At 36.7% G+C, this 72089-nt stretch overlaps 2 protein-coding genes across 4 annotated transcripts; both read left to right on the forward strand.

Annotated features, from left to right (window-relative positions):
• Positions 1–10485: 10485 nt before the first annotated feature.
• Positions 10486–12625, forward strand: LOC132047393 (uncharacterized). Its single transcript, XM_059438444.1, has 2 exons — positions 10486–10766; positions 12076–12625. The coding sequence occupies exons 1-2, from the start codon at positions 10486–10488 to the stop codon at positions 12623–12625; spliced, it is 831 nt and encodes a 276-aa protein (XP_059294427.1).
• Positions 12626–31458: 18833 nt separating this feature from the next.
• On the forward strand, positions 31459–58937 carry LOC132033304 (uncharacterized). Of its 3 annotated transcripts, none has more exons than XM_059423250.1 (25): positions 31459–31621; positions 32316–32890; positions 32971–33095; positions 33195–33289; positions 33394–33618; positions 34100–34187; positions 40660–40711; positions 43327–43392; positions 43969–44123; positions 44516–44586; positions 44698–44892; positions 44976–45014; positions 45445–45552; positions 48597–48686; positions 48863–48938; positions 49909–50005; positions 50092–50161; positions 50733–50909; positions 50997–51119; positions 52894–52977; positions 55665–55849; positions 56047–56185; positions 56279–56338; positions 58155–58241; positions 58477–58937. In XM_059423250.1, the coding sequence occupies exons 2-25, from the start codon at positions 32343–32345 to the stop codon at positions 58582–58584; spliced, it is 3063 nt and encodes a 1020-aa protein (XP_059279233.1). In that variant the 5' UTR covers positions 31459–31621; positions 32316–32342; the 3' UTR covers positions 58585–58937. The 3 variants fall into 3 exon arrangements, with proteins under 3 accessions (XP_059279233.1, XP_059279244.1, XP_059279239.1); XM_059423256.1 differs by lacking the exon at positions 31459–31621 and adding an exon at positions 31634–31796; XM_059423261.1 differs by lacking the exon at positions 43327–43392.
• The last annotated feature ends 13152 nt before the right edge of the window (positions 58938–72089 follow it).

Consider the following 72089-nt stretch of genomic DNA (forward strand, 5'->3'; position numbering starts at 1 on the left):
ACTCTCCATTATTCCCCGAATTTGACCCAGATTCCTGACGTTGGGCCTAAGCTACTACCAGTTGTGTGAGCATGTTGATAGCACTCCTAACATCCCTATCCGAATCACTAGGAGGTGTAACTGTAGGAGCAGTTGAGGCTGATGTCTGATTTGGAACGGTCTCTTCGCGAGTTGCCTCTACAGTAGCCCCCTGGCTGGTGGCTATGGCCTTTCTGGTGTATTTCCTTTTTGCAGGCATTTTCTGAAAATACGTACACGCACGAATTAGAAAGGCATCCTAAAAGTACTGCTCTAACTACACGATCTAGAATATGAAGGAAGTGGGACAATCCTAAATGTCTTGGTGGACAACTGTCTATATGTATGGGGCCCTCGCATATATAAAAGTGACCCCACTGGACACGGTTTCATAGACTTCCTAAAGACACTTGAACCTAGGCTCTGATACCAAGTTTTGTCACGCCCCGAACCATGGCACAGGCGTAACACGGCACTCGGTGCCGACCGTACGTGACCGAGCGAACCACGAATGGCTTGCCGAATCATCATGAGGTATACATGAGCGGAATTATAAAGTGAAGTGCATGATGAGCTTTTGTAAAACATAGTAAGTCATAATATTAAACACAAGTACTCGGTTAAGTCGTGAATGCGGACAATATCATAAATGAGCCAAACCGGCTAACCAACTCTGGAAGTCTAGCATGACACTTGTCTTGTCTATGAAACCTCTAACATAAGTCTGAAACACGTAACATACTTGCTGGGACAAGGCCCCCAATATACCTTTAAATGCAAAACTAAATAAAGAAAGACAATGTCTAAACCTTGAATGAGATGGGGCTCACCAATAAGCTGGTACGTGCAGATCCTAATGAGCAGAGGCATGGTCCTGTAAATCCGTACCTGCATCGTGCAATGCCAGCCCCCGGGCAATAAAAGGGGACGTCAGCATATTGAATGTACTGGTATGTAAAACAATTGAAAGAAATAACATGGGACATGGAATAACATGATAAGAACTGAAACTGAAAACCTGGACATGAACATGATCATGAGCATGGGTACGTATATATATAACATAAATAAAACATGATAAGTAGTGAGAGCATTTCATAAACCGACAACATGATATCACCACGTGGATACGTGGAGTCTGGTACCTCGTAGGACCAGCAGAGCCCCCATACCTTGCCAGGGTATAAGGTGGTAACCTGCCTGATGGATCCATTCAGTGTAAAATTAAGGAATCGTCCTAACTGGGCGGAGCGATCCTTGTCTTACGGTGGCTACGTAGTTTCAGGCTATCTGAGCCTTCTCGGTAATTCGTGCAACTCCCAAACACATGAACATAATATATTTGGCTAAGAAGCCCATGATTTTCGTGAATTAACTTGTAAATGACTTGTAATCATGATTTCACGAAATAACTTGTAAACATGGTTTCATGAAATAACTTGTATTTAGCATGTATGTATCTTGAATCATGGCATGAACATAATTATATAATACAATTGCACTAAAACTTGTAGACATATAGGATATTTATGAAATAAACATTTTTATTTAAAAACATGCATGCAAGAACCCATGGAATACGAGATATGGGCGTTCATGGACTACGGACGAATTCTCAATAATCATAAAGAAATATTAAGAACTCAATGATAGAATTATAATAATTCATACATAATATAATCATGGACATAGACCTAGGGTTATAATGAGCATGGTATAGAAACCCTAGTTTTCGTAAAGAATCATAATCTATGGATTATGAGGCGTGGGGAAGAACAATAATGTTCCCACATATAGATAGTAACTTTACATACCTGGTAATACTCCAAACATGAATTAAAGACTTTAACTTTGAAGAAGATTTCCAAAATCATGAATCTTGAACCTTGAGATTGGTTTTCTTGAAAACCCTAGGTTAGGAATGATGATTTCTTGCTTAGATTACAAGGATATATATTAGACTTGACTTGAAATGATTAGAATAGGCTTACCTTGGTGTTCTTGATGATGGGAGAGAATAGAAGGTCGTTCTAGGGCTTGGGGGTGTGACGAATGAAGTGAAAAAGCCTTAAAACGAAGTTTTAAAATTGCTGTAGGACCTGTTTTACGCCTTATTTTACGGCCTGTAAAAGTTTTACGGACCTTAGATCCCACCGTAAATCAATTACAGTGATTTGGGCTTTCTGGACCAGTTTTACGGCCCAAATCTACGGCCCGTATAATTTTTACGGCCCGTAGATTCCACCGTAAATAGGCAGAACACTGTTTTAGTAAAACGGGCATAACTTTTTGTACAGATGTCTGTTTGACCTTTATAATATACCGTTGAAAAGGTATTTCAAAGATATACAACTTTCAAGAAGGAAAGTTTCCCAAATTCCTCAAATATATTTCCATATACTCATTTCAATTGAGACATAGTCCAAACTCACTTGAAATCACGCTCCGTAGGGTAGCTTCCGACTTTCCTTTGCTCAAGGACTCTTCTCATTATTGATTGGGGTTCAAACACCATTTATACACTACTCAAATTGGGTTCATTATTCTTATGAGTCAAATCTTAGCCCGAATGCATGAGGTGTAACACAGAACCCATCCGGGACTCATTAAAGTCGCATTTTTCCGTATTTTTATTCTATTTTTCAGTTCTTGGAACCCTAGCACGACATTTCTCCCCTCTCCTCATCCTCCCACATCAAGGTAAGTCTGTTCCATGTATTCCTAAGTAATTCTAACACTTATACATGGATTCTTAACAAGATTCTACGCTAAAATGTTAGGATTTTTAAGAAAACTCTTCTCAAGGTTTCAAGTTCAGATTTTTTGATTTGTTCTTCAAAGTTCAGAGCTTTGCTCCGAGTTTTGGAGCGATTAAGGTATGTAAGGCTAACTCTCTACGTGTGAGAATGTTATTGATCTGTCCACACCTCGTTCTTTATGGTTACTACGAATTACATCAGAAATAGAAATTATGCCTTTGTTCATGAAAAGTTCAGAACTTCCATCTTTTGTAGTTGTTCATGATTATTATTCTGAATATTGTGAACCCAGTCCGTAATCAGTATAAGCTCATGTTTGACATCCCATGAGTCTCAGTCCTGAGACCACAAATTTCTATGTAAAAGTAATACTTTGAATCCCATGAATAGTTACTGAATTCATGTCTCAATTTAGTATAGAAGTAGTCAATATTCTATATCAGAACCTCAGTATGAATTCATGTTCAGAATCTCATATCAGTATTTCAATATGATTCTCAAATCCATGTTAGAACTGTAGTATGATTCTATGTCTCAGGATAGTAATGCTCAGTGTCCATGTTAAAACTATAGTATTATTCCATGTCCAAGGATAGTAAAGAAATGCTCAGTATCCATGTTAGAACTACAATATGATTCCCAAGTTCATGTCAAGAATTACAGAGTGATGATCACATGTGTTTGGGCCCGAGGCTACAATTTATGTTTACGTATACTTAGGCCCGAGGCCATAGAATTGTGCACTTATGTATGGGCCTGAGGCCACATATATATATATATATATATATATATATATGGGCCTGAGACCACAGTTACATACAATTATATGGTCCCAAAGCCACAATTATGAACTCTTAGAAACAGATCATTTTCCATGTTCAGGAAGGGGTACTTATGATTATGATTCGAATGTTCAGTTCAGTCATCCTTATGTTTTAGCTTACAGTTACAGTTTCAGTTTCGTATTGCTTCATGTATCCATGTTATTGATTTGGTTTGCCCATTCCCCGAGCACCCCACAACTATTGATTCTTTCAAATGGTTTTACATACAACTACAATCATGTGTACTTAGGTTCCTTTTGCCCGAGCAAGATGAAAAATCTGCTCATTAGGACATTATTGTCACACCCCGACAAGGGGTATGACGGGCTCCGACCCGTAGGCCGGAAATCACTTGACTTAACAGTTACTTTGAACATCATATACCGTACCTCGAGAACACCTGCACGCAGAAAAGGCCCAACATAGAAATATCCGATAATCCTACACATATGTACATATGTGGACCGATAAGGTCGCCACAACATAACGTGTATCATAAAGCCGGCAAGGCTTACAGGAAGGTATCCTGAGACCAAAACAAGGCCAACAAGACTATACATAATATTTACATACCCCACTATGTCTATGAGCCTCTAAGAGTGTACATATGAACATATATTACCCTAGTAGAAAAGTACCAAAGATAGCAAGTCCGGAGTAGTGGCACTTGCTGACACCGCTGAAGTTGAAAGTCCTACTGCGGATGCTCTCCAATAACTCTGTCAGAGCCTGTAGCATGAAATACAGCGTCCCGTGCAATGGGACGTTAGTACAGATAAAGTACTGAGTATGTAAGGCTAGAAGCCATAACATAAGTTGGACAGAAATATAAAGAGAGTATAGGTAACCTGTCATCTGAGAACTTACAATATATAATGCATGAATCTTAAAAATCATATGTAATTAACTCACACACAGAGATTATATATATATATATATATATATATATATATATATATAAGTGTTAGTGTTGCGGAACGTGCAACCCAATCCATAAATGTTAGTGCCGAGGACGTACGGCCCGATCCATATATATCACATGTTAGTGCCGAAGAACGTACGGCCCGATCCATAAATATAATATGTTAGTGCCGAGGAACGTACAGCCCGATCCATAAATATATTATATGTTTATGTTGAGGAACGTACGGCCCGATCCATATATATCACATGTTAGTTCCGAGGAACGTACGGCCCGAACAATAAATAGCACATGCTACATATACATAATGTAAATAGTATGCATGAAAGCTACAACTTTGTCTGAGCGACGTAAGGCCCGTAACCTCCGATTTATGTTATGGAATTCGTGTCGAATCCAAAGAAATAACTTAACGATGATAAACATGATAATATACCAAAAATCAATCAAATAACTAAGACATTAAGATTTGAGCTACATGACATAGGAATGGAGTGATTTTATTATGGAACATTCATACTCATGCTCTAGTTGGATTCGTGCCAAGGAAAGAGAGAGAATTGAACACCTTACATACCTTATTTGTCAAGCTACCTCTTAAGGGATCATTTACTTCGGTGCCTGCCCTTCACCCGAACCTATATATAACGAGAAATACATCTTTAATCATACTTTCCCATCAACTTATTCGTACTTGTTATCGAAGACTAATTTGGGTTACGAAAATTTGGGCAGCATTTCCCCTATATTATCTACTTCCTCCAAATACCAAAACAACTCCCAAACAATACCAACAACATCAACAACAATATCATCAAGATTCTACAAGATAAATATGTATAATTTCATCCAAAACTTTTTCAACTTTAATCTACAAGCCAACAATACCAACACCATAATCTATTTCTCTTATTCTCGTAAATATTCCTAAATCAATATTAATAAAGAGAGATTCACACCTTACCTTTACTAGAATAGTAAGATCTTCCATATTCACTTTGAAACCAAGCCAACTCCAACGCAAGACGAAACTATAATCACGGCTATACGTTATCAGGACCTCGATTAATATTCTGTCACTCAAAATTATTCAAAATCCTCATTTTTATGTTATATATATGCTCTCATATGTTGCTGAACTTTCCAGAATATTTTAGGAAATTATTATGCAGAAAAATGGGATTTTTAACCCTTTTATTGTCATGACCCAACCCGCCATGACTGGCACCCATCTAAATCCTAGTGGGCGCACTAATATACAGACACCTATCTATTTAGTCCGATTTTATATTAACCAAGCTAAACAGTATTACTCATGCAAACATCAAAGAACAAAATAAATCATGCCATAAATGCTTAAATAAGCGCGGAAGTTCTAACTATTACAATCTCCAAAACCCGAAAGTCATCGTACAGAACTCTAAGCTAAAAACATGTCTAAGAATCTGAAGTCTAATAATTTAGTAATCCATAATGTCCAGAGTACGAAAAGACATTATAGCAAGAAGATCTTCGGGTGGCCTGGCATAGGAAGAAGCTCACCCTAAAATCTATCAACGATTATCCTCCATGCTAAATGTGAGGACGAGCAACGGTCTCTGTATCAAAATCTGCACTCAAAGAATGCAGCAAGGTAGTATCAGTACAAACACTATGTACCGGTAGATATCATAGGCCGACTAAGATTAGTATCATGCATATTTCGTAAAATCGATAGAATAAAACAAGCCAGTCAACAGTCATGAATATCAATAAATCACAGCAAGTCAGCCAAAAACAACCACAATCAAATCCCCAAGATGTCAAGCATCACAATCACGTAAGTCATAACAAAAATAAATTTACCACAGTAACCTCACTCACTGTACATATATGCTAGCTGATATCTTAGTTCAATAGCCATGACCTGCAGGGGACCCTTCGGGGGTGTGACAAATTGGTATCAGAGCAGTTCGTCCTAGGGTTGGTCTACGAGCCGTGTCCAGTAGAGTCTTGTTTATGGGTGTGAAGCGCGCCACACTTATAAACAGGAGGCTGCAGGGCATTCAGGATGGTTACCCTTCTTTGTATCTTAAATCGTGCTATAGAGCTGAGTCATAGGGTGTAAATCCTCAATCCCAACTTCTGTTGTTTTATAGGTTGACGATGACTCCTTCAGAAGGGATATAATTGGTTAGAAAAGGTAAAAGAGCAATGCACATCACACAATGAACTAGATATTGACGAGGGCTTCCTTATTGTATAGAGTATATTGGCAAGGATAGTATACAGAGATATGAGGTTCATATAGCCACATTTGTTTCCATTACCAAATGAGGTTCAGATAGAGATGCCATGGCCTTCAGGTATGCATATATTGCTAGTTACTATTATTAGGGCCGTTGTTATTACTGATTATTATAGCCCTGTGTGGCATTGTGCTACTGGTTTATCGCAAGACAGGTTGGTAGTATTGCAGTTACAGAGAAAGCTCTGCCGAAATTTTCATAAGATCCCTGAGAGTTTAACATTTGAGGACGAATGTTTTTAAAGGGGGGAAAATGTCACACCCCGTACTTTCAGAGAAGCACTTAGTAAATTTGAACGTAAGTATGTCGAGCTATGGCTAAGTAAAACAACTTTGGAATATAAAGAGCAAGCATTATTAAGTATTTTAATGAGTGAAGGATGTATATAAGGTATACCGGAAAGTTTTATAAGGAAATGACTGGAAGAAACGGAGTAGTATGACTTTGGAGAAAGGATGGGTAAAGTTTCGTGTGGAGATATTGGTCCAACTTGAGGGAAGAATATCTCTTAGCATATGAAGTGTTTTAAGGTGTTTCAAAAGCCTAAAATGAAATTCGTCGAGTCTAGTTTCCAACATAATAAACCGCTCGTCGATAGGACATTGGAGTAGAGAATTATGGACGTTACAAGTTCGGCTGACAAAGCAGAAATGCTGCTACGATAACCGAGTGCTACGGCATGTGGCCGGGCTACAAGTCTTGCTACACTAAGCGATACGAGTAACCGACTTGCTACTTCTGATGCGCTACAGTGACCCGACCCGAATTTGACCCACTATTTAAGGACCAAATATGATCCTAAACCTCATTTTTCAACCAAGAATTCTCCAAATATTTCCCAAATCTTCTAGAAAATTCTCCCAACTTCTATCCACTAGATTTTAACGCGAATTAAGTATAATCTCCGGATTTAAGTTTGGACAATGCGTAGTTACGATTATACTATCGTATTGCGGTGAATCTTGGTTGGAATTCAAGGCAAAAATTGGAGATATCGCGGTACTAGCGAAAATAAGGTATGAATCTCTCCCTATTGATATGAATATAAGTTTATTTATGGAAGTAGAGTTGTAGAATAATCGTATAGTGGATTTGTTGGTGGAAAAATTGGAAAAATTTCGTGTGGGATATTTTATGGAATATGTTGGTATTGATAATATTGTGGTTGATGTTGGTATTGTTGTTGGTTCTTTGGATTATGGTTTCGGGTTAGGCATATAAACAGGGGAGATCTTTGCCGAATTTCGGTTGGTCTCAAGGGATTTTAATTAAAGGCTTAAGACAAGTATATGATGATGAGCCTAATAATAGTATGAACGATTTTATATGTAGATTACAAGTCAGGAGATAAGTGGGAAGGTCAAGGAGCAAGATTCCAGGTATGTTAAGGCTAAACCTTTCTTTCTTAAGGCATGATTCCTTTGTTGTGAACCTATATATGACATCTTCAATAAACTCATTTCTAAAAGTATCAAAGTTTAGAGTTCCCGTTGTTTTTGTGATATCCTTGAGCTTGTTTCATAGTTATTGATGTTGATCTCATCTTATGACTTTGTTCCTTCAAGGTGAGACGTGTTCATGATGACGGTTCCATAATAATAATCCAATGAGTTTAGGAATAGGTTCTTAAGGGATGTTTTATAGGACATGAATAGAGTGCTAGTAGAGGATCCCTAAGGAGGTATTTAATGTTCGAAGAGAGGTTCATGTTGTATCTTAGGAATTGGTTATAGTCCAGTCAGGTGGGAATAAGTACTAATAGCCTGAGTTGTGCTTATAAGTCTTATGTGATTATGTAGACCCTACGAGTTAAGTGATGACCACGGGAAGTGCATAGAGATTACTGGTAGAAGTTTAATTATGATGTTGATTATAATTACCACGGTCTACGACCGATTGGGATGCATGTATATATTTACCAACGGGATCGGGCAGCCGGCGGGCGATTACCGTGCTTACGGCCGGTCGAGCGATTACAGTGATCGGTCGGGGGCGGTTGCGCTCTACCGTCGGGCGATAATCGGACGGGCGATGTTACCACCGGGTGCAATGGTCGGGCGATTACCAACGATCGGTTGGGCGATTAGTATAGGATGATTAGTAAGATAAAGGTACGACTCTACATAGATATGGCTAAGCATGCGAGAGTATAGAGAGATATGTATATATATATATATATATATATATATATATATATATATATATATATATATATATATATATATATATATATATATATATATATTGCACGCACGCAACATATGTTCGGATAATGTTTGATAATAAGTTAACCAGGGCCATGGTAGGCTATACAGACCTAGTAAAGATTACAAGAAGATGAAGAGGTATGTATACATGTGCTAGATTTCCATCGGTAGTTCAGAAATGTCAGGTTGATTCTTATTCTTCTCATCTTTACTATATGGCTATTTTGTTGCACTTTCCGCCTTGCATACTCAGTACATTGCTCGTACTAACGTCCCTTTGCTGGGGTCGCTGCGTTTCATGCCCGTTGTGTCTTGAGATACGGACTTGACGGATCTTTCGGTAAGGATACCGGCTCGTCAGCGAGTCGTGGCACTCCACTTGCTTCGGAGTTACCCTGTGAGTCAGCATGGCTGTATATACAATTGCATGGGTAAGGCGAGGCCCTGTTCCGTCCACTTTATGTCATGTACTCTTATAGAGGCTCGTAGACAGATATGCACAGTTAGATATCTTATAATTATCTTGACTTATACTATGTTGTATCATTATTAAGGATAGCCTTACCGGCACATGCACTTAGTTTGAAGACGTAAGTATGTTATCTTTGGGCTTGTGCCCCTATGTCTTATAGTACCTTGGTCTTATGTTGCCTTTCGAGATACAGAAAACATGAGTTACAGTTTGGTTCACTCGGTTCTCGTAGGGTGCCGAGTGCCAGTCACGCCTTACCAAGGTCGGGGGTGTGACAGTTTGCCCTCCAATCCTTCCGCAGCTTATTATATGAACTTAAACCCTCATAAACATAAGATAAGCACATGTAATCTCATGTATCCGTGGAAGAAACTCTAATGTCTATACTTAAAACAGCCAACACCTATGAATTTGAAAATACAAAACTACGGGGTGTAACAATTATGGTATCAGCTAGTTGGTGAGCCCCACTTACTTCAGGGTGTTGTCTTTATTTTTCAGTAGTCATGTCATGTTAGGTAGGCAGGTATCTTTGGGGGCCTTGTTCCAGTAACAATTCAGTATTTCAGATTCATTTCAGAAGTTTCATAGACTAGTCAGTAAGTCATGTTGGGTATTCAGTTATGTCAACCTTGTGGGCTACACTATCATATTTTCATAATATTTCCGCACTAATGTTTAAACAGTATTTTCAGTATTATTAAGATGTCACATGTTTTTTTCATCCAATTCAAGTTTTAACTTATATTTCGTATCAGTACAGGTCACATATTGATTCAGCAAGTCATGTGGTTCACTCAGTCACATGCAGTCAGGCACCGAGTGTCATGTTACCAGGATCTCGTTCGGGGCGTGACTGAGGATAGGTCAGGTAAGATGCCCTACAACTTTGGCAGTTATGGAGGTACCTCATCTGGAGGTAGGGGTCATCATGGTAGAGGATATTGCCCTCAGTTTAGGTGATTTTTCGGGTCGTGGGGCTCATGGTTCGGGGCATGGTTCTCAGGGTTCTTATTCCTGACCTGGAGGTCGAGGTGGCCATTCTGGCTAGGTTGGAGTGGAAGGGTGTCAGTAGTCATACGCCAAAGAAAGTGATATCATTTCTTAAGGCTCGTCGAATGGTTGAGAAAAGGTGTTTAGCTTATTTGGCCTATGTTAGGCATAACAGTGCCAATATTCCTCCACCTGAGTCGGTGCCATTAGTGAGGGAGTTTCTTGAGGTGTTTTTGATAGATTTACCAGATGTTCACCAGATCGCGACATTTATTGGAGCATGGTACCAAGCCCATTTCTATTCTGCCAAATCGGATGGCACCAACAAAGTTAAAAGAATTGAAAAAAAAATTGCAGTACATGTTGAGTAAGGGGTTTATTAGACCTAGTGTTTCCTCTTGGGGTGCTCCGATGTAGTTTGTGAAGAAGAAAAATGGCCCTATGCGTATGTTTATCGACTATCGGCAGTTGAACAAGATTACCATCAAGAATAAGTATATCATACTTTTATTAACGATTTGCTTGATAAACTTAAGGGTGTGTCGGTCTTCTCCAAGATTAATTTGAGCTCCGGTTATTACCAGTTGAAGATTACAGTAGAGGATATCCCTAAGACAACTTTCAGGACCCGTTATGGTCATTATGAGATTCTAGTTATGTCTTTTGGGCTGACTAGCAACCTTAATGGATTTGATGAACGATGTTTTTAGGCCGTAATTGGACTCCTTCGTGATCATTTTCATGGATGACATTCTGATTTACTCTCGTAGTAGTGGGGAGCACTAACGTCATTTGAGGATCGTGCTTGAGATTCTGAAGAAGAAGCAATTACATGCTAAGTTCTCAAAGTGTGAGTTTTGGATCGATTATGTGGCATTTTTGGGTTATTTAGTGACTAAGGGTGGTATTATGGTGGATCCTAAGAAGATTGAGGCGGTTGGTGACTGGGTCAGGCCTACTTCAATTACCGAGATTCAAAGTTTCATTGGCCCCGGTTACTATCGGCATTTTGTAGAAGGTTTCTCTTCTATTGCATCTCCTTTGACTAGATTGACTCAATAGAATGTACCCTTTCAGTAGTCGGATGAATGCGAGGCTAGCTTTCACAACCTAAAGACTTTATTGACTACAACTCCGATCTTGACTCTTCCCGTAAAGAGAGAGGGATAACCGTGTATTATGTTGCTTCACGGATTGGCCTTGGTTGTGTTTTGATGAAGAAAGGGAAGGTGATAGCCTATGCTTCGAGATAGTTGAAGATGCATGAGAACAACTATCCCACTCATGACTTGGAGTTGGAACGGTATGTTAGCATTGAAGATTTAGAGGCACTACTTATATGATGTGCATTGTGAGGTATTCACAGATCATCGGAGTCTTCAACACATTTTCAATTAGAAGGATTTCAATTTGAGGCAACGGAGATGGTTGGAGTTGCACAAGGATTATGACATATCAATTATTTATCATCCGAGCAAGGCCAATGTAATGGTAGATACCTTGAGTCGCAAGGCGGTGAGTATGGGTAGCAGAGCATCGTTAAAAGTTAGGGAGTAACCTTTATCTGTGGATGTTCAGTCTTTGGCTAATAGCATGGTTAGACTTGATATTTCGAAACCTGACAAGGTTCTAGCTTATATGGAGGCACGATCTTCTTTATTGGAGCATATTAGGGCTCGACAGTTTGATCATGCAAAGTTGTGTAAGATTCGAGACAAGGTGTTGAAAGAAAAAGAAAGGAGGCAACTCTTGACAGTGAGGGTTTTGAGGATGAAGGGTGGCATATATTTTCCCAAGGTGGGTGATTTTACTAGTTTGATCATGGAAGATACCCATAGTTCGAGGTATTCTATTCATTCGGGAGCTACAAAGATGTATCGAGATTTGAAACAACATTATTGGTGGTGCAGTATGAAGACGGATATTGCGGGATTCATGTCTCGGTGTTTGAATTGTCAACAAGTGAAGTATGAGCACCAAAAGCTAGGTGGAATTACTCAGAGGATGCTATACCTGAGTGGAAATAGGAAGCAGATCGCTATGGATGTTGTGGTAGGATTGCCATGGACTTTGGGGAAGTTTGATGCCATTTGGGTCATTGTGGACCGTTTGACTAAGTTAGCTCATTTTGTACCAGTTTAGACTGCTTACAATTCAAAAAAGTTGGCCAGAATCTATATCCATAGAGATTGTTCGTTTGCATGGGGTACTGATACGCTCAAATTACACCTTTTATTAGCATAAAGCGGACGTTGTCAAATATACTAACCCAACAAGGTTGGGGTCGAATCCCACAGGGAATATGGTGTGACAAGGTTACTAAAATCGTAGAATACTTTATTTAGTTCTAATGTCTTATTACGATGAATTTGTAGTAAGTTGGTTATTTATGACTAATTGCTGACTGACATCTTTGGATTGTAATATATGGTAAAAGAAACCAAGGTTGTATCCCGGTCAGATGAATGCAATGCTTAGGATTCTAATATGATATACTTCTAATGGCTCGATGTATGAGTGCACTTAATCTCTAACGGAGTTCCTAATATTTCCCAATAATTAAGAACAATATCTCTTTGTGATATTCCCAAATACATAGGAGTTTATATGAAGAACGATTAATTATCCCAAGTAAATTCCTCTTATTCCTAAGTGAATTTATTAAACAAGGTTTAAAACCTTGAGTTCTTGTTATTAGTTCTTACCAAACCGTAATTATTTTCCCAAATAAATCAAGGTTTATGGCAAAAGCTAATGTTTGCAACCATCAACTAATAATGAATAATGAAGAACTAACAAACACTAATAACCCATTATGCATAGATCACAACTAGAAACCCATTCGCATGACGCCCATCCTTGGGTTCACAACCTTAGTAGGGAATTTAGCTACTCATAGAGAAAGAAGAACGATAATTGAAATCATAATGCTTACGAATGATTGTTTGGAATTGAAGAGAAAATAATTGAAATTGTTTGTAACCCCAAAAAGCTCTAAAAACTATAAGTATTCAATGCTAAGGAAATTAAAACTGAAATCTGGTCAAAAAGTAGTCTACGAAAATCCTACATCAAGTATTTATAATGGTCGAAGTTGTGAAAAATAAGTTGACAAAATTGCCCCCGTTGGATCATTATACGAACCATAAATATTATACGGTCCGTAAATCTCTTGCTTGCGTCCGTAAAATGGCTGTCTGTCTTCTGAATCTACGCCCAGCTTTTACGGACAGTAAAATAGTTACGGTCGTATATCTTGACCGTAAATCCAGGCTTCAGTCATGGACTTGTTGTTGCTGATCTACGGTGGGTTTTTACGGACCGTAAATATTATACGGTCCCTATATTTCTGCCGTCAATCCTTCCTTTCCATCAACTATTTCTGTGATTGTTTTACACCATCATTGACGGGCCGTAAAAGTTATACAGACCGTCTTTCACTCCGTAAAAGTCTATCTTCAGTCACTTTCACTTTTTGCATATCTTTTGCGGCTCTTGTTATTCATTTCCCCGACTTTGGCCGCAAACACACTGAATACCTGCAATATGACAAAAACACATTAAAATGACACGAACTTGCTTGAAAACAAGCTAAAACTCTCCGTTAAAAGCATCAAATATGCTGAAATTACACGGCACATCAGGTATCTATTTCTATTATTCAGATCGAGGCACTCCGTTTACGTCTCATTTTTGGCGATCTATGCAGAAAGAGCTGGGTACACGAGTGGAGCTTAGCACATCATTTTACCATCAAACTGATGGTCAGTTCGATCGTACTACTTAGGTCCTGAAGGATATATTGGAGGCCTGTGTGATTGATTTTAATGGTCATTAGGATCAGTTCTTTCCTTTGGCGGAGTTTGCTTACCACAATAGTTACCATTCGAGCATTGAGATGGCATTGTTTGAGGAATTGTATGGTAGGAGGTGTCGTTCTCCAGTTCATTGGTTTGATGCATTTGAGGTGAGCCCTTGGGGTACAGAGCTGCTGCGGGATTCTTTGGACAAGGTCAAGTTGATTCAAGAGAGACTTCTCACAACTTAGAGTAGACCAAAGAGTTATGCGGATCGCAAGATTCCTAACTTAGAGTTCATAGTGGGTGAGCGACTTCTGATGAAGGTTGAGGTTTGGGAAGAATGGCAAGAGCCCTAGGTACATTGGTCCATTTGAGATTGTTCAGCATATTGGTGAGGTAGCCTATGAGTTGGCTTTGCCTCCGGGTTTGTTGGATGTACACCCTGTGTTTCATATTTTCATGCTCAAGAAGTTTCATTCTAATGGTTCTTACGTGATTCAATAGGATTCGGTGTTGTTTCATCATAACTTGACTTTTGAGGAGCAGCCAGTTACTATTTTAGATAGACATATCCGCAAGTTGAGGTCCAAAGAGGTTGCTTCTATAAAGGATCAATGGAGGCATCGTCTAGTGGAGGAGGCTACTTGAGAGACCGATTCGGACATGCAGAGTAGATACCCCCAGCTTTCTAGTGATTCAGGTACTTCCTTTCCCTTTTATGTCTGAGGACAAACATGTGCTTAAGTGTGGGATGATATAATGACCTATTTGGTCATTTTGGTTGTTTTGATTGTTTTACCCCTATTGACCCTTCCCCTAGCTTCTTTATGGTATATTTGACTGGGTGGCGCAATTTTCGAGGCATTCGAATGAGATTTAGGTAAGAAAATGGGATTTTTGGAAGTTCATAAGCATTTGGTTGACTAAAGTCAACATCGGGGTAAAAGATTCTTTTTGAAAGTTTCATCGATTCCATTAGGTCTGAAATGTCGATTATGAATAATCTGAGTAGTAGGTTCGGTTCTCGAGGGACTTGGGGGTGTTTTGGTCTTTTAGGTAGGAAATCTGGCTTTACGAGAATTAAAATTGACCTTGGTCACTGCCGGGTCAAGATGATCTCTTTTGGAAATTCAGAGGGCGAGAGTGAGTTTCTAGCGTGTTTTAGAACTGGCTTGCTTGGTTCGTGTCGGGGGATGAGTTTCGGGTGTTGGATCGAAATTCAGAAGTGGTTGAGTTTTCTGATTTTCTGGTGTCTTGCTTTTGCGAGATATGGCACGCAACTGTGGAGCCGCACCTGTGCAAGGTGGGCCGCAAGTGCGGTGCTTGGCTAGGTGGGATAAAGCCCATTTTTGTGTGACATGGTACGCAGAAGCGGGGCCACCCCTGCGAGAATAGGTCCACAAATGTGGACCTCGCACCTGCGAGGCTTGGGCAGCTGGAGCGGAAATCACTGGTCAGATCACAATATATTCCCCATTTCGAGCTTAGACATTTCATTTCCATATTTGGAGCTTTTGGTCTCAGTTTAAGGTGATTTTTGAGAGGTTTTGCAAGATTCATCAATCGGGTAAACTTCTAACCTTCCTTTTACAATTATATCAGTGATTAAGGATTTTCATGCTAGAAATCATGATTTAGGAAGGGGATTTGGGTTTGAACCCTAAGTTGAAATTTGGGAATTCTTAAATTGATTATCGATTGATGTTGGATTTGATTGATTCTTGATGTCTATACTCCATAGATCATAGGTAAACTATTCATGAGTCGAATTTTCTTATTTTACCCTTTGGTGCTTGGAAGCCTATCTTTCTGAGTGACTTTTAAGTCAAGAACTAAATTATAGCAAATTGGGTATCATTGGATTCACATAGTTTCCTAGATAATAATTTGACCATATTGAACTCGATTATGCGATGAAATTACGATTTTGGCCTTCGCGGTTTGGAACGGGATTTTTTGGTTGACTTTCTAGACCCAAATCTTTTATATGGAAATATGGGTACCGATTGACTCGTATACTTACGTAAACACCGTATTTGAACATATTGGGATCGTTCGGAGGCTCTACGAAAAGGCAAGGCTTTGTTGTGACCATCTGGTTTTAATTCAAGCAAGTTGAGACTTTTGACCTTAATTAGAGTGTCGTGGTTGGTCTAATTGGATTAATAAGAGGGGATAATGGGGTAACTAAAGGGGGGCCCCATACTTGTGAGGTGACGAGCACTTGTATGAGGTACCCCTGCCTCAATATGGGTAGTTGTGTATTTTCAATTGTATAGTCCGGTTTGAATACCATGCTTTGGGAATTAGCTGATAACATAGATTGATTGTGTTTGTGATTGGGATATGAGGTCTCTTATTTATTGCTTCTATACTTATTACCTACCTTGTTAGTAATTGCATGTTCTCATCACTCCTAAAAATACTCGTTTAAAAATGGAAAAGAGCTAAAGATTGAGTCTTTATTTCTTAATTTAATTTCTTATGGTTGTGCATTTCATATTCATGCTCTATTAAGTAGCTCATATGCATTTAAGGACATGTGTGTAAGGTCCGAGGGAAAATGGTTCCGGGTGGAGTGATGCTGATGAGATGAGTCAGATTGGCGGACTACGTTTGATGATTTAGAAGCCCTAAAAGACTAGGAACCCGAAGAGAAATGACATCGAGTTGGTATATGGACCTCGCAAGTCCTCCATGGGTCACGATTCATAGTATTTGAACGTGTGTGTATCGGGTGATGGAAAGAGGCCTTGAATTGCATATCATTGCATACCATATTATCTCATTGATTTCTTGTTCGTTTGACCTACTTGAACTGTTTTCTGGTTTATCTTAAATGCTTAATTGAATTCTTGACTGACTTAAGGGTTTAGAGGCTTTTACCTAGAGTTGTAACTGGAGATTATTGTACTTATTATGATCACTATAATGGACTAACAACAGTTAAGTGTGGAAGTAGTAATTAGAAGACCAACCCTGGTCGCCGTTTTCATTAGGGTCGGTCGATGATGCTGCCGAGTACACGTTGTTGACACCTAATTTTTGACCTTCCATAATTTACTTTAACTATTCAAAACCTATGGATATCAAACGAAGTGAAGTGTGTGTTTTCTACATATCAAAATAATTTTATAAAATTATTTAGCTAAAATTTCGCCATTTTTATTAAGTAAAATAACTGATAAAATTATGAATCATTTGGAAAATAATTTATGTATTTTTCAAGAAAGAGTAATCTGAAACAATTGTCTATTTAATTGATAAAATTATCAGAAAGTCAATTAACAAGCATTTCACTCTGATTGATTCAAGGGATCTGGTTGATTGAATGAATTAACCATTGTTACCCCTCAATTCTTAATTTTGCATATTCAATATGCATTTGTACAAATTATTAGAATTAATCATAATTAGTCAAGTGTCTAATTATGGTTAAATTCCATAAATTACTTACTATATGGCTAATAGTGGCTACAATTGAAATAATCAATTGTTAAGTTTAATTCTGGCCTTACTAAAATAGCCAATTTTCATGATTTTAGCCAATCAGTGCCATTATTGCAAAACTAGCTTTTAATTGCCTTAATTATTTTTATTATGGTGATAATTGAAATAACCAATCCATGGTTCAAGACAATTAAGGTCATTATCGCAAAATCAGCTTGTTAATGGTTTAATCATTTAATTATGTATTAATTTGGTTATATTTGAAATATTGTGGTTAATAATCAACCCTTTTAGTTTTGCCCATTTTTATTAAATTGTCCGTTTTGCCCTTTATATATATATATATATATATATATATATATATATATATATATATATATATATACGTATGTATACATTGTGTGTATATACATGTAAAGGGACCCTTTCTCCTCTTCTTATTTTGGCCGAGCCCAAGCCCAAATGACCTAGACCCGGCCCAACGAAGACAAGTATATATGGCTGAGCCTTTAGCCGAATGAGACCCTAAGGGGTCATTTGCATTGTTGCGGCTAGGGTTTCTATAACCCTAGCGCCGCCGCCTTGTCTCTCCCCCTTCCCTCCTGTCCAATCGCTGTTTAAGCATACTTACAGAGGAGGTAGGTGTGTATAGGCGTCGTTATGGCAGAACAAGGATGAAACATTTATTGCTTCGTCCTTTTCACGGATTTTCCTCCACCAAATCCCATCCAAACACGCTTAGAGGTACAATCCTCCCTTTCTTTCCATCTTTTCTTTGTTTTTACTTTGCATGCAAGTTGGTCCTTCACCTTGAAATTCTTGATACCCATTGGTTCGTTGGGAACCGAATGGACCGAAGAAAGTCGGCTCAAATCGAGCCGTTTGTTGTTATTTTGTTTCACTCTTGTTCGTTTATTTTTGAAAACAAGTGAAAATTTACAAAAAATCAAATGAGTCCCACATCGAGAAATTGGGGTTTTTCTTTCATTTTGCATTTTACACAGACGGATAGAGATGGAAAAATACCTATAAACCCATATTTTTAGGATTTATACTTAAGATTAGGGTTTCAGTTAAAAAAAATTTACTTAACTTTAAAGGCTGGGTTTCTTAGTTTAAAATTTTGATTTCCTTTGTTTCTTATGTGATCTGAGTTTGGATTGGGAGCACAAGAGGTTTCCAAGTTCATTCTTGAATCGGCTGCGCTTAAAAAAGGTAACAATTTATCTTTTATTGCTTGTTATTGCTTTTTTTATTTTGCTCAGTTTAAGTGTTAGTTTACATGATATCTTTGCTTAGTTAAGTGTTATGATATTAACGTCCTGCTTAGTTTAAGTAATTAATCATGTCTTCTTTCTAATTCAAGTAGTTTAATGATGCTGTAGTTGTTGTTTTTGGTTTTGAACTTTGATTTTAAGGTGCTAAAACTCCCCTTAATGGTTTCAAGAATAATCATGATAGAATGAAATGAGATGTCATATGAAGTTAAAATACTGAGATTGTCTCAATGAATCAATCACTTAGTTTCAAAGGTTAAAAAACCTAAAGAAGAGAAGAGGATGAGAAGTTTGATATGAACCTGGCTAAAACCTTTCTCATGTGAGTTTGTTAGTGTATGAATCATGTTGTTTGGTATTTGTTTGTCCAGGCCAAGGTTTATATGAACACCTGAAATGATCTAAGTCTATTTACCAGTATCTGTGAATGTCCCATAACACTCGTTAATGTGCTTGTTTATTTGATTGAATGAGTCTAAAAGGCTTTAATGAGTGTGAGTGCACTTAAACAAGTCTGAATATGATTGAAAACACTTGAAGGTGTCTGAATAAACCTGGTTGTATCTGAACTTGCTTAGGTCTGTCTGAGTATGATTGAGTTTGCCTAAATCTTTCGGAGTGTATTGATCTGAACATGATGGTTGTTTATTGTACATTAAGGTAAAGCATGGAATAGGTAGAGATTCTTAGTGGTAGAGTGTGAACCAATAATAAAAAGTAGACTCAACCCTCTTGTTTTAAGCTCTAATCTGGTTTAGCTGATTAAAATAAACTAGAAGATCCTAGGGGTACTTTACTTGATTTGTCCACGACTTAGAATGTTTTGAAATGAATTATACACATGAAACTGACCTTGTGTGGACCTCAAAATCAGCCATTGGTTCTTTTTTATGATCTGGAGTCTGAAGCGTAGGAAAGAATAGAAAAAATAGGTGTAGGTTTGGACCCGTTTTTTTTTTTTTCTTTCTGATGCATTGCTCCCTTTCCCCCTATCTCTGTGTGTGACTTTGCCCTTCTTGACTAGGTCTACCTAAACTATTTCATAAACTAGTCATGATTAACCTGGAAGTTGGTATTAATAAGAAAAAATGATGATATGAAATGATGCTATGAGACTAGAAGGGTGAAGTGGTTGTATTCAGAAGAAAAATATGTTTGTTGTGATTCTGTCTTGATTTGTACTATCCCAAAGATCAACCTCAAAATGGATGTCTATATGGTTTTATATCAACTTCAAAATGGATGTCTATATGGTTTTATATCAACTTCAAAATGGATGTCTATATGGTTTTAACTTCTGTCATGCCTAAAAGGAATTCAAAACAGTTTTCATGATCAAGGCCCTAGTTTGAGTTAACTAAAATTGCTAACTCTGTGTCTATGTTGTTTAAACATTTAACTGGGATTTAATTTAATGGTAGTTTTTTGGTAGGGTTGTAAGTGATCAAAAACAATCCATGACTCACTTGACAGTGGAGAAGCCTTTTTAAAAGGCACCTCAGAGAGATGATAGAGAAGTACCAAGTTATATTTGGTCCATTGTGTCCTCCTCCAAGTAAGAGGTGCCACGGCATACTCCATTAGTCCATGGGGTGTATGTTTGCCTTTATGATTATATTTGACTCCTCAAACTTCATCAATATGTCAAAGGTTGAAAAAATAAAGTGAGTACATTAGGTGTCTAAATAGACTTCTAAAGTCAAAAAAGGAAGTGATCCACAATAGCTTGACTATTTTTTTTTGGGGGGGGGGGGGTGGGATGGAAAATAAATGGGAACTAGACAAAAGAATGGAAATCCTGTTGATTAATTCTTTACTTTAAAAGGGGTATTAAAACACTAACTACTTAGCTCTGTTTGGATCCTGTGTCATCCTGTTTCCTTTATAGCCTTGATGAAACTGAAGGCCATAAGTATTTGCGTTATCTGAGTTACGATGTACATGAATCCTGCACCTTTTTTTTTATATGCGCCTTTGCCCTGTTGAATCAGCTGAAGCAAAATATGTGCCTTTATGTCATCTATGATTGTTTGAGTCTTCTAGATCCTATCTATCTTGTACCATTTTGCCCAGTTAAGATTTCCTAAGTTGAAATTGTCTTGTGTCCTAATTTTTTGATTCCTAAACTCTCCTTGTGATCATGGTTCAATCCTTCTTGATTTATACATCACTGTTAAGTTTCTGGGTACTGTTTGACTCCATGGATGTATATTACTATGATCTTACCCTTTTGCTAGGTCAACTGTTACTTGAGTAAGGTCATGTCTTTTCTTTTATATTTTTTACTGTTATATTGTGAAACTGTTCCTTTCTCAAAGTGTGTAATTGACTAGTTTAAGTTCTCACTAACTTCAATTATAATTATGAAGTTTTTTCTAAAAATGTGTAAAGATTTACCTGGTAGTTGGCCAAGACATAAGCCTGAGGTCTAAGTTTAATGATTAGGTATACATAAAATATACAACTTTTGATAAAGAAGAAAGAGTATACATATGGTATACGCTGGCTTATCACCTATGTATATCATGATATATCAGGGGTATATCTAAACAAGTTAGCGTTACAAAATGGAGTTAAAAGGGAGACAGAACTTTTTAGGTGTTAATTTCAGCCCCAATATAGACTTAGCAGAAATCTGGGCCTAGCCTATCACACTTAGCACAAGAATAGCCCAGGTCTATACTCAGCCAAACAAAGGGGGCCCGGGCGTTAATTGTTAAAGTGTAATCGATGGCCCCTTTTAGGCCCAATTTTGAAACTAAACGTGTGTATATGTGTGTTTCATTTTATGCATATATATATATATATATATATATATATATATATATATATATATATGGTGATAAGTTCAGTAGTATAATTTCTAACCGGGTTCCCCCTTTCGTTTCTCCTCTCCACTGTATGGCCACTTGGGCCGAGTCAAGTCAAGTCTGTTGGGCCAAGGCCCAAGGCCGAACAGACCACTTCTTTCAACAATATAGACATCTGGGCTAAAGGAAATGAGAAATATGTCGAAGAAGTACATCGAAGGCCCACCCATGGGTGAAAATGGCTAACTAGAGGCTTCGTGCGCCCCTAGCCTATCCTTTCTCTTTTTATTTATGCCCTCTTATTTTCCAGATTGATGTATTGTATTCATGGACTTGTAAAAACTCGTATTATGATGGAATACTTTATGGTTGAACTAGACGTCTTAGGACAACAGTACTTATGCCGTTTAGTCTACTTTAGGTCCCCAAACGAATTTCAAACAAACCGATTTAAGTATAATGCTTTTGAAGTTCGAAAAAAAATAACAAAAATTGAATTGTGATACAAATTAATAAGCAAGGATAAAAGGAGTTTCAAATGTTGGAACAAAAGGTCACATTTTACGGACTGTGCATAAGTCTTTAGGTGAAAGATTAAGTTCAAACCAAGTGATTTTAGACCAAGCCCAACAAACTAAAACAAAAAATGACTTTAGGCCCAAGGCCAACAGCGGAAAGAATAAGGATTTTTTGGGCCAAAAGGCATATTGTTTTTGGGCCAACAAAAGTGTCTTTTGCAGTCCATATGAAAAACAAAGTTATAAAGAGTAAAAATTAAATCACTTTTTTATAACCCGGGCCTATTCAAATAAGTTATACGCATTTGTAATACGAAGTTTAGGATACGGTGTTCTAAAGCATTATATGGACGGATCCGAGACCAAGTGTGTGACTTAAAGGGATACTTATACTTTTAAACCAAAACTCTTTTGCTTCTTTAAACCAAATACCCTATCCTTATATATAAAGGAAACTATCCTTATCTGGATATTATAAATCCAAACTAAACTACCCTATATATAAAGGGAATATATTCAAATCTTTTTAAAACCAATGATATGCAATTCAATGATTATATCTTTTAAAGTGGAAAATAAACACTAATTAAGCATTTTAAGAAGATAATCACACACTGGAATTCGAAGGTCAACCGTATAGTAAGAATCCTTAATACTGGGGTGCCTGACACCATTCCGTGGAATCATCAGAACTCTTACCTAGAACTCTAGATTACGAAGGATTTTTCACTGTATTTTGAATAAACCCTCGACCACTGGTTTTCCTAATTTCCATTATAAAATTAGGTGGCGACTCTAAAAATACAAAATCTGAATAGAGTCCACAACCTCGTAGTAGCTTTTATACACCAGCGTAAAAGTGAACTGTAACACATGTTGATTTCCTGTACTCACGCTACACTTGCTGCACCTTTTTTTTGTGTAGATTCGGTCCCCAGTTCGAGTGGAGCACGTGATCTCACTTTGTATTGATTAGCTGTCTAGGAGGACTCAGGGTGAGCTACTAGTCGATTCATAGCACCAGATTCCCTTTCCCTTTATTTCCTGTCCTCTTATTTCAGAGGATGATTTAAATTACTATTTCAGACTTGTATTCCTCTTAGTCAGTTCTTGTACTCGTGACATCATATTTTGGGGTTGTATTACTTATTCCGTTTTTTTATAATTATAAGGTGTATTTAAGACGTTAAATTGACTTGTATGATATTTCTACAAGCTTTACTTATCTTTTCCGTAGTATTGGTTGTGGATGGCTTACTAACTTGGTGTTAGTCTTGCCTTCACAGCTTATGAAATTGAGTCGTGACAAAATCGTTCCTGTGTAAAAGCACATAAAAATGACATTGCCACAAATTGACAAGGTATAATTTCCATATACTCATCAAAGAAACATCTATTATCTTTACAAAAAAGTTGTCATATTTTCCCACAAAATATTGCAAGAAAGAATTTATACAGAATCAAGTAGTTAAAGAAGAAACACAACTAAGCAGAAAGAAAAGGAGCAAATTATGATAGAATAGATAAAACAAAGTGTCAAGGAAAGAATACGGAAGAGCCGACAAAGGGCAAACCAAACAATTTCATATGCTAGCACATGGGCGAACCAAAAGATGGGAGAACCCTATAGGTTTCCATTTTAAAAAACGATGCACCGGAGAACCAACTCATGGCGGTCAATCTTCCCCCGATAGACAAAACTGCTCAAAGTGATATGTTAAGATCCATAATGCTACTCGTCCCCCTTAATGACAAGGCCGAACAAATATAATGATTATCAATTCATATTGCTTCATAAAGTCATGGCATGTCAGCTGAAATCATTCATATTCGTCTTTCTATTAATAGGGGTATTTCTGTAACGACCCTTCCGGTCGTTATGGGAAATTAGGACTCCGTTGGGAATTCTGAGGCCATGGGTGGATTGGTGGGGCGTCTTTTTGTATGTGTGCATGTTTTTTGTTGTGTTTTTGAGGCCTTGGATGAAATATGGGGTGATAGGGGAAAAACTGAACAAAATCGAGCTCACTGCCCAAAATGAGCCGCTGTGGCGGTACTTGCCAGCGGCCATCCATTTTCCTTGGTGGCAGCTGTAGCGGGCAATGTACCGCTATGGCGGTACCGCTATAGCGGTAGATGGACCGTCATAGCGGTCACAACGATTTTGTGGTGGACCGCTATAGCGGTACCGCTGCAGCGGCGTGATGATCGCTGTAGCGGTCGACGTAAAATAGTAGCCTGAATTTTATATACTCAGTTTTATTTTCTCTTTTCACAAAACACCAACACACTTCCTAACAAGCACCTAGAGAGAATTTTCAAGCTAGGGCAAGATAACCTTGAGAGGTAAGTTCCATTTCTTTTCATTTTATCATTCCCTTCCTCTTCGTTATTGTAATCATCTTCATGGGTCTTTAATGGTGAAAGTGAAGTAGAAACCCTAGAACATCAATAAACCTTCTAAACTTGATGGGTTGGGGTTATTATCGCTTATTTATCATTTAAATGGATTGATTAGTTGCTATTTGTCATAAATTGAACATTTAGAATCGTAAACTAAGTGATTTGAGACCTAGGATTCTATAAAAAATGGTGTCTTTGCCATAGAAAACTATTTGTAATGGTAATGTTTGATAGAATGTTGTATAAATTGATGGTAAATGAATACTAGGGGCCTTGATAGGTTGTTTATCACCTAGAAAATCATCCACCCTTAGAATGGGAAAAGGGAAGGGTATTCTTGCTTGGGTGTTTGTAAATTGAGCAATGTGACTCATTGAGCCTTCTATTTTAGACCGTGAACGTATTGAGGCCTTGAGGAAAGGAAAGGTTGTGTGAGAGTAACTCGCTTGTTCCGGCTTTCACTTTGAGGTAAGTTACGGTTTACTTAAGTTAGACTTTAGTTAGTTGATTGTATGTTTGGTGATCTCCTTAGGAGAAAGCATGTCTAGTTTTCATGCATGGCATTGTGTGGTTAAATTCCTACGTGAATGCGATTGATTGATTGTGTAGGCTCCGTGCCATTATTCCTGTGTGATTAAATCTACAGTGGATATGTTGTGATGAGAAGCTAATACAATCTTCTCGAGGTATTGTGACATGAAATGATGAGTTGATTGTTGATATTGGAAAGGTAAGAAACACTGTTCTGTAAGAGGTACGGAAAGGCACTCATGTGACCTAGATTATGGGCTCGTGGTCCGAGGATCATTCCGGAAACGAGAGGTACTTTGATATGTCCCGCGATCGAGTTTCATTTCGGGGTGGAGGTTTGTGCTCGGGTCTGAGGAGTGGATCCGGAACGGGTGGTACATGGACACCATGGGTCCCCTGCAGGTCATGGCTACTGAGCTACGACATCAGCTAGCATGTATGTACAGCGAGTGAGGTTACTGTGGTAAATTTATTTCCGTTGTGACTTGCGTGATTGTGATACTAGATATCTTGGTGATTTGATTGTGATTGTTCTTGGTTGACTTGTTGTGATTTATTGATATTCATGATGTTGACTGGCTTGTTTTATTCTATTGATTTTACGAAATATGCATGATACTAATCTTAGTTGGCCTATGATATCTACCGGTACATAGTGTTTGTATTGATACTACCTTGCTGCATTCATTGAGTGCAGATTGCGATATAGAGACCGTTGCTCGTCCTCACATCTAGCGTGGAGGATATTTGTTGAGATTTTGAGTGAGCTTCTTCCCGTGCCGCCCGAAGATCTTCTTGCTATGATGTCTTTTCGTGCTCTGGACATTATGGATTACTTACTTGTTAGACTTCAGATTCTTAGACATGTTTTTAGCTTAGAGTCCTGTACGATGACTTTCGAATTTTAGGGATTGTAATAGTTAGAACTTTCGCACTTATTTCAGCATTTATGGCATGATTTACCTTGTTCTTTTGTTGTTAAATGAGTAATAACTGTTTAGCTTGGTTAATATAAAACCGGATTGAATGGATAGGTGTCTTGTATGTTAGTTCGCCCACTAGGATTTAGATGGGTGCCAGTCATGGCGGGTTGGGTCGTGACAATTTCAAAGCCATAGCACATTTAAAAAATCATGTTCACAATCACAAATCAAGTTTCAAGTTCAAAATATATTATTGGAGTTACAAATTCAGTAGCTCACACTTAGGATTAATCAAGTATATCATACAAAAGTCACAATATTGAATAAAATAAGGAGACTCGATGCGAGCTTGTCCGACACACACATAAAGCCTTCGTTGTTAAAAGAGGTTTTCAAAGAAATTATACCTCAAATCCCGCTAAATGCTTCAAATGTAATTCCAAACGCTCAAATAACCACTCTACATTCAATTAGCACGATAAGGATTAGAAATTTGATTGAACTCTATGGATTTCCACCCTTGGGTTTTAAGTCAAATATTGGGTTCTTGATATATTCAAGTCAACACCCAGTGTTCTAATCCCTTTCAATAGGATATACGAACCACAATTCACCCAATAAACATTATAAGAGATCAATGATATTATCTCTTGAAGTTTCCTAAAAAATTCGTCTTCAGTCGATTTTGCGGTAAATTTCAATAAATGATGAATTGGGATAATGACTTGGTGTTAATCCTTGTTAATTTAAGGCAATATTCACAAGAATTGAGTAGCAACTCACCTTATATGGTTTGGAAAAGACCTAGGTTGGTTTTTTCATAAAAAGGGCCAGCCAAATTGAAGTAGAGTTAAAAATCCTGAAAATTTTCGTACTATAGATTTTAGCTCGACCTGCTACAGGCAGCCGCCACATGCAGCCGCATATCGAATATGCAGTCCACATGTTGATCCGTATGTTAGCTCTTCAACTAAGTCAAAATTAGCTCTTCAACTAAGTCAAAATCATCTTCTGAGACCTCCAACAGACGGTGGGACATACGGTCCGTGTGTCAAACATGCGACCTTCATGTAGCCACCACAGGTCAACTTTAGAGACTTGGGATTCTAACATTTTTAGCTTCAATGGATGATACAACATGCAGACCCTATGTCCAACATGTTGTCCGTATGTTGGCTTCACATATCGAGTTTAGAGACTTGAAATTTCCAAACCTTTAGTGATTTCTGAGACCTCACGTACGGCTAGACATGCAGCTTGCATATCGGATATGCGTTCCATATGTCAACAGCATCTTCACACATATTTCCGAGTTTATTTCTTTCCGATTCTTTTCAACTCGAAATCTTTTGTACACTTGATACATGCTTATATATTGACTTTCTCACGTGTATACACATAATTTCTATGGTTCAAGTCTAACCACAGGTATTGAATACTGTCACGACCTAAACCGATGAGTCGTGACGAGTGTCTGACCTCTAGTGACCAAACACCCCTATACTCCTATCTGAACCATACTGAACATCAAGGGCCATAAGTGACTAAAACTGATCTCATACTGCCTCATGAAGGGGGTGACATCATGAACTCTGTACATTTACATACATATAAGCTGAAAGAACAGTGCAAGCCAACTAGGCCGCTACATATACTGTACACAAAAGAATAGGAGCGACAAGGCTACATCGTCGACATACACGTACACCGTACGGACGACCTCACCGGAATATCAGTCGGTGAAAGGACGGGACGGCCCCGTTCATACCCGTATGCATATACATCTCAAAAGAATGGCATACCAAAATAGCAAATTTCTCCGGATCAAATGGAGCGCACCACCGACCGATGGATATAGAAGTCCCGGAGAGCCGGACACACTCGTCCGTCTGCCTAAACCGCGGCACGAACGCGACCCCCCCCCCCCGACGATAGGGGATTCGGTACGGATATGTGCGAGTATGTACGTATAAGAGTAACGTAAGTATAAGCATAAGAATCGTGAACGAATCTAGAACTCAAAATGAACCGACTCTTTGCATAGCTTTGTATGAACAAGTATCTCAGATGGCCCCGACAATGCTCTGCGCGGGCGCATAATGCGTATTTCTCTGATAATCGTGCTCATGTATATAAATATAGGTCATAGTGTTGAGGAACGTTCAGCCCGATCCATATCCCATATAATAGTGCCGAGGAACGTACGGCCCGATCCATATATCATATAATAATGTCGAGGAACGTACGGCCCGATCCGTATATCATCGTCACGAGTGCGCCGGTGATCGGTGTGTGCGTATATAACGCCTATCCATTTTCCCATACCCCGTGTACATATAATATACGCGTATATAACGCATCGGTCACGGGTCAATATGCATATATATATATATGAATGAATGTAATGCATGAATAAGCGTATACATAGAGGCGGACCCGTGAGAACGAAGGAACAATCATAAGCGGGGTACAGGAACATCAAAGACTGAAGTACTCCTAATGCTTCTAAGAATAGAGTAATATGGAAGCTCATTTAATCGGTTGTTGGCTCATAACATAGGATCATGCCAAAATGAAGAAGGAATAGCCTTAACATACCTTAACGTCTCCTTAATCGTTTAAAGTTCTCCTTCCACGTTCACAAGATCTACATTTAAAATGATCATACTACGGTTAAGTCTTAAAGACACTCTTAAGTTCAAACTAGAATAATTCATGAGCTAGCGAAAATTGGGCAGCATTTCCCCTGTTTTATCGACTTCCATTATATCATAAAGCAGCTCCCAATCAATAATGGCATTATCATCAATTTCGTAATTGAGAGACTTCATTACACGCCCAAAACTCCTTTTCATAACCATCACACAATAACAATTTCAATACAACTCTATATACACTAGTGTACCACACTTCCTCATCATCATTACTACAATTCATAGCAAGATTATACCCAAAGTATTCCAACAATTACAACTCAAGTCAATTTATTACTCATAACATCATCAAACCCACATTTGGACTTCCTCTTTTGCTTTCTTTCCCTTAATCAAGTTATTCAACAACTAGACATTCTTAATAACATGGAAACAAGTATAAAAACTCACCTTAGTCACACAAGAGCAAGCTTGAATCAAATCATTCGCTTGAGTGAAACCCCAACTTCAACACCAAAGAAAATCTTGAGTTCTACAAACCGTAGTGAGCCTTCCAACACTTGGATCCTTTGATTCTTGCAATTTGATCTATGATCTCTCTTGGGTTGTGTGGATATGCTTGGAGGAAAGGTTCTAGAGCTTTTAAGACTTGGGGAAATGTTGGAAATGAAATAAATGAGCAAGGGTCGTCCATATATAAAAATAAAAAAACTGGCTCGACCCGATTATATGGCCATTTATACGGTCCATATAAATGGACCGTGTAACCCCACCATGGCTTTGCCCTTCTCTGGAATGGTTATACGAACCATTATACGAGTCGTATAACTTATACGGTCCGTATAAGTGGTCGTACAACCCAACATTTTTCGAAACTTTTTCGCGTCGATTCGTTCAACTCTCAATCCTTATGGAACCTTATGGCACTTGCATAATACTTCATTAACCATCTAAGGAGCCCTATAACTCCTCCTCAAGACATTACTTAATAATTATTAGCTCAATTGTTACGAAACCTTCTCAAACATAACTTGCGTTTCACTTCCTTTGACGAACTTAGTCTCACTAATTCATATGACTTCAAGATCTCATGGTACGCACTTAAGGTTATCAAATACTCTCCTTTATCTCGTAAGGACTTCATCTTCATCTTAAGCTCGCGTTGGTCTACTCACAATGCAACAGTCCGAATCTCCGAGATGTAACAAATACGTTCAAAGCCGTGGAAGATTCATTAGACCCAGTGGTGGTCTTAGTAAGTTGCCCAAATGAAGGAGATGATATACATCAATCCTCCTATTTTTCTGCCGCCGTTGTGCTCCTCTCGAGCAATGGAAATGAACTTGTTTGTGTCTTTCTCAGCATCTATTGGTTGCTTTAACACCTCGACATGTTTAAATCGATTTAATTCAAATTTTTACACTGCACTTTTTCGTTACAAAAAACTTATACAACATCAGAAAACCTAATAAATTAAGGTAAATTTAAATCTAAAACCTATATACAATAGTATCAACAAATTAATAGAAAATTAAAAAAACTATTCGTCCATGAAATTCGCATGCATATATAACTTATATTAGTAGAAAGTTACAAAAATAAAATTGTTCATTCTAAAAAATAAACTTGATATCAACCATTATTGGAGAAGAAATAATGTGAAGGGCAAATATGTTACGAAAAGACTTACAAGAAATCGAAGCAAAAACAAAGATGGAAGACACAAAATTTTCGACGAAAAATCTACGGAGAAAAGAGCAAAGCAAGTATGTTATACCAAATTAGAAGGAAACTTATTTTAAACATGGAAGAGCAAAAAGATCATTTTGAATCCAGTTAAACAAGGGATCAAGTATTTGTGCATAAACTTTTAAAAAGAGATATTAACACCTATACAACTCCCAATATATCCATTGTTTTGACCAAAGACTAGTTTAGCAATTGAAGTGCACACAATTTGGCATTGTATAGTCATATGCACTCATAACTGACAAAATAATCGGAAAGCCAATATTTTCTTCATAATTTCACACTTCAAAATATATATCCCCTAAAAATAATAGTGCATCCATTATGTCAAATACACACAAAAAACAAATACCTCGGTTTTGAAGAAAACTTCGATGACGTATAATTGGATTTAGCTATTGAAGAACTCACAACAATCCTGCCAATCGTGTATCATAAAAAGTTTCGCCTAGGAAAAAATACGAAATATTAACACATCAAACTTTCTTTTTCTTCTGTCTTCTACGTACTTTTTTTTTGTTTGATTGAACGAGTGAGTGGGTATGGTTGGAATTGGTCGTAAACACCTAGATGATTCTACGTACAAAATATGAGGAAGCTTAAAGTTAATTTGGATGGTTTGGAGTAAACAATCAGACCTAAAAATGCCACTATGTGTGTATAGCATGCTATATATCACGTATATTAGTGTATATCACACGTACAGGTTTTCAAAGATGTCAGTTTGTATATCACATGGTATATCTGTATTTTTACAGATATACATGATATACAAGAGATGAACGCATTATAGTGGATTTATACTGATATACACGAGATATACATGACATACTAATTTTTGAAGGTCAGTAAGCGTAATTTCCCCAACTTTCATGCCCCTCAAACCTTATTGGGCCATAAGCCTAAGTGGGTAAACGTGGGGATGGTTGTTTGTTAGACAGTTCTGGTGTTTGCAAAGAGACACACTCACACACACACATGGGAGAAGCAAGTTCCACCTAGGTTACCTCTTTAGCATAAACGGTAATCTCTCTCCTTCTATCACCTTCCCCTTTTCAAGGGTCATCCCTATTTCTCTTTTACCTACAAACAACTCACTGCCTTTTCTTCTACAAACATGTCCCTCTTCCCCCACCCTATGGCCACTGCTTTCTGAGTTTACCTTGTTATTTTCAACATTATAACAAAAACAAAAAAGGTCTCTTCTTTGTTTCACTGGCTTCTCACACATTTATTTTGCATTCTAATTATCAAAAGATTGAATTTTTACTCTTGGGCATGTTAAAGAATGAGTCTTTTTGATTCATTCTAATAGATTTTCTTCTTTATATTGGTTTTCTGGATCCCCCAGTTCCTCAACAGTAGGCCTATTCTCCCCCAACTTTTGAGAAAATAATAGTAACTGAAAAATGCAATATTGTATTGTGTTTGTGAATCCACTCTTCTTGTGAGTCTTATTTTATGTTGTGTTCACCATTCTTTTTCTTGCAGGTGCTTTGTTGTTTGATTTTGTGTCCATCTATTAGGAATTTGATCACTTTTAATTGTTTATTTCATATGATAAATTGTTTTAATAAGGTTCAGAGAGAAGAAATATGATTTCTTTTGCAGCTAAAAGCAGTATGAAGCTATTTTTGTTTTGTGGGGGAAAATAGCATGTTTGCATTTTGCTGTCAGATAATTGTGGACTAATCCTGTAAACTTTGCTTGATATTAGGTATTATTATACCTTTAATAAGTTGCAATGTATGTGAGGAGAATAAGAAGCAACAACCAAAGATGGAATCTTGTATTTAACCATTATGTCAGTTCTGGCTACAGAACTTACTCCCCCGCACAAACTTCAACCGTTACACAGATACCTTTGCACTGCAACTCTCTAGGCGGTGTGATAGGAAGAGCTTTGTTAGATACATCCAAGTCGGTACAGACTGCTTCAGAACGGGGGAATATAAGGTTGTTGAGGAGTTCACCTACAAGTTGGAGGTGGACACATTTAAGGTATTTTAGCTCTAAAGGTGATGGTGGTGAGGATAAACGTGTACACACGAGAGATGGTGATAAGGGAACAGTCCGGAAGGAAAAAAATGTGAGACACTGTGATGCACATACTCAACTTGGTGAGCAAGAGCAGAAGGAGTGGCTCCGGAATGAAAAGCTGTCTATAGAGAGTAAGAAGAAAGAATCACCTTTCCTGAGTAGACGAGAACGATTCAAAAATGAATTCTTACGGAGGGTTGTTCCATGGGAGAAAATAGCTCTGTCATGGGATACATTTCCTTATTATATCCAGTGAGTTCCTGCCTTTCGGATCTATTTTCTCTTGCTGCCGAGTTTCTATTTTGGATTAATTTATGTCAACAACCTTGCAGTGAACATACAAAAAATGTATTGGTGGAGTGTGTAGCATCCCATTTAAAGCATAAGAAAGTTACTGAGGCTTATGGTGGCCGCTTGAGTTCTTCAAGTGGGAGAATCCTGCTTCAGAGTATACCAGGTAGAGTTTTCTAAACTGGTATGAGATTTCAGACAAATGTACCTTTTTATTACTGCTTGTTAAGAAAGAAAGCACGCTGAACTCTTGATGATGTTGCAGGGACTGAGCTTTATCGAGAAAGACTAGTTCGAACACTTGCTCGAGATTTAAAAGTACCATTACTGGTGCTTGATAGCAGCACTCTAGCTCCATATGTAAGCTACTTATATATATTGGTTTTATTGTTGATTCCTTTTGATTCTACATGAAACAGCAATATGCTTTTATCCCATATATTCCTAAAGTTACTTATGCGCAGGACTTTGGTGAAGATTGCTCATCTGAAAGTGAGTCAGATGTGGAATCAGGTGAAGAGTGTACTTCGGATTCTGAAATGGAAGATTCAAATGATGCAAGTAACGAGGAAGAATGGACAAGCAGTGCTGAGACAAAGTCAGAAGCTAGTGAGGAAGATGTTGATGTTGAGGCATCAGTGGAAGCTTTAGAAAAACTTATTCCATTCAACCTTGAAGACTTTGAGAAGGTAAATCTGAAAGTTTCCAAAATTATATCTAGAAACAAGAAGACACCGAATTTCGGAAATGGGTGAACGTAATGAAGTCGACATCTGGGTAAATAGAAAAAAAATTTTGGTAATTCAATTGGTTGAGGAGTAGGAATATTAGGCCAAAATGTATAAATAAGATGATCCATGAAAAGGGAATAGGATATATTTCCTTGACTACTCTTCGTAAGAGTCACCAATAGGTGGGAGTTCGGAGTAGGTTGGAGAATTGGGTTTGAATTGTAATATTTTATTTTCTCTGTTTCCAATGAATATCATATAACTTTTTTTGAGAACACCTTCATGAATCATTATTATATGCAATATGCCCTGGTTGAGATTGCATCCATATTTTAGACTGTTACCGATTTCTTCAACATGTCAGTAATTAGAAATCCATCAGTATAGATGTTATATGGATTTCTCATGGTTTTGATTTTAAACATTGCATGGATTGCAGAGAGTTTCTGGAGAACTTGAAAGTTCCTCCGAATCAACCTCAGAGGCTGTTGATCAATCAGAGAAAACTCAACGGCCCTTCAAAAAAGGTATGAAGTGCTATTTTCAGTAGAATTCCCCATAGGCTGTGGTAACATGGTTTTTTTGTGTGTTTGGTTTATTGTTTTCGTGAAACTGATCTCTTACAGTATTTCAGTTCTCTTTAACCTCACATTGAGCTTTATTTGCTAAAAATTCATTGCCTCTTCTGTTAGTATTCTAGTTATGGTACTTAATCAACGCCTATGAGAAAAATGGATCCTGGGTTTGCTGGCAAGCCGAAGGGGAGTGAAATTCGTCCACGCTCCCTAGACCCAGTTGTGGGAATATACTGGTATGTTGTTGTAACCAATGCCTATGAGAAATGGTCAAGCGGATCTGGAATGGTTCATGTTTGCCCTAGCTTTCCATGATAGTTTCTAGAAGATAGTGATCAAAAGATTTGTAGATATTTGTGGCATAAAAAAGTCTCAATTCATCCTTTTTTCCCATAACGATGGTGTCTGGGCAGCTTGTGTGCACCTCGACTATTCCACCACGTACCTACTACCTCGTAGCAGTACTATTCAGCCACACACCTACTACCTCCTAGCCGTGCACCTCTACTATTTTGCTTAGATAGACGGAAAAGAAATCATCTAGCGGTTTTGTTTCTGCTGGGATTTCAAACTTGGTCTTTAAGGTTTTCACCCACTTCATTGACCACTAGGCCATACTGTTGGGTGCAAAAAAGTCTCAAACATGTTCTCTTTTCAGTTTTCTAGGAACAACTTAGTAAGTTCATTGTCAAGCTATTTCACCCCGTTGTCCATGATAATTACCTTTTTATAGATTCTCTCTTTTTGTGCTTAAGAGTTTCTTAAATGAGCTATATTTGTCAACAAAAGCAACAGTTTTTTATTTGTTGTTTATAATCAAGGAATGAGGGTTAGTGGCGCACAGTTCAAAAATCGATGGATGGTGGGCCCGCCCCTATACCCTTCTACACTTAAATACCATCCTTTTGTGTATCGTAGGGTTCAAACCCGTATGCACAAGTTGTGCTCTTACATTAGATCAAAGCTCTGAGGGCAATTTGTTTGTTGTTCTTTACCCAACTGATTTGGACACACACTTGTTTTGTTGTCGTGCCTACTTTGTAGCGGCAACCTGAGATGGGTAAATGTGTTGTACTTGAAAGAGTTGAATGGGCATGCTTACATGTTATTCAACCAAATCAACTAATTAGTTAGTGAAAGGGTATAACGAATGACTAGTGTTTGGCCTCACTCCCAATTACGCCATAGAAAAAAAAAAGTGGTTGTCATGCTCCCTCGGAAAAAGTGGTTGTCATGCTCCCTCGGTCACAAATTGAGACTTCATGTTTTGGTTGAAAAAATATTAAAGTAGAAAATGTATATGTACAATATTTTTTGAGGGAACATGTGGAATTAATTGTTGGTTACTTTTGCTTCCTCAAAAAAAAAAAAATTGTTGGTTACTTTTCCATTTTTAGGAGAATATAGTAGAATAAGATTATCAAGAATGAATAAGGTTTTTCCAAGCAGCACATACTCGAATCTGGTCCACTTTTCCTTCGCATCAAGATTGGGTAATAGGTCACTCCACTATCACTTGCATTTTCAAAAATTTCTCACTTTAAGATTTGCATTTTGATTGGAAAAAGATATTACTCATTGAGTTTTAGAATGGGCAATGTAAGCGAGGTTGAAGAGGTGGTCATGTGGAGAAAGGACTGTAAAGGACTTGAAGGATTTCCTTTGTTGGGGAATGGAGTTACTAAGGAAATAAGAGGACTTCCCTGCGTCGGGAATGGGGCCTAGGAAAGGGGTGTGAGCAGTGACCATTAGGAGAAGGTAGCCTGGTTGCCAAGGATAAAATTATCTTTGTTTAAAATTTAAATTATAACCAAAATCTTTTTAACAACAAATCTAATAGATTAGTGTAAGTGATTTTTTTCCTGCAGAAAGGGGGCTCAGGCAGGGGGACCCTTTATCCCCTTTCCTTTTCATTATAGCTATGGAAGGCTTGGACAGCATGATGAGAATTGCTTCTCAAAATAGCTGGATCAGAGGATTTAATGTGAGAAACAGGGCTAATGAGGCTATGGAAATCTCCCATCTATTGTATGCTGATGATACAGTAGTTTTTTGTGAGGCAAATCAGGAACAGATCTGCCATTTGAGGGTGATACTAGTGGTTTTTGAAGCATGTTCTGGGCTGAAAATCAACTGGAGGAAGAGCAGTATCTTCCCAGTTAAGGAGGTGCAGCAGATCCAAGTGCTTGCAAGCATTTTGAATTGCAAGATTGAGAATTTGCCTACTGTTTATCTTGGAATGCCTTTGGGATCAATGCATAAAGCGGTGGAAATCTGGGATGGCATCATAGAGAAGATTGAAAAGAAACTAGCTCTATGGAAACCCTGAGGGCCATCGGACCGGGGAAACCCTGAATTACCCGAGGTGCACTTGCGGGAAACTCCTTGCCGAGGGCCTGTGCACCCCCGGGATTAGTCGGGGCTCAAAGAGACTCGGACACCCGGTGCTTAATAAAAAAAAAAAAAAAAAAAAACTAGCTCTATGGAAATCTCAATACCTATCCTTGGGAGGAAGACTCATCTTGATCAACTCAGTCTTGGATTCTTTGCCAGCATATGTGATTTCCTTATTTCCTATCCCAAGCAAGGTGGTTAAGGCTTTGGACCCTCTAAGGAGAAACTTTCTATGGCAAGGAAACAATGAGGAAAAAAGTTCCACTTGGTAAATTGGGAAGTAGTTCAACAAAGCAGAATGCATGGAGGATTGGGGGTGAAGAACCTAAAATTACAGAATAAAAGCTTACTCATGAAGTGGTTATGGAGATATAATCAGGAAGATCAGGCACTATGGAAAGAGGTGATCCAACATAAGTATAGCCAAAATGGGAAATGGTGTACAAATGAGGTGATAAATACCTATGGTGTGGGGGTGTGGAGGACCATTAGAGCTTTCTGGCTGGCTCTGAAGGCAAATGTTAACTACAAGGTGGGTAGGGGTGACGAGATTCTTTTCTGGAAGGAAAATTGGTGTGGACAGGGGACATTACAATTACTGTTTCCTAGCTTATTTTTTATAAGCACAAATCCAGATAGTACAATAGAGGAGATGTGGTCTCCCCGCGGCTGGAATTTAGTTTTCAGAAGACTTTTAAATGATTGGGAAATAGCATGGGTAGCAGAACTACTGACAGTAATTGGTGGATTTTAAGGAACTAATTTTGAGCCAGATAAATTGACATGGAAGCACAATCAAGATGGACTGTTCTCTGTGAACAGATTGTACAACAAGGGTCTGACTGAAATTTCAGGGAGGACACTAGGACTTTGGAAATCCATTTGGAAGAGTGTGGCACCAACTAAGGTGAAGTGTTTCACCTGGCTGGTAGCTTGGAGAGCCTGTTTGACTCATGAAGCACTACAGAAAAGAGGAATTAACATTGCTTCAAGATGCACATTATGCGAGGAGGCCTTAGAGACAAACAATTACCTTTTCCTTCATTGTAAAGTTACGGCACAAGCCTGGGCATTGTTCATTAACTTGGCTAAGGTGAATTGGACTATGCCTGAACACACTGCAGACCTTCTAAGCTGTTGGATAAGAAGGGGAGGGAGCAAGAGTCAGAAGATTTGGTGGAAAACAGTTCCTGTCTGCATCTGGTGGAACATTTGGAAGGAAAGAAACGACAGAATTTTTAAGGGCAGAGAAAGTTCATTGCAGAAGATCCAATGGAAGGTCATTACTTCATTAAGTTTTTGGTGTAAAGAACAATATGTAGAAGAGGAAGTTCAGTTAGTGGACTTTTTAGGACTACTGTAAGTATTTCTCTTTCAAGTAAAGTGTAAATTTTTGGAGGTGGCCAGCATACCCTTAATGCTGAGGAATACAAAGTTACCAGTTTCAAAAAAAAAAAATAATAATAATAATAATAATAATAATCCTCCAGTTCTGATTCCGGAAAAATAAATCTTTAGTTCTTCCAATATTATATTGGAAAAGAAACTGTGCACTCAAGGATGTAGCTTGGCGATTGATGAAGAGGGATGAAGGCCATGAGAGACTAGGATTCAAATCCTAGCATACGCGAAAAAAGTTTAGTCCCATTTGCCCTTCCTTGGTTGATAGAGTTACCCATTCTTGTACTGGTGGGGAGAATATCATGTCCGCTGGGATAGGAAGTGCGGCAAGCTGCTCAAGGTACCACTACTACGTTTATATATACATATAATAGAAGGGAAGTGAATTCATTAGTTCCTTTAGATGAGTGAATAGAAAGATATGGTATTGATTAGGATAGAGGGAGCGAAAATTCAGAACCTCATTACTGCAGAGGTAATATATTGCTTGATTTGGTCAGTTTGGTTCTAGAAGTAGTGCAAGTCGTATCAATTCTTGTTGTAATTTGGGTTGTTAAGTCCAATCTATCTAATGTGACAAATGAGTGACAATAGGCCTCCTATTTGAAACTACAATAGATCTCCCATTTTAATGGAAAAAGGAAAGATCACCCAAAACAGTGAAAGTGTGGTGGTACTGATTTGGACATGCAACAATCTTGATTTTGAGAGGCATGTGAGATGGGAGAGTACTCTCTTGAGTCTAGCCAGGAAACTCATTGGTGAAGAAATGTGGGGAATGGACAGTCATGAAGGTGATAAGAAGCAACTAGTGATAATGTTTAGGATTGGCAAATAGAGAATGGATAGGAAACAATGCATTTCAGGTGATGGATGAAAGTGTAGACGCTAGTAAAATGACAAAAGAAAAGGAAGAAAGAAAGAAAAGGCTAAGGAGTACTCTTATATATTGCAACATGAGAAGATTAAGGAATTTGGGAAGTTTTGAACCTTTGTCAAGGGTTCTGTGTTCACCTTATAGCACTACTCAGATGTGAGGTGTATGCAATACTTGAGTCGTTTTTCTTTTTGATATATCAAAGATTTTTCATTGATGACGCACTTGAGTGTGTCAAAAATACGGACAAAGTAGTGGTGCTTTGGAATCAGTCATTTAATCAGGCCAACTATATACAATATTGTACTCTTTCTTTATATCAAAAGTATAAATAAAAAAAAAGATATTTAATACTTCGTAGATCAGTAGTCAGCACACCAGATGTATAAATAGGAAAATATGTAATTTTTTGTCTCGCTGGGGTTGTTTTCTTCAAAGTTTTGATTAACTCTGTTCAAAAAAAAGTTTTGATTAACAAGAGGTGGTTTTGTTAGCTTAAACCATTTTGGATTGTCAAGAAAGGTTAATGTCCGACACCTCTATGCTCTCTCAGAACCCCCATTAATCCACTGATAGTACTCATTATGGCTACTATGCTTTTTTCCCCTCTGTTTCCTCTGTTACTACATTGAAAGCTGATTACTCCTGAAGATATTAAGAAAAAAAAGGTCTGTCACTCATTGAGGCATACAACTTACCTCACCTTGCTCACACTTTTGCCTTCCAAACCATTGTTATTAGTAGTAGTAGTAGTAGTAGTAAGAGATCGGTAGTTTGTGATTGTGGCAGTTATTTGTTATGTTGGTTCTGGATATATTCATGATATTTGACCTTTCCATTGAAGAAAGCTTTTAACGGGATAATTGCGCTTTTTTTTTTTTTTTGAAACTGGTAAAGTTGTATTCCTCAGCATTAAGGACATGCTGGAGACCTCCAAAAAGTTGTTAAGAACAGCCTAGGCTACTTACAAAGAAACTAAAAGATCTACCAACTGTTCAGCTTCTTCTATACAATGTTCTTTACACCAAAAATAAATTGTGGCAATGCATCTTCCTTTGACTTTCTGGATGATGTTAATTCTGTCTTCAAAACATCTGTCATTTCTCTCCCGCCAAATTGTCTACCAACGGGATGATTGCACTTTTAGTCCTTCAGTTGTTGATTTTTTTTTTTTTAAATTAAAAAAAAAAAAGAAAAGAAAAGAAAATTGATAAATTTTTAATTTGGTCCTTGCAACATTTGGCTAAGAACATTTAACCTTCAGTTAACTAAGATGTGTCATTTTGGTTCCTTTATGGGAAATATGTTATATTTAGATTATTTCTAGAATTATATTTTCCTCAAATATGGATTAACAATACAAGTTTAACATAACGCATCGATAAGCAAATGGTTAAGCACACTTTATCAAAAAGTAGACGGTTTAGCACTTGATAATTCGTTATGTCTCTGAAGATTGACATTAATAGGAATCAAAACAAATCAATTCCCAAGGACCAAGATCAGAATCTGTCGATACTTTAGGGACTAAAAGCAAAGTTCTCCAATTTTAACTCAATTGGAAGATGATTGATAATCATAAAAAATCATTTGGGAGCTTCAGTGCAATATATTTTGAGTTTGACGCTTGAAACAGCAAACGTGATTTTCAATTTGGATAGCTGCAATATTTACAAATCTTTTGAGGAGTATTTGTTTTTACTTTGTGACGGTAGTTTCCATTCTTATATTTACATTTTAATCTACATACAGGGGATCGAGTAAAATATACTGGACCTTCTGGTGTTGTTAAAGCCGATAACAGGTTAGTGGCCTTATGTGGCACATCTCTCAAGTATTTGTTTTCTTAGAATCTTAAATAATCAAAATCTTACTGCTTCAAGAGTCGTAACTTTCTGCAAATTAGCTTGTAAATTTTATTCAGGTGTGCTGCATCCACAGGATTAATCTTTCTTTCCAATTTTCTTAGGCAGTTCATCTATATTTTCAAGAGTCCCATTGCATTAACTTGTGCTTTCATGTTTCCCTCCAACTTTTGTTACAGGCTTACACCCTTTATGAGTTTAAATATTTTTAAGAAAGAGGACGGAAGTGCCTGTAATACCTCTCCTCCCATTGGGAAGTTATGGATTGTTGCATAATCATCTAGGCTTTGAGTTCTCTGCTTCCAAAAACTTACGCTTAAGCTTTTAATTAGCAACCAATAATCCAATAAGCTGTCTGAGCTGGTAGGTTAACTCCGAGCGAAAAGAGTAGTATTAAAGCGGGTTATGTGTAGATTTGCTGTCCATCATCAAAAATAAAATCATAAATTTACTGTCGCGTCATATCTTAGACTTGGACAGCGATAATTAAACCTTGAGAACATATAGTTTTGCTAGGAAGAATCCAAATTCCCTGTCTTCTGAATTTCTTATTAGACTACTGAACAATCATTTTTTTTGTTACTGTTTCTCTAGTGCTAAACTAGGCGGGCTTAATCTTTTGATCAAGCATAGATCAAACGCAAAACAAGTTGTTGATAAGCTATTCTGACCATTATAATGATATATTTCTTTTCTGGGGGTTGTGATTTGTATATAACTTTGTATGGTATTTCTCCTCTATTTTTCTACTTGGAAGTTGATCCGCACTTCCGGGTCAGATCTTGGATGTGCCTGGCTAGGGGAATGTAACAACAAGACTTCATTAAAAAAAGAATGTAGCCAGCATTGCTCACATGTGCAACATTGTAGTAATTCTTAAGAATTCCCGCGATTCTTGAATACACTAGCACAATGACTTTTTTGATGTTAGAATAAGAGGGTAGAATCTGCTTTTAAGTTTAACCAAATCAGACAAACTGACCAACCTATGACCTATCTATTGGATTTGTTTTGTTGGTTAACTCCTGATCCAGAAGACTGCTATGTTGTTTGGCTCAAGGGTACCTTTGTAGACAGAAAGAGGTGAAGGGTAGTGATTTGTACTATTGGAAAAGTTCCGCTAACTGGCGGGCAACAGCTGATAGGCTCAAACAAGCGTAGCAATTCACAAGGCTTTCCACAAATTAAGATTTGGATGTAGAAGGATCGAATTGTACCAATCATTGCTTCTCGTTCTGTTACTTCGAAAGTAGCTGCTTCAGTTTCATGCACTTGAATTTTCATATTCCTTTTTATTTATCATCAAATGATGACATCTTCTGGAAATCCTAGCTGCTCTTAGGATCAGATGCGGGCTAAATTCCCGTCAATTGCTAAGATGTCGACTCTCTGAAAGAATGATTCACCCAAAAAGACAAGAAAAGGTTGCTCAGATGCTAAGCACCCTTCGCCTCCAGCCTTGAGGTTGTGGGTTCGAGTCACAAAGGGAGCAAAAAGGGGGAGCTCCTAGGGAGGGGTTTTTTTAAAAAAAAAAAAAAAATAAAAAAAATTATTCACACAACAGATAATGAAGAACACGGAGGAGGAAATTTCCTCAATTCCCTAGTAGAGAAGATGTAACAAGGAAAGTAAAAGCTCTAAACAAAGAAATGTGTGAAGACCCTTTTAGGCCCTAAGCACACTATCCTGCAAAACAATCCTTCTGCCTATTCTGTGGTGTCACCTTTGAACTATCCTTTCCCAATCTGAAGCTGAATGCAATCTTATATATGATCTCTCGTTTCACAGTGTTATACGTGGAAGAATACATTGTTAATAAGATGAAATATCAGCTTTAGTTGTTTCCTGTTCAAAAAAAAATAAAAAAAATATCAGCTTCCTTTTCTTCCAATATGAGTTTTAGTGCTTAATAATGTCCTACATAAATTTGATTGACAACAAATATACTGCCAGTTCATTCTTGATCCTAGGAGCAGATTATTTTGAAGTATTTGTCATGCTTTGTGCTTCACACTTCAGATGCCCCTTATATATAGTAGTGGCAATTAGGGCACAAATATTAGAATGTGGTGTTCGTTTGGTGAACAGATATCATAGCAAGTCCAAAACAGTATAAATAGATTGTTGCATATTGATGGAAATTGTTGGAGTTGGCCAACTTTAAATGGATATCTGAATTTCTTTGAATTTTATGGATTTGCTTTTGTAGGAAACTGAAAAGAGAGGGAAAAGGAAAGTGATAAAGAATTAGGAGGTGCATCATGTTTAAAGCTTACGAGTTAGAAAGCATTCTTTTTACTAAAAACTGGAGTTAGAAAGCAGTCTTTACTCGTTCATTTTCTTTACTGTACTTAAAACAATCTTGGGTGTCTTATCGCTGTATTAAGAAATTGTTACTCTCAGAAAGTCATGCAGCTTTATTTTTTGCTTTCCTGTCCGTACTTTGCTTGCTTATAGAGCTGAGAGTTTTGTCGTAGAGCGGAGGTCTTAGCATTAACATAACCCATGTGAACTTGATTAAGCGGCATTTAGTAATTGACTCCAATTCTCACAGGATTTTATTGGGGACGATACCTACTTCTGCTGGTCCGACAAATGCTTACACTGTTATTCATGGAAGGTGGGTTGGTAAGTCGTGACAAGTGCTATGGAGAAAATATTTCTCCATTTGGTGCTTGGACGCATGATTGTATCTTTGACGTTCCGTCTCACTGGAAAGATATAGAATATTTGGGATGGTGGTGGGGCATTTTTGCTCATCATCCACCAGAATTCCTTCTGGCCTCTCGTAATGTCCTTCTGATCTTCATAGTGATATAGTGCAATGTTCTTGGGCTAGTGCAAGCTCTCGGTTTTATATCTAAGATATGAGAGAAGTATGAAGGTTCTGCATTGGGTCTAGGCATCTGCAGTGGAATAAGTTGTTGTTGTCACTGCTTTTGTTGTCGCCATCATTGTCATTGTCCTGATTATTTTTGTTATTTGTTTGTTATTCTCAATGTTATAGCCAATATCTATGCACCTAGCTCTTTTAAGAGGTTTAAAACGCTTTAAATTTACATTTGAACCATCTATTTAGTAGTTAATGTTTTTTCCAAATGTATCTGCCTTAAAGGTATTCAAGTAAAGAGTTACTTGAATGTCATGTTTAACGGAGGTATGAATGTAAGTTGTTACATCCGGTATGCTTTTGCAGGTCCATGTCCAGTGGTCAACGTGGTGAGATATATGAGGTGAATGGTGATCAGGTTGCTGTAATTTTTGATGTTAGTGAAAAGCAAACCACGGAAGAAGAGAAAGACGAGAAACCCAAAGCACAGGATGTGAAACCATCAATATACTGGATTCCTGGTTTGTATTCTTCACCTGGATTGCAGTGAAATTGGTGATAAAGTCATCTTATTTACTCAATAAAAAAAAGATATAATTTGGTTCTGGTATAACTTGTCGGCTGCTGATTGTGACTTCAGGCTGGATGATCTAAAAACTATCAGTCTTAATAGATGACAAGCAATTGGCATAATAATATTTGTAGGAGACTTTTATTTGACTTGTCAACTTTTTATCTTTTTCGGATGGGCTACTCAACATGAATTTTGTTTGTGATAAATAAATTATTTGTATTGAATTACCAAGATTTAACACTTTGTCTGTAGATTGAGTAGGTACACTGGTACTTTATGTTTGAACATATATGCATAATTAAAAAAAATTAAAATTTTAACCGTCTCCTTTGTTTACAGCCAACGAGATTGAACATGATCTCGATGCTCAGGCTGAAGACTGCTACATTGCCATGGAGGTACTATGTGAGGTATGATGGTTAATCACTTAATTGATCAGTAGTCTCTATGTTCTTTTACCACATTGATTTCAAGTTCGAGCTTTTCTATCCTTTTTTGAGACTTAATTTAATTGTGTGTAGGTCTTGAAGTCTGCACAACCTATAATTGTGTACTTTCCAGATTCTTCTTTATGGCTGTCTAGAGCTGTTTCCAAGGCAAATAGGAAAGAGTTTGTGCACAAAGTGCAAGAAATGTTTGACCAATTATCAGGACCTGTTGTCTTGATCTGTGGTCGAAACAAGGTTGAAACAGGGTCAAAAGAAAAAGAGAAATTTGTAAGTCCATAAATTTACCCGTTTTATTCCTGGACTCTTTTGGGTTTCATTTTGCGTTTTAACTTCTTTTTGTCTATCAACAGACCATGATTCTTCCCAATTTGGGCCGCCTTGCGAAGTTGGTAATGCTCGTGATCTTTAGTCAAATTATATGGTTGTCTAAACATTTTAAGGTCCTACCATTTGTTTTCTGTTGTGTGATGGGTACTTCATGACATAAATCATCGTGGCATCTGAATATTGGCTGTAGCTGCTTATGAGTTGGGTATTGAATGATGACCTTCCTAAAATAGTTGATGTTTCAGTGACTAAGTGCTGAATTCAATTTCTTTACGTATTGGTGACTAGCTGGTCATGCTGTAAAATCATATCCTAGTTCGTCCTTGATATCTCATTTCAAGTGCACTGGCTTTTACTCTATCATCTATAGGAGGCTTCATCTATGATTTCCTTGTAAATTGGGTTTTGTCATATTTACCTGAATTTGTTACATTTTGTCGATGTATTTTCCCAATATTTTATTCACTAGGTTTTCCAATATTTTGTTTGCAGCCTCTTTCTCTGAAGCGACTAACGGAGGGATTAAGAGCGACAAAACGTTCTGTAGATGATGATATACATAAGCTCTTCTCTAATGTTATGAGTATTCATCCTCCAAAGGTTAGTTTTCTCCTTTTTTTTTTTTTTTTTTTTTTTTGGGGAAACTGGTACTATTAAAAGGTTAGTTTTCTTTGTGTGCTGTACTTAGATTTTCATAGTAATTAGAGATGTATTGGCTGCTGCTGGAGCTACTGGGGGGAGGAGATCTGTTTAGAAACCGCATCTGCCATGTCTTATTTTGTACTAAATTCTTGCCTCTTAACCTTAGTAGAATTATATCGGAAATCTTTCTGCAATCTCGCTAGTTAATGAGATCATTTGTTGTATTTTCAGTGTAATATGGAAACTAGTTTTTCCGCAATTTGTAAATTTCCTTAAATGTGATCCATATATCAGGGAGCCAGCTAGCAGGCTATATTTTTCTGTGTATAAGTTTCTTTTTACGCAAACCAAAGGTTTGTCGATATTTCAAATTATAAAAAGGTTCCCCAAGAGACATGTCTGTTGTCTTTGGTTAATATTTAATGATAAGACAAAAGGGAAGACATTAAGAAGGGCATCCCGGTGCACAGAGCATCCCGCATTTACGCAGGGTCGGGGAAGGGCCGCACTCTAAGGGGTGTGATGTAGACAGCCTATCCTAATGCAAGCATTAGTGGCTCCAAGGCTCAAACCCATGACCTATAGGTCACACAGAGACAACTTTGCGTAGCTTCAAGGCTCCACAAAAGGGAAGACACTGAAACAAGATATATACCCCATACCTAGAGTCTGGAAAAGATCATTCCTTAATTGTGTAAGATTTCCAATATTTAATTTCTTCCCTTATATGTTCAGCTAAATAGCATAACCTTAGCATTACTAAACTTCACCAATTCTATCTAGTAAATTCCAAGCAGCTCCACAATCTGTTGGCAGACAGTGCAAAAGCAAATGAATTATGTCCTCCTCTAACTTTTGAGATGTTATGGGTGTGTGGTGTGTTACCAGAAACAGTGGCAGTGCTTATAATATTTCATAATTATTGTGTTGTTTTCCTATTCTTTTAACGAAACAACTTATCATTGCTAATTTACTTGTTTCTCGTATTAATCGAAGATTTTCCTTTTTCTTTTGAAACTGTGCATTTAAGCTAAATGAAGCATAAATATGGAATTGTTTAGTCGCGATATTAATGATTTTTAGTTTGGGCATACATTTTTTTGAAGTCATTTCTGTTCCAGTGAAATTTGAATTTCTCTTTGACGTAGTTTCTAACTAGACGAAATGTTGCGTTATATCATTTCATTTTGTTATCTTACTCAATCATGTTATTTTGTAATATTTCTAGAGTTGGAGTTGGCATTCATGTCCCCAAGAATTTGATGGTTCAAATCTCAACCCCCAACCCCTTTTCTCTTCCTCTCTTTCAGTGATGGTGATTTAGTCTGGGAAGTACCTCAAAATATATTATCTGTGCCTGCCTGTTGCTAATAGGATTTTTATCTGTACCAAAGTCTGTTTGAAGTTGTACAATTAATTGAACTTGGTGGAACACTGAAAACGCAATCAAGATCTTCAACTTTTAACCAGCTCAACAACAACATTCCCAGTGAAATCCCACAATGTGGGGTCTGGGGAGGGTAAAGTGTACGCAGACCTTACCCCTACCTTGGAAGGTGGGGAGGCTGTTTCCGAAAGACCCTCGGCTCAAGAGCAAGCAAGGCAAAAAAGGTTAGATAAGGACAAGCAATTAAAAGCAGTATGAAAATGAAAATAGCGGAAGCGAAAAAGTCATGATAAAGCTGTCTGAAAAAAAAGGAGCAGTGGCTACCACAAATAAATAAGATAAATCGAAGTACAGGAAACAACAGATAGTAACACAAATCAAAGGACAAGAAACTAAAGAGCAAAACTGCGACTAGTAGTACAAAAAGATAAGCGGGGCTCCATAACATTTAACCAGCTCATTTGAATTATTAGAAGATATAATATTGGATGGCTGTTATTGTCTCTGCCTGTCTTCTCTTCTAAATATCTTGTATTGTGTAGCGTATAAATCTAGATAATATAACTCCAATTGAGGAGGTGGCCTTTTTCATTCTTCTTCTTCTTTTTTTTTTTTATTTCAGTATTTAGTGCAGAGTAACAATCAGTTGAACACTAGAATTAGGCATAGTTGATGTTTAAAACCGAAGTTTTTGGAGTTGCTGGTCTTTAAACTATCCCCACACTACCTCTGTCTCTCGGTCGCTCATGCAGACCCGTGGCCAGCATGCAACAACAACAACATACCCAGTATAATCCCACAAGTGGGGTCTGGGGAGGGTAGTGTGTACGCAAACCTTAACCCTACCCTGTGGGGGTAGAGAGGCTGTTTCCGGTAGACCCTCGGCTCAAGGACAGCAATTCAAGGCATGGCCAGCATGGAATCTGTAATATCAACTTTTTTAAAAATAATGATCTATGTATAGCCTTTTTTAATGGTAAAATGGTTAGGCATAATTGATGTTTATGACCTTGCATTGATGAGTGATTACCTAGCCCACCTTGAAGTAATTGTTTGAGTTGCTGGTCTTTAACTATCTCTACTCCATCTCTATCTCTCGGTCTCTAATGCAGACCCATGCGGGTGCTAGCATGCTGTGATTCTATAAGTAGCACTTTTTAAAGTAATGATCCATGTATAGCTTTTTTTAATTCTGAAAATGGTAAGACTTGTGTGTGAGTGTGTAGAGAGAGAGATGTCCCTGACTTTTACATGTCAAGTGATGGGAGGACTTCCCAGCTGACCGCACCAGGAACTCTACCTCACTCCTTGTAGTTCTTCTTGCTTTAATCTTGCTAGGTGGAAAGAGAAGAGAGATATTGCGACTTTCACTTCCTTACTCTTAGTGTGAGTGGAGTGCATACTAACACTTCTTACTTCCATACGCTCGACATTCGGGACACTAATAGGTTAAAACATATTATTTTTCTTTGTCACAGCACTTTTTCTGTGCTGTTGTTCGATGCCTCCTTCGTGAAAATAATTCTTTCAAGTTATTCCAGTCATGCATTTATCACCTAAAGCATTGCATTCAGTTTGGTGGTTTCTCATCCTACTGTGGTTTTCCTATTTACAGGAGGAAGATCTTCTTAGTACATTTAATAAACAGATTGAAGAAGACAGGAGAATTGTAATAGCTCGTAGTAATCTAAATGAATTGTACAAGGTATGGACAAAGATGTGTTCTTTTGGATGTATTCGTTTGAATTCTATTCTATTTAAGATCTTCTAAATAAATGGTTCGGTACCTCTATATGTTCATTTAGTCGCACATTTTATTGTCTCTGTGTTGGTGGTTCTTTTTGATTGATGGACTTATCACTATAATTATCTATATTTCAGGTTCTGGAAGAGCACGAGCTTTCATGCATTGATTTGTTGCATCTAAATACTGATGATGTAATTCTGACAAAGCAGAGTAAGTGTTTTGTGTGAAATCAGAATATATTGTTCTGTAATTATTTTAATTGAAAAAATCAGAATAGATTGAGCTCTGACTTGGTCATAGATATACTGCTATTGGAATTAGCTCTGACTTGGTCATAGATATACTTCTATTGGAATTCAACTTTTGTGGCTTTCTCCAGTTTTATAGGAGTGCAGATCTGGAAAATATAGGTTTAGATAATATTGAGATTATATTATGGTTTCTTGGAGTTATCTTTAAAATTATACTCTCCATCCAGAAAAGAGTGACATGGTTCAAAGTACAGGGTCAAAGCATCTAAACTTCATAGAACTACGATTCCTCTAATTTTACAGTTATGTAAAAATCAGTGTTATTAAGAACTATTGTGATGCAAAGCGACGGGTTTTTACTTTATGGGTGAAGCCATATGCTTGAAATGACGTGCAAAAGTGATCCCGATGAGAAGTGGTTGGTGTTTTGCTTCTTCAGTTTGAGGAGTTGGATTAATATCATATTGTATATTGAATTAATTTTAATTTGATCACTATAGTACTAAGTCCATATAGGTTTGGTAGTTTTTAAAGTCATGAATTTTACACTTCACTTTGTAGAAGTGTGCACTTAAATTCTCTCATTTGTGTCAAGGCTCATGAAGTCATGTTTTCTGCTTTTGGCTGCTTTAAAAAACACTGTTAAAATTACTGTGAAGTTCAATTTTTATAATTGAAAGTATGTAAGAAATGATTGAATCAAAACAAAAATATTTAAGAAATGGTTGAAAAATTATCATCAAAGAAAAAGGTGTGTGGTTCCTCAAATAGTAATAGTGTCATTTAAAATGGGACACAGTTTAGGAAGGAACCTGCATCAAAATAAAGAATGCTGTTACTTTATATGGGAATGTAAAGCATAATTTCATAAATTTTGAGGGAAAGCTAAAAGGTTTTGCATTAATCTTTCGTTTTTCTTACATCTGCAGAAGCTGAGAAAGTTATTGGTTGGGCCAAAAATCATTACTTGTATACGTGCCTCCATCCATCTATCAAAGGGGATAGATTGTATCTGCCTCGTGAAAGGTAATTCTGTTTTTAATTTTCTATACGTGAAACCGACTTTTGTTTTGCACAACTTGAAGCTCATTTCTGCTGTTTATCGTGCGAAGCGTTGAAACCGCAATTTTGAGGTTGAAGGAGCAGGAATCAATGTCAAAAAAGCCGTCACAGAATCTTAAGGTATTATCCCCTGGTTTAATGCTATAAAATAGGGAAAAAGATTGGGACCCCTCTTAACTTGATGACTTCTATTCAGTGCACACCTGAACTTTATGTTGGCCTAATTTCTAATTACCCCCTGAGCAAGACATTTTAGTATCCCCCTAGATAAACTCAACCTGTGGAAGTGACACGCGCTGCCACATGGATTTTTTTTTTGTCCACATGGCATTTCTTAGAATAAAATATGTATTTTTACCTTTTCATTAGACCCTTGTGGTCCGGCCCTTCCCCGGACCCTGGGTATAGCGGGAGCTCAGTGCACCGGGCTGCCCTTTTTTTTGTTTGATTATATGTTAATTAAAAGTTGGAAAATACTCCATTTGGAAGTTGATTTTTCGATTTTCTTCCGCCCCACGGACCTAAAAGAGCGTGTATTCGCTCTCTGTCACACCAGCGTGCAGGGGGGGTTGAGACTATCAAATTGTCAATTTCAGGGGTAGTTAGGACAACATAAAGTTATATAGTCTGCCTATAAATTAATATAGTCAGGGATCTAGCTTATTACCATGGATCACTTTCAAATTTGCAGAATCTTGCCAAGGATGAGTATGAGAACAACTTTGTGTCAGCAGTCGTTCCATCAGGTGAAATCGGAGTCAAATTTGATGATATTGGTGCTCTTGAAGAAGTAAAGAAGGCACTGAATGAACTTGTAATCCTACCAATGCGGAGACCAGAGCTTTTCTCCCGTGGAAACCTGTTGCGGGTATTTTTGTCCGTCTTGCTAGTTACCCCTCCTAAAAAAGGTGTTTTAGATACTGTTTAGTTATTTTTATCTTTTTTTCTAAATCAGCCTTGCAAGGGGATTTTACTTTTTGGGCCTCCTGGAACTGGAAAAACTCTTGTTGCTAAGGCTCTTGCAACAGAAGCAGGGGCTAATTTCATTAGTATTACTGGGTCAACCCTTACATCAAAGGTAAGTTGAGCAAATGACTTGTCTTTTGTTTTCAATTCATTATATCTTGCTGGGGCAATCTACTGTCTTGTGATTTTTGTTATTAACTTATTATCATCATCAGAAAAGATTAAAATTCTTAGTTAGAGCTGAGCATACCTGAGATTTTAACATGTGTTTATACTAAACAGAAAGAAGGGAGTTTTTCAAAAATATACACCGGACACAACACATTGCACCCACGTAGCCATTTTTCAGTTTACTCCTGCATAGCTAACTTTTTTTCTGCAACAGTGTTTATACACCCGGTATACAATATTATACACTTCCTGTGAGAAAAGTGTATAACAGTGTAATACAAACTTATACAAAAATTAAGAAAAAGTATGGGTAATCAAGTCTCCTGTTATCTGCAAATGGGATAGAATTAATGATGGTAAATCCCTGCTGAAGGCAAATATTTGGCATGACAAACTGTAGCCTTGCAATTATTAGCGTTGCTGGAAAATTCAAAAAGTATGACAGCCATGAAAGCAGCTTTAATTTTATTATCTGAACAAACATTCCAAATACTTAAATCTTTGCTCGAAGTCATTGGATGTATAAACAAATTGCATGATATCACTGCTGGAATTAAGAAGTGTAAAATGAATGCCAGTGTGTCCCTTCTGTTTGCTACACATCATACACGCTCTGACAACTAAATTATGTTAAAGTCAGCATTAAATAATACTCCTTCCGGATCAAAAAGAGTGTCCCCTTAGCCAGTTGCACACCCCTTAAGTAAATACTAACTCCTAGAAAAAAAAAGAAGGTAATTTGACTAAACTGCCCCTAATTAAATAGGTATTGAGATTTGATCACATAGCACTTAATAGGGGCAAACCTGGAAAAATAAGTTTAATTCTTTCTTGATTTGATAAGTGGACACTCTTATTGACTCAAGGAAAAAAGCTAAGTGGACACTCTTTTTGATCCGGAGGGAGTACCAAGTTGGCAGCCAACTTTTCATGAACTGAAGACGATATAAGTGTCTTAGCTACAAGGTGACTTTAGTCTTCTTAATGAATGATAAGGGAACAAGAAGCTCCTTTTGTCCTGGATTATATGTCCGTTTAGCCATTTTTTATATGTCCGTTTAGCCATTTTTTGGGGTTCACCTACCTTTTTGAAGTTCTTGGCATAAGAGTCAACTACTTGTTATTATTTGCTTATCTTATCATAGCAATGGCATTATTAGTTAGAGACTTTTCTTAAAGGAAAATCCAGAGTTGCAAGTACTACTGTATGCTGCAACTTTTTTCTTTTATTTGGCATAATACTCGTTTGTTTGAATTGACTGGCTGAAATTAGTTTGTATTGCACAAAGGAAGGAGTCTTATTTTAATTTTCTAGATTCATCAGTATTTCCATCCTCCTTCCCGTAGTTTATTCAGAAAAGGCTGAATGGATGTTTAGTGGTAACTTGAACGTTGTTTGCGGTAACAGTTAGTCTTAGTTTGCAATTTTTAGTATATGAAGGTATATTATCGCTGGAACTCTGTTTTAATCATGTTAACATCATAAAGTTCTTGTTACTGCCTATCAAGACGACATAAGTATTCATGTTGGCAATCTAGCCAACCCCAACTTCCTGGGGGCATATTTGTTGTTGCCAATCTACCTCTTCCTCTCAAGGGTGTGTGTTGGGTCTCTTTTCAATGTTGCTTATGGTCATGTTTTCTGAAAGCTTTATTGCTTCCTCTTAAGCTTTATTGAACTAGTTTTATATTTACCTCCTTTCTCCTTTCTGCAGTGGTTTGGAGATGCTGAAAAGCTTACCAAGGCACTCTTCTCATTTGCCAGTAAGCTGGCTCCTGTAATAATTTTTGTTGATGAGGTAAAACTCCTAATTCATGTGATGCTACTTTTTCTCATTCGTCTCACCTTCTTGACAGAACCCTAGTTTGCTTAATCAGTTCCATGTGTAGCATTATGTTACTAATGTATTTTGAACTGTAAGATTATCTGCTAATTCCTCTAATTATGGGAGCAATGGACTTGCATTTGATTGTTTATAGTTCATAAACTACATGAAGGTCTAATGTTGAACATTTCTTATTTGAGACATGGTGAGACCAGTTGTATCAATGTATAACCATTACTTAATCAGCTTTCTATAAAGCATCTGCCGAAAATTTCAGTGATGGTTCAATCATTCGACAGCTCAGACCAAAATGGTTTGACACAAACTGCTCAGTTCACCTGTGATGACAGGAATCCATAAACCGCCTCTGCTGGTTTGGCACACCTTCTCCCCTAAGCTTTGTTGTGTCTCTGTTAGGTCTGGATATTTTGGCCGGTGGTGCTTTATTTCAGTCAAAACCAAAGCTTCTATTCAACGGTTTTGCAACAGAAAACATGACTTTGTGCTTGGGTGTGTTTAAGAGGTAGAGATATAGGGAAATAACTGATACCAACCTGATATACCTATACTTGTGGAGGATCCAAGGTACCCGGTGTAATAGTCAAGGTGAGCAAGCTGGCCTAGACCCCCCCCCCCCCCCAACACACACACACAAAAAAAAAACAAATCCACAGACACACAGAGAATATATAGAAAAAGTGACCTTTGATAGAGATGTAGAAAAGGGAGTTAGATAGATGATAGAGGAACAATGAGATGAAACTAGGTAGTTAGGTGACAAAATCAATTATTAAGGTCTAAATTCTGAATGCGGGTAGCATGCAGTGCAGCTGCAAAATACAATAAGGGAATTTTATATATATATATATATATATATATATATAAAATGCTGCAGTATGGCGATAGGCTTTGGTTCAATCTTGAATTTTCTATACATCTGCTTTATTTATGTAAGTGGTGTCTGGGAGATGTAGAAACTGAAGAGGGGACAAGCATTGTTTTAATCAAGTATCCTATTGACTGGTGTTCGGTGTTCCTTGTAAATCAGAAATAAGAGTTAGAATAGCTTATCAATAATAGCTATGTTCTTTCTATAAGAATCCATTGCTTAGCGTACAGATTCAGTAATACTCGACAGCTGAAATATATGTTGATAAACAGTGCTTCAACGAATTACAACAGGAAGGAATTACAAGGAAATAAGATAGAACTTAAAAAGGGGATGAGGAAATAGACAAAGTGAATGGGAGATGAGAGATAATTAGAGGCAACCATCAACTTGTAGAATGCTCTGCTGCGCTGCACTACTCTTGCTATTTATAGCCTAGCACACCCTTCTACTAGCTTTATTGTAACAGACTATAAACCATGGTTCCAATCACAGTTAGCAAGCCTAGTATTTGATATTTTGACCCTTTTGCCTCTTCCCAAATTATCTATTTGTGCTGGCATGTCGTCCACCTCAGCTGGGCCCTCTCTATTCACAACAGCACGTCAGAACCAATGACTGGAATTTTCATGCAGTCCAAAATTGTAATCACAAGGTTTGAAGACTTCACACAATTGGTTTAAGTGCTGATCTTGAACTGTTTTTTTAACCTGGTTTATGTTGTGTTTGGATCATATGGATCCTTCATTTTCGCCTTGGCATATACATGTCAAATAGGTGTAATAAGAATCTGCATTCTTAGTGAGGCACTGTCAGACACTCTCAAAAGTAGTAAAAATCTTGGCGTACTCGTATTGGATACTTACAAACACCTAAGCCAATGCACACCCCCAAAGGAATCCATGTAACTTAAGTTTTAAAGGAAAATATTGCAATTTACTTTCAGTGTTCATTGTGTATGAGATTGGGGGAGGGGGATGATAGAGGCTAATGGATATAGTGGATACATGTAGCCTATCTTTGACTAGTTTAGATGAAGGCATAGTTGGATTAATTGATGTAATATAGTTTTCATATTTAGCCTTGTCAATTTACCTTTTTTAGAAGGTGTCATTCAAGTAAAATCTGATTTGCACTCTTGTCGGGAGAATTTAGATATTAAAAAACATGATTTAACTCTTTATCGTGAATTCATAAAAGTCTGCTGCTATTACATGTATAAACAGGAAGTACTTTTCAGGCACTAATAATACGGATCAAATTTCGTTAGTAGCTTTGAAGATGGAAGGAAAGAACACAAGCTGGACAATGTGTAAAAACTTAGATAATCAGAACCTTATTTTTTATTTGGATATCAGACTTAGGATGCATTTTGGCATCACACGAAGCATGTGCTATTTGTGTAGTTGCTTAACTAATTCCTTTAGGAAAGTATAGACCTGTAGGGTCCTTGATTATCTTGTTAAGGATAAAACTTACAGTACATCCTTCTAATAACTTCTATTTCACTTAGAACACTGTCATGTGATTGTGGAGATGTTGAGTAGTAAAACAGTTCCCGGTCATATAGAACTCTTTAAATGCAAGATATAAGTGCTCTAAACAAAGCAAGTACTGGGCGAATTTTTTTAATCTTTGCATAGGATTAATGCTCAGCTGAAGCACGTAATCAGGATGCTTCCTCCTCTCTTAAAACTGAGATCATGCTTCTCAACATAAGATGTTTCAAGTGTGTTTTCTTCATCTGTTATTGTGTGTTGGATCAAAACAGGTGGACAGCTTACTTGGTGCTCGTGGTGGTTCATTTGAGCACGAGGCAACTAGAAGAATGCGGAATGAGTTTATGGCTGCATGGGATGGCTTGAGATCAAAGGAGAACCAGAGGATCCTTATACTTGGTGCAACAAATCGTCCCTTTGACCTTGATGATGCTGTTATTCGTCGTTTACCTAGGAGGTATCTTTTTCTTATAATTTACTAAATGGTCACTCAAACTTCCTAGCCACAAATTTGTATGTTTCCTCATTAATCTGGGGCGTCACATGCATATAGTATGGATCGGTTTCCAAGAATGGACTCATGTTATCTTAACAGGATAAACCATAAATAGGCTTAGATGTAAAGCTGCTAATAAGTATGTGGTTATTTTGCAGGATATATGTGGACCTACCAGATGCAGCAAATCGCTTAAAGATACTAAAGATAATTCTTGCTCGGGAGAATTTGGAGTCGGATTTCCCGTATGAGAATCTTGCAAATGCAACTGACGGTTATTCAGGGAGTGATTTGAAGGTAACTGATTATCATGTCAAACTATTAAGTGCTGGCATATTTTAATTTGCGACTTGTTCATCACCAATTTTTTTGCTCTGGCATCATCTACAGAACCTGTGCATTGCGGCAGCTTACAGACCAGTTCAAGAGATACTAGAAGAAGAGAAGGAGGTAAGTCCAATCTGTAATTGATCATTGCTGTAATAATATCTAGCACTTTTTCAAGGAGTGACCTGTCCTTCGTCTTGTGAAAGTGGGTCAATATTAGGATAGCCACGTATGAGTCTTATGATGCTGCATGAAAGGTACTGTAGTTATGGTTGGTCTTAAATGTGTTAATTGTTTCTTCCTTTTCGAACCTTCCACTTTGATCTCTCATAGTGGTGTCGGAATGTTTCCTCCAAATCTTTACCTGTTTAAACAGTGAATATTTTGCTCAACTTTGACAATTAAATCATGTTATGTGTAGAGAAAGTACACTGTTATGTTCCTTTTGCGGAACCACATATTTTTAGGTGAGTATTCCTTTAGTTTAGTGTTCTCATCCTGCATGGACTTGAATAAATTATGGATGATTAAGTTTGGGCCTGCGTATTATAGGTGGCTATTCCACATGGCCTTTTTGTTCTCCCTTTATACATTTTTTTGCGCGGATTGCCCTTCTTTTGGAGTGGTCTTTAAATTTTGCCCCTCATATTTGTGGTCTTTAAATTATGCCTCTCATATTCTTTGGTCTTTAATTTTGCCCTTTGCGTTGCAACCACGAGCGTTCACGCAATCATGAGGTTACGGGTTCGACCCTAGCTCGAACATAAATTTAAAAAAAAATTGTAAGCCAAGATTTGGGTCGCGTGTATGCGGACCATGTACATTTTTGGAATTAAAAAGTATATGCCGGACCGAATACCTAGTTCACCATATTACTTAGCATAAGTATCTTTTCGGGCCATAACTTTGGTAATTCATTAACAAGTTTATGCCAAAACTTGAAACAATAATATTTGATAATTCCTTTACAAGTTTATCTTAAAGATAATGACCATATTTATGGACAAACTTTTAATGGGACCGGACGGTAAATCATAACAAACCAATAAAGAATGTGGATGTTTTGTTCTAACTAAATGTATCTTAATGCATATTCTGGTCTTAAAATGTTGCAAATGTATCTCGGTCTGTTAGTATTTGCACTTACCAAGTTGTGCAAATTGACACATCCTACGATGCACCAGTAGATAAAATATAAAAATAATATCAGCCTTTTATGAGCATGCTTTGTTTCTGCCAATGTATGATATGTTTCTTTCCCACCGTTACTGCTTTGCTGATGTTAAGTTCAATTTGGTTGCCAATATGCGGAGTTTGAACTAACCAAATTTGGCTTATAAAACAAAGTCTATGTCTTAAGGAAAAGTTATGCCTTATGGGGCATACTTTTAGTTATGCCTTAACTAAAAGTACGCCCCATTGGGATAAAATATAAAAGACTTTTAGAAAAGCTTAACTAAAAGTTTGCCCATTAAAAATCCCATAAGTATGCGGATCCGGCATAAACTTGTGAAGGAATTCAAAGTTATGCGGATCCGGCATACTTATCAAGTCGCCCATAAGGCATAAGTATGCGGGTCCGGCATAACTTTGGTAATTCCTTAACATAATATGCCGGTGGGGGCATAGGGAAAATTAACACTCTGCCTTCGAATTTTTTTTAAATTTTGATCCAATGGGGGTTCGAACTTGGAACCTATCGTTTTAGCCGAAGGGCAAAATTTAAAGATTTCAAATATGAGGGGCAAAATTTAAAGACCAACCCAAAAGAAGGGTAATTCTGCGAATTGCCCCCCTTTATACGTGTTTCTTCTTGTCAAAGAATTTCTTTTTCTAAATGAAACTTTTTGACGGAGATATTCTGCCCTTTACTTTTTCAATCAATGATGAAAAATTGTAATTGTCTTGCTTCTAATATCTTCCCTATTTATTTTTTCAGCTGGAATCATCACTGGGAGGTAGAAAAGATGGAATTCCAGTGTTAAGACCGCTCACTGTAGACGATTTTATTCAGTCAAAAGCGAAGGTAAATGATCTTAACTTTTAAAAAGCTAGATTTCGTTATGTCTCGAGATAAAGTGGGTGGAAGTGTAAATATTTTGTGCAAAGGGCTATTAACGGACTCATATTACATGGTGCAAGCATGGTATCTGTTGGTCTTATTTATTAGCTCTCTGTTTCCATCATGGAGTTGGTTTGTTATAAGATCATGAAGGTGTCCTTTAGGTTTTCTAAAACTGTTTCATGTTCACAATACTCAGGTGGGGCCATCAGTTGCGTATGATGCCGCAAGCATGAATGAGCTGAGAAAATGGAATGATCAGTACGGCGAAGGTGGAAGTAGGAGAAAGTCTCCATTTGGCTTTTGAGTCCAATATTAACCGGCGAAGGAGGTAGTAAGAGAGTCCACCATTTGGCTTGCGACTCTTAAGTTAACAGAGTACGTCGTCGTTAGAATTGTTTAGGTAGAACCATGAATGTATAATTTTTTCGGAAGGTCTATATCTTTTTTTTACCCCAAAATGTTTCGATGAGTGGCTTTACTGCTTAAGGTTTGTTAAGTAATTTTGTAACAAAGCAGGCAGAGATAGGTTAGGAACAGAGCTATAGAAGATTCAGGCTTTAGAATGCCAATGTGTATTAACAAAAAGTTTCAATTTTGTAATTCTTGCTCTGTTACAAGGGAAAAACAATGAAATGCCAAAGATCACAAATGTTTTTTTCTTTTCTGCTTTAATTTGATAACGAAGAATAATTTGCTTTATCATTTTGACGGTTGTGAATACTTTAATTTCTCATTTTCTAATCCTTCGGAAAGGTCGTTTGTCAGTTTTTTCCCTTGAATAATACTTCATAGCTTTTTAGATTTGCCTTTCTTGTAACAAGTGAACAGCACCGGCCTTGTGATCCGCTATGTTTATTAAAGTGGAATTTACATAAACAGCTATTTTTTAATGGGTTTTAACAATTTATAGCCACAAGTTTAATATTTACAAACCGTAGCTGCTTTTAAAGGGATTCAGCTGTGTTTACGTTTTTTTAAATACATTGAAATACATATAAATACATGATCGGGTTGAGTAAAAATAGGCTCTATTTTTTTAACAGATTTTTCTTCTTCTTTTTTAAATGGTAAGTCAAATTAAATCAATCATATTTCAGATAAATAAATTTTATACAACAATACTCACGTTTATCTCCCCTATTACTCCATTCCAACCTCTTTGAATTCAAAAAACACAATAGCAAAATACAGAAAACTTTCATTCAGCTTTGATTTTTTTCAACTATCAGATTCGAAGAAATTCACTTGATATTACACGAACGAGTGTATATAGAGTGTTATAGTGAAGATCAGTTTTGAAATACAGCTTGTCCTTTTTTTTTTCTTTTTTTTCTTTTTTTTCAACATTTTGCCTGTGTTTTTTTATACATACAGTTGACACTATTGAAGATAAATACATTAGAATAGGAAAGTCGATGATGGGCCTGAACTCATCACGATTTTTATTTCACAATCCCATCGAAACGTTGACCATCCGAACCCCCGAACATAAGATTGTTTGCCATTTGAACCGCTGTCCGGGTCGAATGTGCACACGCGTTGAAGTTTCACTATTTTGTGACATGAAAAAATAGACCAATAAAAATAAGCCATGTCATGTTACTTGTTTCAAAAAAAAAAAAAAAAAAAAGTCATGTCAACAAAAAAAATTAATTTAAAGAAAATTAATTTTAAAATCTATTTAAATAATTTTAAAAAAATCTGAAAAACCCAACCCATTGTAACGACCCATTTGGTCGTTTAGCACTTTTAGGCATAATATTCCTAAAACACCCTTTTCGTGGTCAAATCTTGCTATCTATAGTCTGCGATAACGGGTGATTCGGTTATTTAATTGACGAGTTTTAGTCCTCATTTGACATGCGAGGACGAATGTTCTAAAGGAGGGGAGAATGTCACACTCCATAATAATCCTTGCTACTTGTATTAAAACGAGAAAGAATGAGTTAAGAAAGGTTCAAGGAAAGTTAATCGAGTTAGTAAGAATATCGTTATAAATATGGTTGTCTTAAGTATCTCGAGGTGACCTGGTAACCTAAAGGATTTGAAATCGCGTTATGAGTATGTATATGAGGTAATGTGAGTGACCTTTTAAAGTATTTGAGATTATTAGTAATGATATAGAAGATGGACAAAAGATAGGAATATACTTTTTCGATTGGAGTTTCGTCGAGCTTTTGTGAGTTCTACTTATGGTTATTGTGATTCTACGGACCCTTCGAGACATGTATATAATTGTTATGGATGTAAATGACTGTGTATATGTATGTATAGAGGTTACATGAGGTTGGAAGAGGATTAAGTTAAACGAAATGAATCGGAACAATTTCAGAAAATCTCGGACCCGATTTTAGCCTATATTGTAGGAGGCATATCTCCAGTATATGAGGAGTTTTAAGGTGTTTCAAAGCCTAAAATTAAGTTCATCGAGTCTAGTTTGCAACGCAACAAACAGCTCGTCAAAATGATATCGGGGTAAGGAGATATGGATGATTCAAGTCGGGCTGAGTATTAAGACTATCTCAAGATACAAAGTAGAGACTTTAACTTCCGATTTCGTTTTGAAGTCACAATTTATCTACAAATTTTGTTTGGTATAGAAGCATTAATGGAAATTAGAACTACTTAATCGTGGTGTTAAGTTAAAATTAATGAATATGATAGCCAATACGAACATTAACATGCCATGTCCAAAAGATGACTCAAAGTCATATTAGAATAAGACGCTATGGGAGACATACAAATATACATTTAAATGTGATTCATCCACTACACTTACATTATATTGTGGACAACCAAATTGAAAGAAAGGAGGTGGAATTCAGCCAAGTGACTGAAAATAAGGCATCCATGTGAAGTATGCATTTGAATATTTAAGCATCTACTACTTTATGAAAGTATACATTGTTTTAGGAAGACCATAACATGGGAGGGATCATTTCACATTAAATATTGCTCATTCATCTTGGCATAATTACAATGGACAAAGGATGGTGTATGAATCATTCACCACACATACAATTGTCTTGTAAACAATTGAAAAGAAAGAAGAAAGGAGAAACAAGAAGGTGAGGCTTGGCACTTGGCCTAAAGTTGTAGAAAAAAAATGGAATTTTAAGTGTAAAGTTAATGGAGTGACTCATGCCATAAGTGGAGCATGTGACCAACTTGTAGCATCAAAGTTGAACCAAATAATGACTAAGGAATCAGCCATCACAATTCATTTCAACTTCACACACAAAGAAAGAAAACTTAGAGAGGGAAGAGAGAACTTTCGGCCAAGGGCTGATTTTTGAGCCCTTTGAGTCTTGATCCAAAAATTATTTTTTCAAGGTGTTTCAACCCTTTGAAGGTCCCTAAAACGTGAAGATAGTCTTTGGAGCAACAAGAACCATTTCCATCTCAAGTCACCAACTCTAGCCAAGTAGAAGTCAAGTTGTCAAGGTAAGATCTAACTTTCTTTTCATGTATTAAGGGTGATGTGGATATTGTGAATATAAGTTGTATGCATGAAATAAGGTGTGTTGATGTTGGAACATGATAGTAGTTACAGGGGTTATATGTGTTGATGTTGAAGTATGTTTGTAACTTGACTGAACATGAATGCATGCATAAAATCATGAAAGTTGGTTTTGGAATGTTAGTTGGCCGTAGGGACTGTTTTGGTGGAATTAATGGACTGATTTTCTTTAATAAATATGGTTGTTACTATCATAGATCTCATGGTAAAAAGAATGAAGAAAAAGAATTGGGTTAAAGGTGAAGTTATATTAGTATGAAAATGGTTGAATCTATGATTTTATGAAATGTTCAAGCATGGTGTAAGCGTGTGTGGGCTTGCTTTTGTGAAGAAGTTAGTGAACTGTTTTTACTTGATATTTTGATTGTTATTATCATGAATTTTATGATGAAATGAAGGTGTTTAATGGTTGGAGTTGAAACAAAGTCATTTGTGAGTTGTTATAAGGATTATAAAATGATTTATATGGCGTAGTTGCGTATGAATTGATGTTGTACTTGTCGTGTGGATAGCTGGTCATAACTTACTGAAATTATATGAAAAGAAGACATGAAATGATGTATAAAAATCGCATGTGGTTGGCTTAGTATGTTCGTAGACGTTTGCAAGAATTCCAGTTTTTTTTTTTTTTATATCGTTATGTTGTCGGTTAGAGGCTTGCTTTTGGACATGTTGTGGTAGTGGACTGTTTTGGACTTGTGTTTTCATTAAGTTGGAAAGAATAATTATAAGTTAAGAGTATACATCATATTGTATGTTGGATGGGCTGCTATAAGTTGTTACATGCAAACGTTAAGGCTACAAACTAATAAAAGTAACTTGAGAATGTCGGGAAGTCATATGTGAATCGTTATTGCATGTTATGAATGTGGGTCAGTTAGAATATTGTGTGGGCTGTCAGATTGGTATTGAACACATAATTATTGATGTTATTGGTAGTATGTGGTTGGTTTAGATAGAGAGAAAACATCGCCCTAAACATCTAGAAAGGAGTTACTAACGTTAGAATACGTTTGAATCTCCTCAGAGCTTAACCATAGTTGTTGGCGTCTTAATATAGGTTGAAGTATTATTGGGTAAGCGTACACATATTGTGTAATGAATAAGCGCTATGAATACTGTCCGTTAGAACGGAAGGAAAAGCTTTAGCGTGAAGTTCGTGACACACCTGATAAACATTAGAGGTAGGTTACGGTTTACTTTATGTCTAGACTCGGTTAGCGAAACGTATGTAAATAGTAGTGATTGACGGGGAAAGCATGATAGGCCTTCGGGCATGGTGTGGAGGTAAATTCGTCTAGGTTGGTATTACTAGGTATTATGTGGGCTTATGCATGCATTATTGTGGTAATCTGTTATGTGGGCTTGTCGCCATTATTGCTTATCTTGTTGTGTGAGGCTTAGTAGCCATTGTCTGATATTGTTATGTGAAATTTTGTCATTTGTATTGTGATTTCATGTATTTGATATAATTCTCTCTCTTGTTATCATTTTGGTCATATGGAAAGAGGAAGGTTATTCTTGAGAATTGAATATTGAGTTGCAATCCCTAGTATGAATCTATGGAACCTATGATTGCGGTGATTATTGAGGTTGATTCCATGCGAGGCATGCATCCCATATTCTATGTGCTATGTGATGTAATTATCAACTAGTTGTATCTTTATCACATACTAGCTCTACACTTTATGAAAGGAAGAGTAATATTGATGATTGAGCCGTGGGCAATAATATGACTTGTACTTGTTTATTGCATATTGGTGATATAGTTAGGACCGATATCATGCAGACATGCTTTCATATTACTCTTATGTTGTTATAATGGTGAGGAGAGTGATTGAGAGACCTCGAGGTCTTTGCGGGAGAGGGTAAAAGAGAGATGAGTGTTTGTTGCCCCGAGGTTTCTTGCCGGGAACGATGGAGTGTCCGAGGCCCGAGGTCTTTGCCGGGATCGTGAGAGTGTGCTCGTGATCCGAGGTTATATTCCGGAGCGAGTGGTACATGGACTTCGCGGGTCCCCCATGGGTCATGACTATGAGGCATTGCCATAGCATGTGTGTACGGGAGTGGAGTGTGAGAGGTGACTCTTTGCATTGCATAACATTTACATAGCACGACATTGCATTGCATAGCACTCCATTTGAATGGTCATTCATGTCATTGCATAGCACTCCATTGGAATGGTCATTCATGTCATTGCATGGCACATTCTCTGATTGATTTCTGATTTGTGAATTCTCGAGTTGTTGTTTGTGAGTATTTATTTTAAAGGTTGGATGGAATCGAGGTTTATAGAATTCTCCCTAGGCTTATAATCCGAGATATTGAGATCCCTTGTGACTATCGTTAATGCAAAGACTTTCTCGTGCTAGATGTGTTGTGTTTGATTACTTATCTGCTTACTTGTTAGTTGCTTCTTGTTTATATGCGTGAACTAACCATTGTCGGCCCATGATACCTACGAGCCTTGTGTTGTGCTCATACTACTCTTGCTACACTTTTCCGGAGTGTAGAGTTATTTTCTGTGTGATGTTCGAGTCTCGCTGACCGTTTTCGAGGCATTCGTCCAAAGACGTTTGGGTGAGCTATTGCAACCCGGAGGTCCTCCTTAGATTTCAGGTTGTTCTCTATCCTTCAACAGAAGTCGTATCCAGTTTGAGTCTGTTAACTATTCAAATTGTAAACCTCTTAGAAGCTCTTGTATGAGTCTAGACCAGATTTTGGGAATTTCTTATAATAAAAGTATTTATTCCGCATGTTGTATCAAATTAAGGTAGTTATCTGAAGGGTTCGCCCACCAGGGAGGGTTAGGGTGGGTGCCCGCATGATCCATGATTTGGGTCGTGACACCCATCCTCTCCGATAGCCCACTTCACCGCCGCCACTGCCGCTGCTGCCTTCGCTCCCCCCACCGCCGTCGCCGCCGCTTCAAAATCTATTTAAATAATTAAAAAAATGGTGCCGTTTTTCGTCGAAGATTTGTTTAAATAGATTTTGAAGTGGAGCAGCAGCGGCGGCGGTGGCGGCGGTGAAGTGGGCTATCGGAGAGGATGGGTTGGGTTTTTCAATTTTTTTTAATTAGTTAAATAGATTTTAAAATAGAGTTTTTGTTAAAATTAATTTTTAATGCTTAAAATTTTTTAAAAAGAAAGCTGCGGCGGCGGAGGAGGCAGCTGCGGCGGCGAGGTGGGCTATCGAAGAGGATGGGTTGGGTTTTTTCAATTTTTTTTAATTATTTAAATAGATTTTTAAATAGAGTTTTTGTTAAAATTAATTTTTAATGATTAAAAATTTTAAAAAAGAAAAAAATTGGTCTCTCACGCTTTGTTTAAAGGAGTGAGCTTCACGCGTGTGCCCAACTGGCACGAGGGGTTCAAATGGCACAGTTTATCTTATGTTCGGGGGTTCAGATGGTCAACGTTTAAGTTGGGGGTCTAAATGGAAAATCAGGACAAGTTCAAGGGTCCATCTATGACTTTGGCCCATTGGAATACAGTGTTTTGCATCCTGAGTCCATTGGCATACATGTGACTTCACATGGTAAATACATTATCCACATACTCATAAAATTCAATAGTGTGAAAAACACCGCAAACACTACAATATATAGGAATACATAGAATACATAATTGTAAAACACACTGTATAAAAGTTGAAAATACAGAACCATCCAGTTTGCAAAGAATTGAAATTCATAAAAAACAGCCCAAAGTGCTATTGTAATAAACATCATAATAGTTCATTCAAAGAAATACACCACACTTGGTGTATTCTTAACTTAACTAAACAAAAAGTGTCAAAATGTACCAATTAGGGAAAATACATAACCCCCCCCCCCCACCCCCCCACAGCCGTATACTCGGATTAATTATAACGCACCCAACCTTTGCGGGCGACCTATTACCCCCCTGGTCTTATTTTTTTTGTATTTTTGTACTTTTTCCGGCTGACATGGAACAATCAAAATTTGATGCCCAGTTGCACAGTGGAGAGTGTTGCACACTCTCCGCCACATTGGCACCATGTCAGTGCCACGTCACTGCCACGTCGTCATCTTCTTCTTCTTCTTCATTTCAAGAAATCAATTAACCCATTTTCCTCTATTAACACACACATATTCAATTTCATCATCAATCATAAAAAGCTTATTTTCAAGAAATCAACCAACTCATATTCTTCCTCCATTAACACACACATTCAACCCATTTTTTTCCTCCATTAACACACACATTCAACCCATTTTCTTTCTTTTCCAATTCATCAAAACCATTCTTTGCAAAATTTAATTCATCCTTTTTCTTTTCCAACTCAACACAATCATTGTGTTAATGGCTAAAGAAACAGTAATAGGGATCCAATTAAACATTTTTATTCCACAAAAATCTTATAAAAGTTTTTTAGCTTTCATACATTTTGCATTTTCCACCCAAATCCATTCCCCCCCCCCCCCCCTTCTCGCTCTCTCTTTCACACACACACACAAATGACAAAACTGAAGCACAATTAATGCAACGAATTCTTTGTGTCAATCTTTAGGGTTCTTTTGTGGGGTTACCCATCAAGCCAAAAATGCCTGATTTTGCCAATCTTGAAATTTCCAGTGAATCCAACACCCAAATCCAGGCATTAGTTTCTGACCAAAATTCCCATATGGGGTTCCTTTATTTTTGCAAAAAGAAGATGAGTTAAATCTTGAAAACAATGGTTGTGTTGAGTTGGAAAAGAAAGAGGATGAGTTAAATCTTGCAAATAATGGTTTTGATGAATTGGAAAAGAAAGAAAATGGGTTGAATGTGTGTGTGTTAATGGAGGAAGAAAATGAGTTGAATGTGTGTGTGTGTTAATGGAGGAAGAATATGGGTTGGTTGATTTCTTGAAAATAAGCTTTTTATGATTGATGATTAAAATTGAATATGTGTGTGTTAATGGGAGGAAAATGGATTAATTGATTTCTTGAAATGAAGAAGAAGAAGAAGAAGAAGAAGAAGAAGAAGAAGAAGACGACGATGATGATGTGGCAGTGATGTGGCACTGACGTGGCGCCAATGTAGCGGAGAGTGTGCAACACTCTCTACTGTGCAACTGGGCATCAAATTTTGATTGTGCCATGTCAGCCGATGCATAGTCACTGAACTAATTAACATCTATTGTTTCAACTACATCATAATCTATGGCAGGCCTAACTGGTCTTGGTGGCAGCTCGTTATCGCTGAAAGCATTTTGGTCTACTTTCCGCCATGCATAGTCACATAGAAGTGCACCGTATCTCATACGGAGTAACTTTGCATCAATTTCAGTTGGAATGCCTTCACCGAACTCAAGTATTCAGCAAAAGCTGCACGTACACACCACAATCCCTGAAATTTTTTAAAATAGTTCATTTCTAACTTATATCAGCTAGTTTTTCCTAAGTTTCTTGAACACTTTGATGTTCGTGTAACGTTGCACCGATGGAGCCTCTTGAGGATGACTCTTAACATGGAATTTAGTTTCCTGAAAAAACATGTCAACACTAACATTTAGACAAGAACGAGCATCAAAAAAATTGACACCTATAATCAATATAAAATACAGACCAAAAAATTACAGATAACCAAAAACACATATAAATACATTCAACAACAATTTTGCCACATATAAAATACATTCGAATACAGAAAAACATCAAAAATAAATACAAATACAAAAATAGTAAGCTTTATAAATACGTAAATACACTGAATTCATTTAACCACAAAAAATATACAATCAAAATACATATAAAAACCACAAAAATATACAGTCAGAATACATAAAAATCAAGACACATCTAACATAGATATAAAATAGATAAAACACAGTGAAATACACATAATAATTAAAAAAAAATTATAAGTACACAGAAATACAGAAACAATAAAAATTGAAATACATCAACTGATGGATTATCTTCAACAGTCTTTTTACCCTTACTTCCTGAAGCAGACTTGCTTATTTTTCTCTTCTTTTGTTGAGGATCTTTAGAACCTTTTTTCACCGGTATAGCCTGTTTTCGCTTTGTCGTTTTTTCAACTTCAGTTTGTTGAAATTGTTGCATCCTTGCTAGGTCATGAATCTTCTTGCTACGCCTCTCAGCAGCAATTCTTTCAGAGGAGCCTGCAATTGCATGTTGTTGTTGAGTAAGTCCTAAAGAGAAACTAGGACCATCGAATAACTTTTGTATACCTCGAGTATTCCTGCTTGGAGTGTTCCTTTCAGCCATTAAATGGATAACTGAATCTTCTTCTAAAAACCCTAACAATGGAGAACTTATAATCAATAAAGGATGAAATTGAACCACCAATAAACAAAGAAATTGAACCAACCAACTAAAAAATAATCAAAAATACAGAAAAATACAGCAAAAAAGCTAAAAAAACCACCAAAATCACTTACCTATTTTTGGTAGTATACGATTAAGCAATAGTAAATCGTGCAAATAATGATGAGAGATGATGGAGTGAAAAACGGAGAGAAGTATTGAAGATGGGAGAGAATGTAATTTGAAAATGGAAGAAATTGGGGGAAAATGGAATGCATGCACCGTGTATTTAGAAATAGAAACCCAGTAACTTTCAGTTACTGGACCGTGTATTTAGGAGAATTAGAATCCCAGTAACTGAAAGTTCTTTGGACCAGTTATGTAATGTAATTTTAGAAAAATAAAGCTACGAAAATTAAATAAAAAATAAGGTAGTTATTATTCATAAATAAATCTTAGAGGTAGCTATGACAAGTAAATTTTCCTTTATATAATATATGAAATAATACATGAAAGGCATGCATTAAATATTTTTGGACTTTATACAAACACCATTTGTATACGTCTTTTGCTCGTGTTTATAGATTTGTTACCGAAAAAGTGGAAAGAAAACGTTTTAAACTTTTGTGTAATAAAGACTTCCATTCAAATTTGTTTAGTAATGAAGTTTAAATCGTTACATTAATTCTCTCTTTTCATTCAAAAAATATGTACAGTTTTTTTTTTTTCTTCCATTTATTAGTATGTGTGGTCAAATTTAGCATCTACCTGTTACGAGCAAATTGGTTAATAACGAAACGATTTTTGTATTATGAAAGTCTAACGCCTGAATTTATATGAATTATATGTGAACTGCCTCAGAATAACTTCACGTTCAAATATCCTGTTGCTCGCTCGTATGATCTCGAGCTATTCCACTTTAAGCTTTCTTACTATTTAGGGCATTATACTCTCCTATTCATTAAGGTTTTGTGGAGTAATAATTATGCTCACAAACTACAATAAAGTCGCTATATCTCTCTTTCTCTATCTATTTACTCGCATTTGTTTTTATCGCCTCCTTCAATTTTGATTATTTTAATCATTAGCATTTTGTTCCTGAGTGTGAACCCTCGTACGTAGATTTTAGTTTTGAATAGTGGACAACGTACCTTTGATAGCAATGTTATTGATCACTATTCACTATTTTGGTATGAGACTATGTAAGCGTTTGGACATGCTATTTCAAGTCATAAGATGAAATTAGCGTTTGGACATGCGATTTCATCTCATGAGATGAAATCTCAAATCGTTCAAAAAGGCATACATGATTTGGGATTTCAAATCATGATTTCAAAAAAAATTAATGTAAAACTTGACCCATAAGTTTATTTTTGTAAAAAAAAAAAAAAACATACGTTGATAGATATCTTTAACATGTACTCTCACCAATCATTTACCAACCTCATTAACTTTTATCAACCGTTATTTATGTTCTTACCATGTGGTAAGATTATATTAAAGAGTAGTTACATTACTATTCATGTTAAATTTTCCTTTTTATTGAACTAAAGTTTGATCTATTGATGTTGTATTTTTTAGAAAGGCCTTAGGTGGCGTATTAATTTTGTTTTGAACTATAACTTGCTCATTTGGTAAGATTATATAAGAATTGAGAAAGTTTTGATAGTTTTCAAAACTTGTGGGGTTTTTATGTCTATAAAAAAAATACAACTTAAAAAATTCAAATTGCATGTCCAAACGGCTCCTATGAGTATCATTTTCACTTTCCTTTTATTGGATAAGTTAAAGCTTGTTGATGGCTCTACTATTCCCATTATTGAGAGTCCAAATTTGGAGCTGACATTTAAATCGAATATCAATATTGAATCCCATCTATCTAAAAAGCGCATGTTGTAAAGGAAGATCACAACACAACAAGGGCTGAACCAAACACTTGCATGGAGAAAGAAGTTAAACAATCAGCATTGAATGGGAAGAAAGGCGAAGACAGATTTTTATGCGCAATTATAATAGTGAGAAAATGTACAAGACTCAATTCATGTACCAAATCATGTCAACTATATGATGATTAAAGAATAAATTATAGTATTAATTAGTCGAAATACATATGATCTTTTTTTGGCTATCAAGCTTTTAATTCCTTTTCTATTACTCACTAAAATTTGAAACTACACTACTGTTATTCGAAGAAAAAAAAAAGAGCTTAAATTGTCAAGTCAAATCAACCACTCCTGATAAAAAGTAAAAACAGAGAAGTACCTTCAAGTAAGGTCAAAAAACAAAACAAAAATTAAAAGAGTGAAAATCAGGTACAAATTGATTTGACAAATTGGCAGTAATTATCAAGCTCTGAAGTTCTAGGCTTATAGCCATTTCAGTGATTAGTGTTTTCCCACATACCTGCAGTATCCTCTTTTGGAAGTTTATAATGTTATCCTCATCTTAACTTAACATACTTTAAATAATGAAAAATAATTGTTCTTGAAAATCTGAAGGGCCCTTTGCTTTGAATAGCAAAACTATGTTTAATTGATTATGTAAAGAGATAATAATTGTTTCATGTATAGGACTGGCTTTAGTTAAAAAATCTATATTTTTTTCTTTCCGAATAAAAAATAATTTAGTAAGATCTAGTGATCAATTAATTGATATAATAAAAGAAACTAAATCCCTCATTTGTTTATACGATATGAATGTTTTAATTTGAATTGTTCAGACTTTAAACCATTAAATGCATATGCAGTTAAGATTTAATTACTCATTTCGCTTGAATAGACTGACTTTCAATCTTAACTACTCTTCTGTTTCATTTTTAAAAATTAGTCAATAATATCTCAGATAGTCACTCACTCAACTACGGATAGTTCACTTAGAAAGGGGTGAAAATGATTTTCGGCCCTCAACTTTGAATGATAGTCATTCTCCCCCATCTATCCTAATTACCTTTTTTAAATTCCTATTTTACCTGTACATTATCAACTTGTCTTTTTTCTTTTTATTTCTTTAAAATCATGATAATATTTATCTTCTTAATCTATGTAACTAATTTCCCATAAGAAAATAAATATTATTTTCAAGATGGAAAAACAAAAGTAAGAAATTCTAATCGTGCATATAATATATCGTTCTATAATGAAATAAATGAGAAGGATAATATTTTTTATTAATAATAATAAAAAAAAATCTAATATATTACACATATACGGAATCATAGTTATACTCGCAAACTCTGCATGTCTTTTTCTTGTGTTGATGAATAGACCACAAATTATTACAGTTAAAAATTACAATAGAATGAACAAAATAAAGAAAAAGTATAAATAAATAATTCAGGCTGAGGCACGGATATCTTGCTCTCTTTAAGGAGATTCAAGCCCACTGCGGTATAATCTTCACCGGTCCAGCAGTAATACTCTGACTTGTCTCCTCGAGGGTACAACAGCTTGTCAACGTTAAAAATAACATGGAATTAACTTTATAAATATATTTCAATACAAATTAATTAATAAAATAGATGTATATTTTATAACAAATTCCTAAAAGATTATCTATTTATATTGTAAATGAATATTATATTATTATTTAAAAATTGTTCCATTAATGATAACCAAAACTCGTTTATATATTAACAACAGAGAATAAGAGATAAGTGAAACTTATAGACACACACACTTAATGCATATAATAGTAAAATATCAATTATAAAAAGTAACATTAGATTTTGTGATAAATTCTAAAAGTATTATTCTACTTATACTATGAACTTAAATAAAAAATTCTAATAACTAGCTTAAAAAAAGAAATTTTATATAATGTAAAAAGTATTACATAGATGATGGATAGAAAATGTCAAGGGTAAAATAGACATTGCATAGGATAAAAGGGGGAGAATGACTATTGTTCATAGTTGAGAGGGGAGTTTGATTTTTAAAACAAAGTTAGGAGAATGATTATTTTTCACCCCCTCAGAAAGTCACTTAACTTTGTTTTCTAACCAGAAAGTTAC

Source organism: Lycium ferocissimum, chromosome 2, assembly GCF_029784015.1.
Source record: "Lycium ferocissimum isolate CSIRO_LF1 chromosome 2, AGI_CSIRO_Lferr_CH_V1, whole genome shotgun sequence".
In the NCBI taxonomy this organism is placed as follows: Eukaryota; Viridiplantae; Streptophyta; class Magnoliopsida; order Solanales; family Solanaceae; genus Lycium; species Lycium ferocissimum.

Bases quoted from the DNA above. Each gene is read 5' to 3' on its own strand.
- LOC132047393 (XM_059438444.1), top strand. From the start codon at position 10,486: ATGGTTCTCAGGGTTCTTATTCCTGACCTGGAGGTCGAGGTGGCCATT. The intron at 10,767-12,075 runs GTACCAAGCCCA...TTTGGCTAATAG, and splicing joins GCGACATTTATTGGAGCATG to CATGGTTAGACTTGATATTT.
- LOC132033304 (XM_059423250.1), top strand. From the start codon at position 32,343: ATGTATGTGAGGAGAATAAGAAGCAACAACCAAAGATGGAATCTTGTA. The intron at 40,712-43,326 runs GTTAGTGGCCTT...CAATTCTCACAG, and splicing joins GTTGTTAAAGCCGATAACAG to GATTTTATTGGGGACGATAC. The intron at 56,186-56,278 runs GTAACTGATTAT...CATCATCTACAG, and splicing joins ATTCAGGGAGTGATTTGAAG to AACCTGTGCATTGCGGCAGC.